The 54907-nt window shown below is 32.6% G+C and overlaps 3 protein-coding genes and 1 long non-coding RNA gene across 7 annotated transcripts in view; 3 read left to right on the forward strand and 1 right to left on the reverse strand.

Annotated features, from left to right (window-relative positions):
* Window positions 1-4514, forward strand: part of LOC107491314 (LEAF RUST 10 DISEASE-RESISTANCE LOCUS RECEPTOR-LIKE PROTEIN KINASE-like 1.2) — a 24038-nt gene extending 19524 nt beyond the window's left edge. For 2 of the 3 annotated variants that reach the window (XM_016112153.3, XM_016112152.3), the window contains exons 2-4: window positions 2081-2119; window positions 2815-3066; window positions 3340-4514. In XM_016112153.3, coding sequence (XP_015967639.1) covers window positions 2081-2119; window positions 2815-3066; window positions 3340-4322 — 1274 coding nt within the window. In that variant the 3' untranslated portion in view covers window positions 4323-4514. Of the gene's footprint in view, window positions 1-10; window positions 1884-2080; window positions 2120-2814; window positions 3067-3339 lie in introns of those variants that run through there. The other variant, XM_052262075.1, reaches the window with a different exon arrangement.
* An 8972-nt stretch (window positions 4515-13486) lies between these two features.
* LOC127747749 (uncharacterized) lies at window positions 13487-16380 on the forward strand. Its single transcript, XR_008009573.1, has 6 exons — window positions 13487-13971; window positions 15176-15241; window positions 15335-15399; window positions 15695-15811; window positions 16057-16170; window positions 16313-16380. It is a non-coding gene; the product is annotated as an uncharacterized LOC127747749 (long non-coding RNA).
* Window positions 16381-22287: 5907 nt separating this feature from the next.
* Window positions 22288-28962, forward strand: LOC107490933 (LEAF RUST 10 DISEASE-RESISTANCE LOCUS RECEPTOR-LIKE PROTEIN KINASE-like 1.1). Its single transcript, XM_016111730.3, has 4 exons — window positions 22288-23259; window positions 23367-23423; window positions 24171-24443; window positions 28106-28962. Exons 1-4 carry the CDS (start codon window positions 22614-22616, stop codon window positions 28960-28962), a joined length of 1833 nt encoding a protein of 610 aa, XP_015967216.1. The 5' UTR covers window positions 22288-22613.
* Window positions 28963-32046: 3084 nt separating this feature from the next.
* LOC107491313 (nicotinamide adenine dinucleotide transporter 1, chloroplastic) lies at window positions 32047-37056 on the reverse strand. Of its 2 annotated transcripts, none has more exons than XM_016112151.3 (9): window positions 36611-37056; window positions 36439-36522; window positions 36055-36161; window positions 34888-34936; window positions 34641-34750; window positions 33951-34045; window positions 33199-33287; window positions 32998-33092; window positions 32047-32722 (listed from the first exon to the last, which is right to left on the reverse strand). In XM_016112151.3, the coding sequence occupies exons 1-9, from the start codon at window positions 36690-36692 to the stop codon at window positions 32348-32350; spliced, it is 1086 nt and encodes a 361-aa protein (XP_015967637.1). In that variant the 5' UTR covers window positions 36693-37056; the 3' UTR covers window positions 32047-32347. The 2 variants fall into 2 exon arrangements, with proteins under 2 accessions (XP_015967637.1, XP_020999064.1); XM_021143405.2 differs by having other exon boundaries at window positions 36055-36157; window positions 36611-36643.
* Window positions 37057-54907: the final 17851 nt, after the last annotated feature.

Below are 54907 nucleotides of genomic sequence, written 5' to 3' on the forward strand. Positions count from 1 at the left end.
GGGGTGTTTTATTATTTAGAAGTGGAATGCAACAAAATAGAAGTAGTCAGGGCTTTCTTTGCTTCTCATACACGAGAATAGCTTTGGTCTTGTTATTTCTAATTGTAACACCATTTTAAACTGTTTTAGATATTTTCAGATCACACATGTTAAGAGAGATGAAAACTTGGTGGCCCACAAATTAGCTAATTTAGCTTTTACCCAACTAAACTTAATATGGCTGAAACAGATACCTGCTGAAGTTTGTAATTTGCTAAATCAGAAGAAATTGACCACATCTTACGTACGAAATCACCTGAGTGGGGACAGTGCACTTTATGTACTTGAAATTTACAATTTAGAAACAAAATAGATAGATGAGAATGAGAACTAGGAAGGTGCCCAGAAAGTTTGAACTTCGAAGTCGTTAATCATACTCATGTTCTTGACGGCATGATTGGGTAAATGTGAATATGCGATGCCAGCATTCCCTTGTGGACGCGTTTGTACGTAGTCCCACATAAAAATCCGCGTCACTTGGTTCACAGTGTGAACTCCTCACATCCTAAAATAAAGACCTTTGGCCTTTTTCCCCTTTCCTCTCTTTTCATTTGCTCTTTATGCCACCATTATTCCTGTACTTTTACCTCTTACCTGTTACTTATTCCCCAGAATCAACATTTCAGTCAGTGTGATGTTCCTGAACATGCTCACAAGATTTCATTAGGTCTATTCTGTTTTCTATAGAGTTTACCAAGGCTTCTTGATTGAGACCTTGAACTATATAGTCTTAAGAGAAATGTCAAATTCTTTTTCTTTCAAATTAAGATTCCAAAATTGAGCTCATTTCAAATTTCCTTGTATGGGGGGTTAGATTTTTTGTTTTCCCAAGGATCCTCCAGCCCAACAGACTAAGGAATGATCAGCCATCAACCTTTGAACTCCTGATATTTGTTTAAGCGATTAAGTGAGCAAACCACTCGATCAATCCAAATTGGTTTGTTATTAGTTATTACCTACCCAATTGACACCTCTTTCTTCGATTATGCTCAGTTCAACAAGTTACCTTGGTTAATTTTCAAATTAAAATGGCGAATTAAGTGATATATTTATGAAGAAGGAAGCTGTAACAGGAAAAGGACAAATCATGCTGCTTGATTCCATATGGTGCTGCTTCTCATAAATTTGGGTATTCAAGATGGCTCTAGTTCATGAATTTGTCTTCCTAGTCTTTTCTCAACTCACTCTTCGCTTAGTAGCCGAACCTTGTCCACCTTCACTTGATTGTGGACATCTTGGCAAAATCAGATTCCCTTTCACCAAAACAGGATATGAGCAATGTGGCATATTGACAATACACAATTGTGATTCTAATTCCAAACCTAAACAGATCCAACTACAGAACAATGGGAAATTCTTCCAAGTTATGAATGTAAATAAGGATCTGGATGGCACGACTACCTCGATGTACATAAGAGACAACGATCTCTACAATCTTCTGGAAAGCAAAAGTTGTGAAGCCTTCAGCCACAATTATAGTCTTCCTTTCAGCTTTCATTTTGCTCATTTTCATATCAAACACAACACAACTCTACTGAAGTGCAACAAGCATATGGTCCATGTAGAACTCCGGAAAGGAATTTCTAATTATTCAGGGTGCTCTGCCGATGATTATGATCTATATTATGGACCTTCCATCAATCATAGTCCTATGAGTTCTTCGACAGCATGCATACCAATCAACCTTCCAATCAAAGACTTCCCGGATTCGCGAGATCCATTTACGTTTTTAACTGCTAATTTATTAACTGTGGTACAATTGTCTGATGAATGCGTAAATTGTCACTACCTTAGAAGAGGGCAGTGTCAACTTAACAGTGAAGGGAAATTTAACTGTGCCAATGGTATTACATGAGTTCTAGTTGTAGTTGCTTTCGTTGTTTTAAACACAAGTTCTTTTTGTTCCCTTCCAAATTTTACTTGTGCTACAATTCTACAACTTGATTTTTTTTTCCTTTCTTGTTTTATAGAACTTTATTATCTTCATACATTTGAATATTGATGAATCTTTATTAATTGTGTCTTTGAATTTGTGCTGCAGAGAAAAAAAGATTGAGCAAGGCTGGGAAAGTTGGCATAGGTAATGTGTACTTTCTGCACAATAATTGTTATTTTCACTGTCTGCCATCAAAATCTGATTCTGATTTCATATTCCTTAAGGATGTAAAAAATGGAAGAACCCTTCTCCTCACGCGTATTCTCAATCCCTCTTCCAAAAATATGAAAAAACTTGAAAGATCTATAAATATTTATTTACTTTTTGTCAATGTCATGCAATCATGCACTATTGCACTTCATAGGAAAGTACTATAAAATTATACAACTATAACTATACTAGGTATACACTAAAATCAACTACAAAAATCAATGACTCGTATAAATTACACATTAAAAATAAATTAAATCATACATATATTTATACAAAAATAAATAGTGACTGATTTTAATGTACAAATAACATTTTTAAAAATCTAACGTATTAGGGTGAGATACACCCATGCTATGGGTAATTTAGGATCCTAATTAAAAACAAATATCTTTTCTAAATTAGAAGGTCTAATTTACTATCCTAATAAAAGACGTATAAGAGAGTGTCCAGAGAGTACTATATTTACTCCAATTATATCCTTTATCATAGCTTCTCTGAGTGATATGATATTTCTGTATTTAACTAAACTATTCGTTAATATAACATCTGTAAATATCTCAGACCAAATAAATTTCAGTAGAATCTGATAACCTCTATTGATAGTTTCTTTTGATTCCCTTCCACAGCATTAGGTGTCATACTCCCAAGCATCTTAATCATTGGATTGCTCCTTCTGTTCTTCAAACGAAGACGTAGTTTCTCACGTAAATTCCAGACAAGAAACACTTATGCTGATCACTCCTCAAATCCAGACGTAGAAGGCGGAAGCGTGTACTTTGGAATTCCCCTTTTCTCCTACAAGGAGCTTGAAGAAGCAACAAGCCGCTTCGACCTTAATAAACAAGTTGGAGATGGAGGATTCGGGACCGTCTACTATGGTAGGCAACTCGAACCTGAACTTATTAGTTGAAAAATGTTCAACAAAAATGTTATGTGCACGTCAAAAATCAGCAACCAAATCAACCATCATGTATTTGTACATAAATACATATATTGTTTTATTTATCTTTAATATATATTTTGTACTTCAACATGTATTCTATACAGATAACTGATTTGGCTGCTGATTTTGAATGTACACATAGCATGGTTGAATATTCAATTCAATTGGTCTTCCCTTGTATAGTTTATGCTTAGCTCATAACATTCAGGGAAACTCCATGACGGACGAGAAGTTGCCGTGAAACGCTTATACGAGCACAACTACAGACGAGTTGAGCAGTTCATGAACGAAGTGCAGATCCTCACACGTTTGCGCCACAAGAATCTTGTGTCCCTCTATGGCTGCACATCACGCACGAGCCGCGAACTACTGCTTGTATATGAATATATTCCCAACGGAACTGTTGCTTCTCATCTTCATGGTGAATCAGCAAAGCCTGGCTTACTACCTTGGTCCACAAGAATGAAAATTGCTGTAGAAACTGCTAGTGCTTTAGCTTATCTCCATGCTACTGACATCATTCACCGCGACGTAAAAACCAACAACATTCTTCTTGATTACAGTTATTGCGTTAAAGTTGCAGACTTTGGCCTTTCAAGACTATTCCCCAATGATGTTACACATGTCTCCACGGCGCCACAAGGAACTCCGGGTTATGTTGATCCGGAGTATTACCAATGTTATCAGCTTACGAGCAAGAGTGATGTGTATAGTTTTGGAGTCGTGCTGATCGAGTTAATATCGTCTAAGCCGGCTGTTGATATGAACAGAGACAAGGATGAGATTAATTTGTCGAATCTCGCCATAAAGAAGATTCAAGAAGGTTCACTTGTTGAGCTTGTTGACCCTTGTCTGGGTTTTGATTCGGACAATGAGGTTAAGAGGATGGTTGTTTCGGTTGCGGAATTAGCTTTTCAGTGTTTGCAACGCGACAAGGAATTGAGACCTTCAATGGAGAAAGTGTTGGAGATGCTGTTGAGAATTGAGAGTGGGAAGCATGAACCAGAGCATTTAGAAGTAGTAGATGCTGGTCATGGTGTCAGTAATGTAAATTCTCAACAACCACAACCTTCAATTTCACCAGAATGGGATCAAATTGTGTTGTTGAAGAATGTGAAGCCACCTTCTTCGCCAATAACTGTTACTGATAGCTGGGAAAGTGAATCCACTACGCCTAATGTTAGTGCTTAATACATTAAGCTATTAGCAATTGTTGGTAATCCATTCTTGCTTTCAGCACTTTTTTGTTGTTGGAAGTGACTGTATCCTAACCCGAGCATGAATGAATATTATATATATTCTCATCCACTTGTATAGGATAGATGATTGTATTATGCGGCATACCACTATCAATGTCATACAAAGAGTATAGAGAACATAAATCTGTCCGTCTATGTAGAAATCTAAGTCATTCTACATTGAATTAAGAAATTAATGATATTTGAGTTTAAAAATCAATAAAATTTATTATTTTGATTAATATTTAGTCAACAAAAATATTTTTATATATTAAATTTAATAGTATAAAAATAAAATATTTACAATAAACTAAACCATATTTAAGTATCAATATCTCAAATGGCATTGATTCAAGTACCTTTTTGCAACTGAAGAATTTCTATTCGACTCAATAAAAAATATCAAAATAAGGTGTTCTAAAATATTTAGTTTTAGTAAAACCATATTTATATATTTTATATCAACTCAGGTAAAGGTAGATGAAAAAAAAAAACATATTTTTATTTTTGCTTTGAAATAATTGAATATTTTTATTCACCTTTTTTTTTAATCTTTGATTTGGGTATACTTCCTTCAAACGGTAAATTTTTTATTGCCTTTGCATATTTCACATACTTTACATAGACTCAATTTTTTTATATACAAACTGTGTGTTATGTGTGGTTATGAAGGTGCGTGGTGCTCGACATAAATGTAGGGCAGTTTTTTGTGAATCATGAGAGTGAAGAAATTGGACAATTCAATTTTTTTGTTAAGAAAATTAGAAATACAAATTAAATAGTCCGATTTGTATGAGAGAAAAAATTTAAAATTTGGCCAATATAATTGAACCGTTCGATTTTAATATGCTTAATTTTTTATTTTAAGAAAATCAAATCAGACCGTCTGATTTTATTATAATATATATTATTTTAACACGTTAATAGAAAGCGGTTGGTCATTTGTTATATATATGTATGTGTGTGTTTGTGTTATGAGTTTGCAGATCTCGTCTCTTCCTTTGTCTCGTTCTTCTTCTTCCCTAAACTCCTCTACCTATATCTATCTCTATCATTTGTTATGAGTGTAAAAAAGTTGCTAGTAGAATTTATATTCATGTGAGTGAGAAAAATGAATAATAGAGTCCTATTAAAAGTATATTATTTTGATTAGATTTTGTTACAAACATCTGAATGAGTGAAATTTATTTGTGAAAATTCGTTAGATGTTATTTCATTCATAATCTCATTCGAAGAACTAAAAAGTGTGATTTGTGAGAAGATAGATTTTGAAATATCAAGAAAAATATCATGTATTTTATACAGATATCCTATACCGGTATTTGGTGGATTCATTCAATTTCAAACCAAATATATAACTGATGAAACGAGCATGAAAGACATGTTTTCAATGTATATTGGAAGCCGTGCTCAGATGTCGTTCATTGAGTTGTATATTGAATTCGAACAATTTGAAGCCGATCGAAATATTGAATGAAAAGGTTACAATAGTGATAGTGAAGAAGAGTTTGAAAGCAATTATGAAGTTGTTGGTCTAGATGGAGACAAAGATCAAGGTGACGGCACTATGGAGGCAAATGTGACAGACGTGGCAAATACACTAGCAAACAAACATCTGTTTGAGGAGCCATCTTTCATGCGTGCTTTGAATTTGGAGACCATGCATGTTCCGGAGTTTCCTGAATATATGAATGTAGGTACGTAATTGCCTATATTTATACAAAAGATTAGAATTTGTTATAATTTATATTGATTGATGGACCAAATAATAGATACCTGACATGTGAAAATATACTTAATTAACATTTGTTTATGTATTTAAATGGTTAAATTTAAGATAATAATCAATTAGTTAGTTATTGATTTAGTTAAATATTAGTTAGTATTTATTAATTAGTATTTATTTATGTGATCATGTTTTCATTTGGTTAAAATTGAGATAACTGCTCATAGTCATTTTTGTCACTGGAAGATCGTTTGTAAGAAGACTAAGAATAACAGCTACATCTTCCAGTGTCACAGCACACTCACCAATCGGAAGGTGAAATGTGTATGTGTCTGGGTGCTACCTCTCGACTAGAGCATTTACCAGTATTTTTTGACATTGAACTATTCCAATTGGGAAAACGTGATAAAAATCAATTAACCATAAATGCTCCACCACAGTTTGATTATACCGATCTAGAAATAGTAGATGGTTACATATCAAATTTCATGAACTCTACAAAACCATAACAAACTATTAGTCAAATAATTAATAATTACTAACTTACTACTAACAGTTAATAATTTTCTAATCATAGTAACTAATTTATTAAACTAACACTAAATTTACTATTAATGAGCTAATTTAGTAACTAGTGTATATATATATATATAACTTACCAATTATTTAACTGTTATTATTAAAAAACTTGTAAATTTATCTACACAAAACATATTAATTAAATATCTAGCAATAATTATTAATTATTAAAAATACCAAAACAAATTAATTTTGCTAAATCCAATTTAGTAAACTCCAGAATAATAATAATTTAACTTCTAAATTTTATTAACAATACTAAAAATTATTTCAAATAGTTTTTAATTTTCAAAAATTATTATATTATTATTCATATTAAATACTTTACTCAACTGTCGCCTCAATTTTTATTAAATTATTTTTTACATATTTATTTATTTATTTATTTATAAATAAATTGGATATTAATTATTTTTATTTCACTAATAATAAATATTCACTTACTATTAATAATAACTAACCCTAAACCGTATGACAAATCTAATCAACTACAATAATAGTATTTTCTACATAATTATTTATTTATTTATTCATAAATAAATCAATCAGGTAATAATTATTCTTATTTCACGCACTAATAATAAATACTAACTTATTATTAATAATAACTAACTAATCCTAAACCGTATGACAACTCTAATTTAACTACAATAATATTATTATAATATATTTATCTTCATTTGATATCTAACAATAAATAAATAATTATTACCCGATCAAAAAATATAATCTTTTATAAATTCTACTTTACAAAAATTATACAATAATACTAATAATAATATCGTAGCTCTAATAATAATTAATTATAATTTCCTAAATTATTTCAAATATTTTTAAACATATATTTTTTACTAATCTACTATATTAGTTTAATTCAAACAGTATCATTGATTAATATATTCACTAACGAAATTTAAATATATATTTTAAGTTATTACACTAACTATCATTAACCATCTTTATTTTTAACATTATTTTTAATATTTCAGATATATAAAAAAATTTAAAAACAAACTTACATAATCAAAATAACAGAAATAATGATAATATAAAATTTAGGATGATCAATATCTTTATATTTCTGCTTCTTTAACGTTGTAATTGATTTTTTTTTCAAAACTTGAAAAAGGTGATGAAGAGAAGGAAAATAGTGGCTAGATGGAAGAAGGATGAAGAAAGGGACATACAAGGAGAGTGAGGTTCAGGTGGGGTTATGTTGGTTTAAAGGGGATCACCGTTCAGGTTATTTGCATGCACGATGTGTGATAGAAAGGGCATAAATCAAACGGTCTGATTTGTGTAGCTTAAATTAGACTGTTCGATTACTTACCTTCAAGTTGGACTGTCCGATTTTTTCGTTCTTGACACTATATCTGCATTAAGCACCCATACCCATACATTTCATACCTACGTTGTACCTCATTCTAACTTCCATATCTAAATTAAAAACCGACTTTGCATATGCCTTCTCAACCCCACCAAACTCAACACCTGCCAATTTTTCCACAATAATGCTTGCTACACCACCAACAGATGCATTACACTAATTCTCGAATTCTAATGGTCATAGCCTTGACCAGAGTCGCATTCTCTTCACTGCCCCACCATCTCCATCTATCCCAGAAGCCTCACTTACATAGAGATCTATTTCAAGCAACTCAGAATCAGTTGTATCTTATTTCTCATCCTCTAAATCAATTATCTAACAGTTAGTATATTATATTGTCCCGAATATTTTGAACTATCTTGCTATCACTCCCCATTTCAAAATACCCCACCACCTTTAAATAAAGTAACTCCATAATTCTCATCATACAAATAAGATTATTTTTGCACACACATTTCGTCCACACACAATAATCATTTCCACGAAACACCAAAAGAAGCATGATGAGGGAGGAAACATACTCTGACGCAAACTCTTGATTGGTGATTGAATCTCCAACTTTCAGTCAACCAATCAAGCCTCACTGTGTCTCTGAAATTCAAGTAAAGTGCCTTGATCAAACCCTAATTTTTTCTTCCACAGATGACCTATCCAAAAGTTCTAGCAATTTTTTATTTTCTTCAAATTAATATTTCTTCTGATTTTCTTTATTTCTTCTTTTTCTTCCACCAACGTTTAGCGAAACCCACAAAATTTACTTTACCCGATGTAATTAACAAATTTAACGCACCATCAAAAGGTCATAGTCAGAGTTACGGATGACAATTTTGTCCGACGTAGACCAACCAGTTCTATCCCGACCCAAACGAGGCAGATTTTTAAACGGTTGACTAGGTTTAGAGTTGGATTTTGTTTAAACTCACTTCTTTTGTTTTAAGTATACGGTAGGTATAAGTATTGTCATGGCCAGTGACGGACCCAGAAAAATTTAGTAGTGAGGGCAAAAATATAATAAAATTTTGGTATAGATTTTTTTTACTTTCTACAATACCCAATAAATTAAGGACTAATTCATCATGAATTTGAGTTCCATTTAACAGTCTGCGATTAGTTGGTAATGAATTACTACACATACGAAATGAAATTCAAACCCCAATATTTACTTAAGCGAACGACTAAGCTATCACTTAACTAATCCAAATTGGTTTAGATATATTTAAAATTTTAAATAAAAATTATCTATACATATTAATAGAAACTAAAAATATATATACAATCACTGATTATAATATTTAAAATAATCAAAATATAATTTCATACACACAGTAAAATATTCAAAATAACAAAAAAAATAATTTATAATGACTTTTTATTTTTATTTTTAATATGACTAAATATTATTTTTTTATATATTTTTTAAACAATTATTTTACTTTTTATTATCTCATATTTAATTATCAAATCTACTTATTATAATCTTTATGTATAGTATAAATAAATTTTTTAACCAAAATAATTACAGTATATTAACATATAAATAATGTATCTTTTTATCTTAAATAATTTTTAAAAAATTACTAATAATTTAAATTGTATTTAATTAAAAAATTAAATTTTAATTTAATTACCAATTAATTAATTAATATTATATTTTATTTTAGAACAAATATAATATAATAAATTATATATATATATATATATATAAGTGTAAGTATTAGTTATTAGTTTTTTTAAAAAACCTTTGTGGGGGCAAATGCCCCCTCTTTCCAATGCATGGGTCTGTCCCTGGTCATGGCCCTTCGCCCATTACTTGCCTAATCTGGCCTCAAAAATATAATTTAATTTAGAAAAAGTACATGGAACTAACTAGTAATCAGCCAATAATGGAACAACATAATTAATTATAATTAGTTTTATTAATTTATAATTTAATTTGTTTTTTAAATTATTATTGATCACGTTTAAAACATGAGAGAAGATACGCTAGTATTAGGAGAGAATCACAAAACAGATGTTTTGATCATTCATTAGTTAGTTCCATATAATTAATTATGTTTTATTAATGCGTAACACATGAAACATAGAAATCATATCCAAAATCATCCAATTTACAAGAAAAAAAACATCCGTGTGCCTATCAGTAACAACATTCGATTAAAGTCACCGGTGCCTCTAGTTTATCAGTTGACTAATTCTTGACTTATATAGAGTTAGTTCCCTAGCATTATTGTTTAATTTATTAGTGATATATATAATTCATATTTTACATATATATTTTATTTTATATGTGTGTGCGCGTGTGTGCTTGCGTATATGTGTGCATGAATATAAAATCCTAATTTTCTTATCAGATATGCCTCAATGCCTTAGTTCTTTCGTTAACCATTGTCTTCCTTTTTTCTATGCCTCATTGTTTTTGCGAATGTTAATTTCTTCCTCCCCTTTATAATTCCATGCCTTAATTTGCTGAGTGTTAATACCATCCTCTTCAACTCTACTTCTCTCCAACTCTATGCCGCTCATTCTCTTCTTATTCTGAAACTTTCAAAGAGAGAGAGAGAGATTCTTTCGGTACATTAGGCATGGGGAGTTTTATTCTAAAAAGATAATTAAAGTAGAGTCTACATGACTATAATAATATTATATTATTAATAGAAAAACTATTATTTTTATCCATCAATGTTTAAAACTATCTATAGAAAAAACGAAACTAATGTTATAACCATAAAAAATGAGTGTAATATGATAAAAATATCCAAACACTACAAAACCACTCTAAATTTTCAAATTACTTTTATCATTCTCATCACTACCAATTCTACTACCATTCACACTCACCTCACTTGGAACTTCAAGTCCCACTACCTCTTCTTATTTCTTTTCTCAAATAATTGGAATTGCAACTTGAGCAAGTTTAGAAGATACTACCATAAGCAAACAAAAAATCACGACAACGATAAAAGTTAATTAATAGATCAAAAGTAGTAGACTTCATTTGAATACATACCAAATTAAGTTAAACGAAAAAAAGATAAATTTTTTAATTAAATTTTTGCTTTTTAAGAAATTTAAGTTAAATCAGAAAAGAAAATATAAGGAACACAGAAAAAGAATGGCACAAAGGGGATCAAAATTTTTTAATCAAAATTTTTGCTTGTGTCTAAATCTACCACTCTCTTCTTCCTTCTTTCTTTCCTCATTTTCTGGATCTCAGTTCCTTCTTTTTCTTTCAGATACACTTTTTTTTGTTAGATTTAAATGTTACCGTAGTTATTTTTTATGAAGTTGTAATGTAAGTTGAAATTGATGTACAATGTGAAAGATTTGTTAGGCAAGGTAAAATTTAGGTAAAGAAAATGTTCAAAATTTTGGTCTTGCTAGATGAAGAGGAGAGGAAGTTGGGATGTGGGGAGAGAAAAATGAGAAAATGGTGGTGGTGGTAATAATCAAGAGTGCAATTTAGGAATTTAGAATATTTTTTTAGTGTTTGAAAATTCTTGTCATTAGGAATTTATCTTTCATGATTACAACATTAATTTCATTTTTTATGGATAGTTTTGTCAATATTCCAAACATCCGTAAGTAAAAATAATAGTTTATATATAATATCTTTACTATTAGAATGTCATGCTTCCGGCTGTGCCATTCTGATAGCGAGGATATTACACTACTTCTGTATATATAATAATAAGTAGGAGTCTTTATCTGAAATTCTTATTGACTTTCCTTTGAAAAATCGGTCATATTTTTTTTGTTACACGTACATACATGCATATATTATCATCACAACACTTTTATATTTACAAGAATAATTTATATAAGTAATGTATAGACATATATTATATAATTACAAATTCTATCCTTCACTACAAAGATTTATAACAATAATAAAGGTGGGAGAAAATATCTAACATAAATAAACAAATTCAAATCTACAAGCAAACTAATGTACGTCCAAAAGTTTAATAATCCTCTCATTGGTTTTCTCGTCCATTTTTTGAAAAATATAGGGTTGTAGGAGGGTGAGAACCTAATCCAAAGACGAGGATAAGGGAATGCCACAAAATTTATAAAAACATATACACCTAGTCAATTCACATATCAAAAAAGTTATCTTTATTTTCAAAATTGTTTTACTATATATAAATGCATATCTTAATATTTCTTAGTTATATATGTTTTAGGAAACCCAAAATAAAATTTTAAAGCTTTTTTGTAGAAACCAAAGACAAGTCTAAAGGATTTTCTACCCAACAAACTTTCCTCACTCATTCCTATCCATTCAACACATAGACCAAAGTCTCAGGACAATACTGAGTTCAATCCGCCTCAACCTCTATCACCTCCGTGTACTAGCAAACACAATCAAATCAAATAATTTAATTACACAAAAGCAAACACATATAAAACATGTATCACATAGCACATAATCAAATAAATCACATAAACACAACACAACAAAATACAACCTAAACAAATCAATTAAATGCATATGATGTATGTCTATCTTACTGACTGTGAGCTCACATGTCGGTTGATAAAGTGTGCCCAAAGAGAGTCAAATCGCTTCTTAACAAGGAAATTTGAATCAAAGAACTTCGACAGAAACACAAGAAAACATGGTGTCTTAGGTTGAAACAAGTTCAAGTTGAATAAAATATATACAAAGTTCATAAAATTTTAAAAAGATGCTATGGAACATAGTTAAATAGGACATCCATTAACAATGAATGAAATTGAAAAAATCATTTCACTTTCTCAAACAAAAGATATGAGACAAACATTTTTTAAAAAAAGTCTTAAAAACATAAATGTTGCATTACCTTAAAACAATTTCTAAGTTAAAGATAGAAAATGTGAGGTTTGAAAAATGAAAATTAATTGGGCTAAGAAAAAAAATACTTTCTCAAAAATCTTGAAAGATACTTGGATGCATTATCATATAAGAATATTAATAAAAATTGCAACAAAGTTGGTAGAAAATCAAGTTGTGTTTGAAAAAGAAAATCTAAGATAAAAATTTTTATAAGTCAATAGAAGAATAAGTAGTGCGTTACAAGCAAATAGGTTCAAACTACCACTACAAGAAAAATACCCATTCAGCCACACTTTTTTTAAGCTACATTTAAAAAGCGTAGCCTATTCATAGAATAGGCTACGCTTTTTTCAGTGAGCGTAGCCTATTCTATGAATAGGCTACGCTTTTTTCAGTGATGCCTTTTTATAAGAGAAAAGGAAACACAATTTTGGCATCATTTAAAAAGTGTAGCCTTAGGTATTATAGAAATCACTTAAAAAGCGTAGCCGTATGTTAATATTTATGGGTCCACTTTTTGTATCTAAGGGAACGCTTTTAAAGAGTAGCCTTTTTATTAAGTTTTGGATACACTTCAAAAGTGATGCCTAATGTATATAAAGCAAAAGATTTGACACTTAATAAATTTTTTTCCTCAGTTTTCGAAAGCAAAACTCAAACACTTAATGAAATTTTTGTCCCTCCAAATCCAAAACCCAGACTTAGCCTTCATCTCGATCCCTCCAAATCCAAAGCTCACCATCGAAGAAACACTCTCGCTACAGAAACCCTCTCACCCACCACTCACCGTCGCTTCTCTTCGCCCTCCTCCTCGTCGCTGTGCCGCCCTTACCATCGTCTTCTCGTCGCTGCGCCGCCCTTACCTTCGCCAACCCTGTCGCGCACAACTCTCACCTTCGCCATTCTTACCGTCGCTGTTGACCGTCGCCACCCAGTAACCACTCACCGTTCACCATCGTCGCTCATCACCTTTGCCATTGTCACCACTGCACAGACCATCGCTCTTCTTCGCCGTTCTGCACAAATCATCGCTGCGCCGCCCTCACCATCGTCATCTCCGTGCTTCTCATCATCGTCATCTCCGTGTTGATTATGTATGTATTGATTTCTATTTGGTTCTGAAATTTCAGAGGTTTAGGGTTCCGATTTTAGGGGTTTTAATTTAGGGGTTTTAATCTGTGAAATATGGGTTTTAATTTGGGGGTTTTATGAATTGATGAAGCTGCGTGGTTTAACAGATTAATGAGTATTGTTAGATTATTTGTTAATGAAGCTGCGTTGTTTAACCTTCTGATAAAGAATAGAATAGTGTCCTTACAGTGATTTTTCTTAGTGATTTTTCAAAGGATCATATCAATTCTAGTGACCTGTATTATATGCAATGCTACTAACAATTTTCCACAAGCCAAGAAAATCTGGGTTTGCGTATGCTTGTCATTGTTATTAATTTATTTATTATGTCTAATTTGATTTATTTATTTCAAGTTCATAAATCTGGGTGAGTTTATGATATATTTAATTCAGCTAGTTCTTTCGCCACTGAATGATTCTGTGAAAAATCACAATTCAAGATGAATAATATAAACTTAGCTATTCTTCAATTGGGACAAGGTTTGAAGGCTTATGCTTATATCTTGAGTGCTATCCATTTCTATAAACACAGCCTGCAGATTCCCATAGATTTCTGATTTGCTGGCTTTCTGCTTTATGCTTTCTTTGGCACTTTTAACCATATTTCTTCTTATCAACTATAATTAAAAATTATAATATCAAATCTCAGATTCATTCATAAGACTTGCCGCTACCGATTCCAAATTCCAATGCTCATTTACCTACCTGTTTATTGAGAACAGCCAGGCTCTTGGTGTGCAAGAGTGAAGAAAATTCCTCAGTGAACTAATAAAGCCACTAAATCAAACTTTGGGGCCTTTTTAATTAGTAATAATAGGAGTATTCCTTTTAGTCATTTTTTTAGTACTTTGTGTTTGCTTTCTCAGATTTTACCTATGATTCAGTTTTGTCTTTTAAATTTCAATTCATGAAAATTAATTTCTGTGAGTAAATTTGGTTTCTTTCGCATTAGAATGTGAAACCAGTTTCTGCAAATTGGTTTATAAATATACATATTGAAAAATAGTGGTTTTGCAGAATCTTGTGTCTTTCAAGTGGGATTGATTGAAAATTTTTGGTACCCTTTCAAGCAGAATCTTACATCTCTAATTTATGTTGTTATTACTTGAGTTTTCTTTTTTAATTATTATAGTTAACTTGTTATTACTGTGATTCGATCACTTGTAGGCCAAACTCACTAAGCTTCCCAAGAACCTTATGGCAAAGGTTTCTACTATGAAGAATACAGAGCAGGTGCACACTTTTATCTGATGCAGGGTAGTGGATGACTGCAAAAACAAGTTTCTAGTGTGTGTAATGCTGGTTGTTTTGCTTTTCAAATTGCAGATTTTAGAGCAACTTCCTCGGGTGATATCATCTTTGGATGCATATATGGATAATGGATTGCAAAAGTTAGAACTTCCTCTTATCTGATTGGCTATACTTACATGTTTAGAAATTGGAACCTCCTTTTTAATCTATGTTTGATTTTTCTCAACTAGAATCAAATTCTTGTCTCTAGAATCAATTTGGATCGAAGTGAAAATTTTTACTGTGTTAGAATTACATTGAGAGGAAGTAGCAGACATAAAAACCAGTTATGTTAGAATTAATTATACCTAAAATCAATTATACAAAATTGTATTTTGACAATGTTGCTTGTGTGGTTTTATGAGCTTCACTGATGTGATAAATTGCTAATTATAGGTGATAACCCGCTAGCAAGTGCAAGTAAACCTCGTTCAAAGTCAGGAGGGAGCTGACTGAAGCTTAAGAGGGAGCTGCGTTTCACTCACCCAACTGTTCTTCGAGTTTCTTTGCTAGGTGAGGACAGCGACTTCATCTTCTTTCTTTTCTCCTCTAATTCAAAATTCTGATAATTCTCTTGCTCCATTTTTAATATTTTCCTTTAATTTTTCAATATGAAGTGAATGACCCTTTTTGCCTTGTGAACATGGAGGTTACTAAGGAAGAGCTTAATGCAAAAATGAGAGAAAAAAGTTTCCAACTTTTGGTCTGAAAAAAACCATGCAAAGTTTCCAACATGTTTGTGTTTTGTTTTGTGGCAGATGGGGCTGGTGATGATTTGTTTAAAGAGCTATGGAGGCTGTGCAGGGCCATTAATGAATGTTCCTTGTGTTCAAGACAGAGTTTTCTATTTCCCTCAGGGTCACATTGAATTGGTATGATATACACTTCTTTACCTTGTTTCTGATTTTGTTTGTGAATTTCATTTTTTTCTATTTTTGTGCTATGTATGCTTTCAAATTTAAGCCTTAAGGGGTTTAGTAAGTGTTATATAATTTTGATTTTTTTCTTTTGTAGTTGCCAGAACCTACAGAACAATATTTGAGGCAGATGAAGAACCAGAAATCTCCCAAATACGATCTTCCCGTCAAAGATCTTATGTCGTGTTATCGATGTTTTCAAGCAGATGATGATGTTGATGATGATGTCCTTTATCAAGGTAATTGACCAATTTTTCACATGGCTTCAATGCAATCTAAGACTCTAGAATTGGGATTTTTAGCTTTCATTTAAAAAGATTATTTTTTATTTATTTTTTAAATGGCTAGACTAATTAACTATACATATATATTTTCAATAATACACCCTCAATTCTGTTTAGCTTTTGTGAGCAATGTTCTTTTCTTTTCTTTCTTTGTTTATTTAATTTACCCTTAGTTATGTTGTTTTCCAGCTTCCATGGTTTTTCCTACCATTATTGGTACCCCCAAAAAAATTTTTTGTTTTATTTTGTTGTGTTGTGTTTGATTGAGTGACATGATTAAATAACAGTGGAAAGAGAACAGTTTTATTTACTTTATGGTTTTTTCTTTTGTATTTGGGATATTGGTGCAAAATTGATATATCTGTCTCAATTCATTTTTAATTTTATAATTTAGGTTGATGATTCTCACTTTACTCTTTGAGACAACGCCGTTTTTCTCTTTTGCACTTGAAATTAAGCTGATTGGCATGATTTTGTGAATTTAGCATTCAGCTTTAATGAGAATAATAGAAAAGCAACAAGTTTGTTTTTTTGTATTTTTAATCTTTAATCTGATACTTGCAATTGGAACATGTGCTTCATTTGTTGCTCTTGCCAGGCAGACTTTTCAGAATTCATTCGGTTCTATGATTTTGTTTTCTTCATGTGTCGCGAGAATGGTCAAAAGAATATTTGTAAGTAGCCCGGTCATTTTCTTCAACATAATCTTGTATTGATTGCGTATGGTGGTGAATCAGTATGCAAAATCCTTACATGGTTCTCTTTTTGAATTATGATAATCTACAGCTATAAGCAAAGCAGTAACTGCTTGAAAATGAGTTATTGCTGGGAATGAACAAGGGAATGAACACTGATACAATTGTTAAGGCCAAGAGTTTTCTTGATGGTGATGAAGATCAGCATGAAAAAGATGTGTTTGAGAAGAATCTGAAGGCGCTTCAGAAGATTTTTTAATCATTATGCCAAGATTAAAAGATTGACGATTTTCTGTTTGTTAAGCTCTTGTCGGATATAGAGTGCAAACTTTGCATTTTAATTGATGTGATACAAGTTTCATGTGACTTAAATTATCTTAAGTTATATTTTGATTGTTAATTGCTTCTTAAGATTATGTCTTTGAATTATGTAAGGATAATTTTTATTGTTTAAAGAAATTATTTAGTATAATTATGTGTTTAATTTTATTTTATAATATTTAACTCATTTAATTAAAAATGTAGAATTATATATGTAATAATATTATTAAATATTATGTTGTATAAAAAATTATTAGAATATTATATACATACAGAAAATAAAAAAAATAAAAAAAACAATGAGGGACCTAAGGCTACACTTATATACAGTAGCTATAGTATACAAAAAAAAAGAGGGATCTAAGGCTACGCTTATAAAAAGTAGCTATGGTATACAATGTGGCTACGCTTTACAAGTGATGCAGTAGCGTTGAAAAGCGTAGCCTATTCTGGAAAAATGAAAGCTGAAAAGCGTAGCCTTTGGTCTTGGACAGCATCACTTGAAAAGCGTAGCCTATTCCCAAACGCCAAAAGCGTAGCCCTTGGTGCAGAAAAGCGTAGCCTTTGAGAATAGGCAACGGCCGAATAGGAATCACTCCAAAAAGCGTAGCCGTAGCCCAAAAAGCGTAGCCGTAGCCTAAGGCATCATTTTTTTTCACTTTTGGCTACACTTTTCAAGTGTACTTGAATGGGTGTTTTTCTTGTAGTGTACAATGAAGAAGTTTTAAAGTTTATATAAGAGAGTGTATGCTGAATTGAAAATAATATCATCAAATTATCAAAAATGGTTATAGACACAGTCAAACAAGAGAAGAACTGTGTTGAAATTTCTTTCAAAAGAGTCAGAAACAAGAATTTCAGAAAGAAACTATATGGAATGCTATATCGCACCAAACAAGTTCAGAGTTTTTCAAGGAATTGTATTGTCTACGTAGAGGAATGCAATCAGATCAAAATATGCATTAGATAGAAGACATGAAGCAAAAGAATCAATCGCATTTCAAGAAAAGATAATGAAACAAGGAATTTCAAGATAGAGAATAGAAGAATACATAGTTCGTAAGATCACGCGGCATGATTAAAGCACATTCGTCAACTCCAACCTATCATAGAAGAATACCTAACATTTTCCAAACTTAGCGATTACCATTATTTATCAATTTTACTTTGTCTATGATAATCTATTAGTGTTCCCAAATACACAAGCGAATAACATTAGGTTGGCCAAACCAAATACCATGAAATTTGCACGGTAGACTAATAGAGTTAATCGACAGTTATGTGTATAAAGCTCTAACTCTTGTCATCTGGACAAGACTTACAACATGATAGACATTGAAAGTATGTAATGAAGTATAGTTAGTCCATTCTTCAAGCTCTACAGGAAAGACTGCTCTGATACTAAATTATAACATATTCTCATGCTAAGCATCAAGAAAGACAAGATCAAGGGATATCACACTTATTATATGCAATCTATCTAAATACAATTTACCTACTCTATCCTATGTAAACTTACTTAGTTAAAAATAAATCAAAGTCCAAGAGTATGGATAAGTAAGAAGGGCAAAAATAATAATGATAGTCAAATCAACTCCACAATTGATTCAAGTCTTAAAAAAATTAATGAACTTGCAAGATAAAGCTTCAAGAGCAAAGAAAACATAGAATTGAGCAATTGAATCCTTACCGAATGTGTATACGCTCTAATCACTCAAGTATATAGGGTTGATTCACTCAATTCTTTTCTAATCTTGCTTTCTAAGACTTGTTTTTCATCTAACAATTAATAATTATTCAATGCATGCATACAAATATCATAAGGACTTTTCAAAGGTTGTAATGGGGTTAGGGTTAAGGTAGGGGTGTACATGGCCTGACTCAAAGACCCGGCCTGGACCTGAACATTTTAGGGACTAATTTGATGTGATTTCATCAGGTCTATGACCGGGTACAAGTCTCAAAAATAGATTCGATTATTATTTAAGATCGAGTCCGAGTCAAGGTGAACCCGGCCTCACCAGTCCCATGTGCACCCTAAGGGAACTAAAAAAGGTATATATATTTTAAATTAATTCCAATATTATGTTATATTAATTATAAGTTTATTATTTTATTTTTAATCACACTTGTTGAATTAGAAAATAGATCAAAGAAGCATCAAATTAGAATTTATAGATAAATTCAAGTTCAAATATGGATATAAACTTCTCGATAACAAGTTTCTTCTTTATAAATAAGTGTATCATAAATAAGTTTTTTTAGAAATATTTTTTTAATAAATTATTATTAAAGTTTTAAAGGCCCGGTTTTCACCAAATTTAGACCCGATATAATTATTGCCTGAAAATATTTAGATTTCATCGGGTTTAGGATCAGGTTAGGGTCTAAAAAATAGACCCGATATATATTTAGGGCGAGATCTGGGTTAGAAGAAACCCGGTTTCACCTGATCTATGTACACCCCTAGGTTAAGGTAAGATTATATTTGACTAAGTGGATTTGAAATTGAATTTTTGATTAGCTTAAACTTCTCACCTAACTTATGACAACCTATTTAACTCTAATGCAAAACCTAACTATTCATTATTCACTTTTTCACATACTAATACATTCTTTTAGTTCATATCACGTGTGCATTTTTATTTCTCTAACTTCTGTTTTTGGGATAACATTTTTTTCCTTTTTATTGTTTTCTCATTTCCTTATTCTTTTTCTTTTCTTTTTCCTATTTTTTTTTTCAATAGCATAATATATACAAAAGATTAATACACATGGTTCAACATTCAATATATGAGTATGTACCAAATTTTTAAAATTTCAACAAAAATATAAAATATTCTTTTTTTTCTTTCTACAATATTTTTCAAATTTTTTCACACTTAAATGATGCACACTCTCACTAGCCTAAGCCAATCAAAGACCCAAATTAAGAATATTTATTTATGATACGATCTAGTACACTTATTGGTACTTTGTAATTTGTAAAATCTGCATCAAGAAGATGACATTTTCTTTCTTTACAAAATGTGTAAAAGATATTCTCTTCGTCTCTAACCCTAAAATGTATACTCTTTTGTCTTCTCCACTGTAAGGGTTAAACGACACGATCGATGCTACGACGCTTAAGTGAATTTTCTTCTGCAGGTAAGAAAGTGAGGTAGCAAAAGTTTGATATTGACGCGTGTTGGTAGTGTTCTGAATGAAAAAAGTAAATTTTGATGTGAAACAACTATACCAATATTATGTCAGACTTCATGTGAGTTAATTACGTTTATTTAATCTTCAATTCTAATATATAATTTAGTATAAATTGTCTTTTTGAGATAATTAAAAATTAAAAAAAATGAGATATTTGTTTACGAAGTTGTCAGATAGAGTTTTTGTAAATATTTTTATATATTTTTTTAAATTAAACAATTACAAATATAAAAATAATAAAAAATATAATTGTCACTTTTATTGTTTTTACCTTATTTTATTTATTTCAGACTAAAAAGTATTTGGGAATATACTTTTTTTTAAAGTTTTAATTTTAAGTGTATACAATTGTTATTTTGACCTTATTTTTTATACATGCTTAAATTCTAAATCCTATTAACCATAAATATAATAAAAGTACAATATATATCTTACGTTTTTTTTTCATAAAATCCAGTTAAATCATTATAAAATTAAAAAAAATAAATTTTAACAAATTATAATCAACATAATTTTGTTATTATTAAATAAATATATAAAATTATACTATTTTTTCATAATAAAGCTTTTTTAATTTTATTTTCATGTTAAAGTAACTATTTTTTATTTTAATAACTAAGTAATTAGTTTATATTTAATATTATTATTAAACGGAGACTAAGTCCAAGGAAGAAAAAGAATTACAATACTATCTCAATCTATTTATTTTGCAAAAATAATCCAGGTGCATAAAATATTATTCAGCTCGAAATAAAAAAGTTTAAAAATTTAATTATAATCATTAATTTAAAATAATACTTATCTGATTAATTTTCTTTTATCTATTACATTCTGCAGCTTCTACTTCTAGTTAGGATTGTCATTCTTTGGAGAATCACTTAACACGTGTTCACCAGCCTGCTTCTCCACGTTTCTTTGGTAACTAAAAAAAATTATTTCTTTCATCATTGTAATATTGATCTTTGAATTATACAATTTTCTCTTTTATGGTTTATTATTAAATATTTTACTTTTTTCAGTTTTAACTTTCTTTTTATCAATGAAAAAAGATATTTGAGTGAGATATTAAGAAAAAAGTCATTGAAAAAAAGACAAAGAGAATTAGTTTAAAAAAAAAGTTAAATTAATGCCAATTTTTTTTATAATCTGTTTCTTTTTATTTTTTGTACCTAAGATATTTTTACTAAATTGAATAAATATTTATTGGTTGAAAATCTAGAAAGTAAACTTAGCAAATCAAACTTGAGTAGAAGTTTGATTTGTTCTAAGGATATCTTTCCTCTCTACTCTATTTTTGTTCTGATCGTTATGAGATAAGAATATTTTATCTCTTATGTAATCACTTTCGCAAACTCAGCAAAAACAGTTTGAATGTTAATTTTTAAAAAATATTAAAATAATTATAAATTCAATCTCCTTCTCTACACCCGAAAAACTTTCAGATTCTGCTGTGAGACATTGTAGAAAAGGCCAATCACACTAATAAGATTTAGTCCGTTCTCCTTACGAACAGTCATAACTTTCGCTATTGTGCACAAATTTCCACTAAAGTCCCAATCTGCCGTAGCGTATTCTTGGAGCAAAGGAGCTCCATTAGTCTTTGAACCATAATGTATGTTCACTTTCAAAGTCAAGCAGTTAAAGTCGTCCATGTCCTTCAACCCCAGAAGCACAGTAGAATTGGGCCCAGAATCATCTGATCACTACTCAATACGCATATTCCATCGTCTTTCCAGCCAGTTTCTTTAGTCTTCGCTAGTCAATTGTCCAAGTCAACTGCCGTAGTTTACACACACAAACTCACTATATCAAGAACATAACAGATGGTAGGTTAGATACACCAAACAACTGATTACAACAGAGAAAATCCGTATTCTTAAGCCCCGACATATTTGGGATGGGTGTTGGCCACAGTTTTCTTGGTTTCTTTTTACTCCTCTGCTGTTTTGGGCTTCTTCACTCTGCTCCAAATAAGAAAACAGATGAAGGGAAGAGCCGGTACTCGGCGCCGCCTTTCGAGTGTGGAAAGTTCGGGAAGCTTTGGTACCCTTTCACCAACACTAGTTGCTCAGAATGTGGCCTGCACGTAAGTAATTGTGATAACCCAGGTGCAGATGTTCAAGTTTTTCTTAGAAACCAAACATACAAACTTGAAAGTATAGCTTGGAAGGATAATTTTTCTGCTATAATTTTCATCCAAGAAACCGGTGCCGCTGTAAATTTATGGGAGCTTCGTGGGGACTTGTCTCTCCGGGTAGTAAACCGCGTTGCCTTCTTCAAATGCACTCATGAGTATCACCCTGAAGACCATGGCATATTCCACTATGAAAGGTGTCATTCTACAAATTATGATGTGTATTTCGGTTCGGATCATTCCTTTCCTTCAGATTCTATGTATGGTGATCGAATGTTCCCTAGTTTGTTAAACGCGTGTTCAGATGATACGAGTGAAACACAAGAACAACCCAATTCCACTCAACAGTGCACATCCTTCAAGTCTTTTGTTATAATCGAAGTAGCATCTGCAGATCCTCTTTACTCATGTAATGGACTCGTCACAGAAATTTATTATTTTATTGATTGCATTATTCTCCTTCAGAAAATAGTAGGATTCCACCACTAATAATTTTTAACCTCCTTTCCCCGATAGATTGGCCAGTGACTCGTACAACGGGAAAGACAGGGGCTTCGAAGGCAGCAATATTAGGTATTGTATTTCCTCCAATAAAATCCTCTGCATTTTCATCTGAAGTGCCATGGACTATATATTTCAGTTTATTGCATTTTCCTCCAATAAAATCCTCTGCATAGATTTAGAATTTAAGTTTTAAGATTTAAAACTAAAAATAAAAAAATTAATTTCAAACAAATTGATTGAGAATGGTTTAAAAATAATTACTCCTTAGTTGAATTCTTTAACTTTTATTTTTAAGATTTTTCTTTCTTCACAAGTATTTCTTTACTTAATAAATCTATGTAATATTAACTTGTTTTTTTATCATCCCCCTTGTGCTGAAATATTTGTCGCAATCTCTATCATTTATTCACAAGACCAAGCCACACGTATAAAAACCCAAAAGTGATCAAATCATTCAAGCAATCACTAAACTACTTTTTCAATCCCTTAATTTTAGGTATCGACTAATTTACCTTATGGGAGAAATTATGAATTGTAGCAACCATAGTAGCTAGAATCTCGATTTAACTCTTAAAATCTTCCGATATTACGATTTTAAATGAGTTTATCGATTTTACGAAATTTGTACTAAGTCTGACGATTTTACGATTTAAATCTTGTTAAGATTTTACGTTTTACGTTTTTTATTTACTTTTTCGATTTCACGTAAAATCTCAATTTTCTCTACCTTAGTAGCAATCGTAAAAGCTTTCATGAGAAATTTTAGAATATATGCATGTAATGTACTAATATATAGCAAAGCTTTCCCTTGTTCAGGTTTATCTACCGGATTGGCTGCTATGATCATAGTTGCCACGTGTCAGTTATGTGCAATTCTTTTACTGTACAAACGGAGACACAATTCTTCAGGAGGCTATGGAGGCAAATTAAGGAACCTGTATTCTCGCCCAAATTCAAACACAAACCCAGAAAGTGGAAATCTCTACTTCGGAATCCCTCTCTTCTCCTATGAAGAACTCCAAGTCGCAACTAACAATTTTGACCAAACTAAAGAACTTGGAGAAGGTGGCTTTGGAACTGTTTACTATGGTAAGGACTCACGTTTTACCCGCATAAATACCGAAATTTAGTAATTGAATACAAATGTGTGTTTTTTTTTACCGAAATACAGTATGGTCTGTCTTTTTTAAAAAGTAAAGCGATAGTAAACAAAACAAAGACATAAAAAAATAAAAACTAATTCCAAAGTTATATTTGGCATTGTCATCAATAATTAAAGGAATTTTTATCATTCTACTTTTTATAATTAAGAGAGGATTTGTTTATAATCTCCTCTAAACATGTTTTTTCATTCTAAAAATATCCTTCTTTTTTTCTATCTAAATATTCCAAACAATAGTAAAGAAGCATAACTATTTTTTTCGCTCTCCTCTTTTGTTGTGAGCTCTTATCTAACTCTTAATGTGTTTTTTTATTGTGTTTGGAATGGATTATAGTCTACCAAAATCAAATAACTATGCACACCACACTTGATAAATAAAATCACAACAAAAAAATAAGTGGTGAATATATTCAACCTTCTTACACAATACATAGACATTATCTTCATTGTTTACTATTTATATCCTACTCAGTCTTTCTTTTGTACTTATTCTTTCAATCAAAACAAACTAAATAAACAACTCCATTTTTAGTAGAACTAATCATCTTCAAATAATTCTAGTGAAACTATAGCTTGTTACTTCCTCAGGAATTGTATCTACCTGCAACACTTGCATAAATGAGTTAGTAGTAAAAATACTTTGTCTATCAAACTTTCACACAACTCTATCCTCTCTGTCATATGCTAGTGTAATTGGCCTCAGCTTATCATGTAGCTGATTCACTAGATCTAACTCCCATTGAAATAACTCTCATCTACATTGAAAGTTCCAAATTCACTTTAATCCATTTCAAAATGCACAATTCCCTATGACGAATCTTTTCAGGTTTGAAATTGAGAAGAATCTCAGAAACTGATCTTTCAATGAACTACTTTGTAGTTAGACGTCCCCCCAAAGACGAGTTCTTCTACCATCACCTACTTCTGTAGAATTTCAGTCATCTTATCTCTCACATGTTGCTCCTTAATATATAGTTGACAGATATCCTTCCATAGATCCCTTCTAGCATGTATTGCCTGATTGGATAACATCATATTGGGATCCATGTTGTTGTAGGAGCATATCACTTTATTCCATAATAGACCCTCTTTCTTTAAAAAACGCCACCACCACTTAAATAATAGTGTTGTATTGCGGACTATCACATTCCCCACCTCAGACCACCTAACTTTTTTGGAGCCTGCATTACTTTCCATTTTACCATTGCCATGCTATTCCTGCTATCTTTCTTACCCCACAAAAATATCTTCTATAGTGAAATCAACTTATCTGCAACAACCTTCGGTATATTATACATACTCAAGTAGTATACCGGAAAGCTATTTAACACTAATTTGATGAGAACTAACCTACCTATTTTATTGAGTGCTTTAGTTTTTCGTAAACTGAGGTTTTTCTCGACTTTGTCTACTATGGTCTCCCACATCTTAACCAATCTCGGATCAACTGCTAAGAAGATTTCAAGATATTTAATTGATAGAGTAGCCTCCTTACAACCCAACAAGCTATGAATACTCTGAACCCACTACTATCTGCAATTAACTGATCTCAAACTAGATTTATCAAAGTTAATGCTTAACCCCGACATCAGATCAAAGTATCGTAGTAACCTCTTATAGTTTCTTATGGTCTCCTCCTCAAGTGGACAAAATAATATATTGTTATCTCCAAACTGAAGATGATACAATTCTATATCATCCTCCCTAACTAACAACGGAGATATATGTCTGTTTCTAATTATTCCTCCCACCATTCTATGCAACACATCAATGACCAGTACAAACAAAAATGGAGATAATAGGTCTCCTTGTCTCAAACACCTTTTCATTTTGAAAGCTTTAGACGGCGAATTATTTATCAAAACAGATATAGAAGCAATGCCAACACTCTCTACAACCTACTCCCTTCATCTCCGACCGAAACTCATCTTTTGTAATGTCTGCAAAAAAAAGTTAAAATGTAATGCTGAGGAAAAAGACGTCTCATCAACAAAGGAAGAAGAAGATGTCGGTAATGAATAATGCCACTCTCACTGTCACCGTCGTAGAACTCAAGGATGAACGTGACATTGAGCTCAAAGTCGATTCTCACATTGACACTGCCATGTTCGCTGAGCTCGATCAAGTCCGCACCGAAGTTCACTAGCTCGCCTCTATCTATGAAGAACTCAAGTTGTGCCATTGAAAATCTGTATCTCTCTCTCCCGTTCTCTCTCTCTCCAGTTTCTCTTTCTCCCTCCTTTAAAGAAATCAATCGTGGTGTGAGAATTGGTTTAAAACTAGAACTAAATAGAAAATACAGAGAAATGCAAAGAAAAAAGAAAAGATTGATTTGAAAAATTAAGTTTTGTATACTTTTAAATAATTAAAAATGCCAAATAATATTTTACTGTGCCATGCCTTTTGTTTTATTAGTCACCTCAATATTTTCTGTTAATAAAAATTGAAACAGTTAACGTGTGGAAATTTTTGTCAAATTTTAAAATTATTTAAGAATTTTTTTGTTAATAATATTTTTTAGAATTTTTTTGTTAATACCTAAATCTTTGGAATATCAAATTAGTAGTTATTTTTTTACAAATTTATCTCAGCATGTTTTTTTTTTAAGAAGACTAATGGTAATTATACCTATTTTTTGAACTATTGATAAGCTTTAAAGATGAAAAGTCAACTTGATTATCGACCGAAACTCATGGACTAAATTATTTATTATCTCCTATGTAAAAATAATTTTAAAGTTAATAATTTTAATTTATATTAATTAATATTTTTAACTAACAGTCTAATATTTTTACCTCAACAATACAGTATGTAACACAATCATAGAGTTTAGACCAATTTTTGTCTTGTATGTTTAAGTAATATCTAAGACGATCTTCCAAATTTAACTCATTAACTCAATTTCATCTCTTAATTTTTAATAACTCAATTCATTGCCTCAAATTTTACGTCATAACTTAATTTAGTTCCTCAATCATTATTAATAGTAGGGTTAATTGTTATGTGTCCTAAGATGAGATACTAGAGTTATTATGAATTTTTTTAGATAAAAAATTTAAAATTTTAATATATTTTATTTATATTTATTAAATTCAAAAGTTTAAATTTTTTTATAATAATCTTAACATATGTGCTCTAAGAGTACATGTTAATTAAATCCTTAATATTAATATTATGTAAAACAAATGACTAGGTCCAAATTCATTATATCATCAAATTTGGATGACAAAATTGAGTACAGGAAAAAATTTGAAAACCTTTTGTGCAAATTGAAATTAAAGGACTTTCTTGAATTACAAAATTAATTATAGGGAATCATTTTTTGATAACTAATGTATACTAAAATCAGCTATTAGTATAAAATATATGTTAGAATATAAAAATTAAAATATACATTAAAGATGAGTTAAATAATATATTTATTTATACATAAATACTAAATAGTCAAATTTTATGATTGATTTTAGTGTACAAATACAATTTTTTTCTATTAATTAAAATCTAAAAACCAACTTAATCACCTTTGAATTTGAGTAAACAAAATGAACTTTACTCTTAATTAACGTACAATTTGATCTATGATAACCAGGAAAGCTTAGAGATGGACGAGAAGTTGCAGTGAAACGCCTATTCGAGCGTAACTACAAGCCAGTTGAATCATTCATCAACGAGATTCAGATCCTCACACGCTTGCGCCATAGGAATCTCGTATCCCTCTATGGCTGCACTTCACGTCATTCTCGTGAGCTACTCCTTGTGTATGAATACATCCCTAATGGAACTCTCAGTTATCATCTCCGCGGTGACAGAACAAAGTCAAGCACATTGACCTGGCCGGTGAGAATGAAAATCGCCATTGAAACTGCTTGTGCATTGGCTTATCTCCATGCTTGCGGTATCATTCACCGTGACGTGAAAACCAGCAACATTCTCCTTGACAACAACTTCGGTGTTAAGGTTGCTGATTTTGGGCTTTCTAGATTGTTCCCCAGTGACGTCACACATGTCTCCACGGCGCCACGTGGAACCCCTGGTTATGTTGACCCGGACTACCGTCTGTGCTACCAGCTTACAAACAAGAGTGATGTGTACAGTTTCGGAGTGGTTCTTGTTGAGTTAATATCGTCGCTGCCGGCTGTTGATATGAACAGAGAAAGGGATGATGTTAAGTTGGCGAATGTAGCTGTAAGGAAGTTTCAAAAGGGAGCGTTTTGTGAATTGGTGGATCCTTCTCTTGGAATTCAGTCAGACGATGATTCAAGAAGGATGATAATTTCGGTGGCCAAATTGGCTTTTTACAGAGGTTCAGCGCCCTGGCGTTTCGCTGGATTATGCGGCAGCTCCAAATTCTTTGACCAACAACACCCAGCGCCGTCCCCAAACATTCTGATGGAATGGATAACTAGATTACTTGTTAATCATTACTCCATGTTTGCCAACCGCTGAAGAAAGAATGCTATCATTCTTATTCTATACGGCTAAATCACTAAATATGCACATTATTTTGTTGTAGATAAAAATATCTCTAAACTTTGTTATCCACAAAAATATTTTTAAATTGTTTAAAAATATTACAAAAATACATGTAGACGGATACATTCTACCTTAATGAAAAATAATGTGACAAACAGAAATTTTTATGTGATAAATGAAATTTTAACATTGACAAATAAATAACGTCACACTTTTCATTAATAGAACAGATCTTTGTATACGATTGGATATTTTTGATACATTTTAAAATTATTTGAGAATATTTCTTTTGATAACAAAATTTAAAGATACTTTTGTCAATATCAAAATAATTTAAATGTATTTTTTGTGGTTTACCATTCGATATACTTATAGAAAAAGTCTAGGGAGCTAGCAGTTTTGTTGAATTTTGCCCAGCATGTAACCAGCAGAGAAATGTGAGTTATTAGATGAAATCTCACATTAATCTCACACAATTAAATTATCATTGATGGCTATTTGCTGGCTAACAATTACAAAAGTTGCTGACCTCTAGCATTGCTCATATTTATATATGGAAAAGAATAATAGCATTATATAAGTTGCATGTAATCCATCACTTGTGAATTGTGAGGGAGTAAATATATGATTTTGCATATGGTTATGTTACAAGCACAGCTTTATCTTGCTATTGACTAAGAGAGGATTTGTGTAAATAGTATTTTCTGTCCCACAATGTTTGTTTTTTTTTACTTCCTGCCATCAAATCTAGTAATTTATATTCTTTCAACCAAAGAGGAGAATAATCCACTTAAAAGTTGTTCGGTCGGTGGGTCAGTTGGAGAGAGGTGGTTGAGAGTGAAGATCGGAATTGAACGCGAGAGTTGAAGTGTAGTATCCACAATCATCGTCCGGTCAGCAGGTGGAGTCATTTGCAAGGATACTTTAATGTTAAAGTAAGCATCTGTACAATGAGATGGCTAATTAAGATTTAGGATAATAGCGATGTACCTGGAGGAGAGGTAAATTCCTCCCTTTTATTTCTTATCTTCGGATGGACCCTTTTATTTTATCCCATTTATCTGAAAACTTTTACCAGCTATCCAAATCTCTGTCGAGGAAATTATCACCCAAAAGACACTGTCGTTTAAGTAGATTGTTAATCTGTCGGATGGTGGGTGGACCCAAATTTTTATTGAGTTGGGTCAGAACAGAAATACTTTTCATCTTACTACGAAGATCTACCATATATTCTAAGATAACTTTGGCCGACACTAATTTTAAATGTTTCTTTACCAACTTAAACCCTAAACCCGGTAATTGCTTTAATTATTTAATACGTTCAACATAAACCAGACTAATAATAGTCGAAGAGTTGCAAGAAAATAAAAAACAGTTGAGTTGACACAACACAAATTCAAGCGTTGTAAAAAAAAAAAGAAAGAAAGAAATACGTAGATAAAAAAAAAGAAAGAAATATGTAGATAGCACCAAAATATAACATAAAAACTATTTTTGGCACCACTCTTCTTTCTTTCTTTTAAATATGGTCTTGTTATTTCTATTTAACAAACTAAATTCCCAAAATGCTCTCTGAACTCTGAAGTTGGATCCATACACCAATTTGACTTCTAAGATTTTAATTGAACTATTTTGACCTTTTAGATTGAGTTTTGAATATTATAATGGTCCTTATGCCCTTTTTTCAGTAGTGAGTCAGTCATCCGACCGCAGATGCAGCACAGCCACTGTCACAATGAAAAGTGTAACGGCTAGTTGACATGGCAGGCTAATTTTCGTGCCCCAATGTAGTCTCTACCCCTATTTATAACCCTAAATCTATTGAATCACAAATTAACCCCATTCTTCTTCTTTACCCATTTTCTTCGGGTGCTGGAATCATGATAGGCGGTGGAAGTCAGACAACAGGTAGCTCATACTGGTCATCATTCGACGAAAACTAGACAAGAAACAGGTAACTCATACCGGTCATCATTCAACGGAAACTAGACAAGAACTCCAGCACGAAGCAGGTCAGTGTGGGTGCCAAACTGGTGCGGCTGTACATGTCGTCCTCTTCTTCGGTGGTCAAGTACAAAATCCAACCACAATGACCCATTTTCTGGATGTCTGAATTATAATGTGAGAATAGTAATTGCTGGTTAGTGGAGAAGAGATAGTATGAGTTATTTATTTGGACAGATTTTGAGCATAGAAAAAATGGTTGAAAAAGTTGATTACGGTAATAACAATGTTGACTTGAAAATGAACTTGGCTTGAAAGTTTGAGAATCGAAAGCAAATATGAAGACTCAAAAAGTGATACCCAAGTGCTGGTTTTTGTAGTTTTTTTATATCAATTCTAGTTTTGTGTTAGTAATAATCCGCAAAGTTTGAAAAGAATATGATTTTAGATGGTCAATATTATCGAAATGTACTTTCATCAACTATAATAGTGGATGTGCCGGATCAACTACGGGTGGCAATATGTACCCTATTTACGGGTACCTAACCTGACTCTATCCGGTCGGATAGGGTTGTCAACCCGATCCGCAGCGGATATATTAGGGTGCAGGTAGGGTTCTTATGCGAGTCGAGTAGAGTGCGGGTTGAGTTCAACCCTACCCGACCAACTCGCACCCTATATATGTATATGTTATAAACTTATATAAAAATATGTTTTAAATGGATATTGAACCAAAGATCTATCACTAAATGCAAAAGATCTTTAGTCATTAAAAGATCATTAATTGATAATTTAATACTTTTTTTAACATAAAAGTCAATTCTATTTTAAATTATCACCAAGTTATATAATAATGTTGCATCTTTTCTGTAACCCGCAGGTAGAGTCAAGTACCCGCAGATTAAGAACGAATAGACTTAAGGTTGGGATATTCTCAACTTGCGGATAGGTTTAGAGTTAGCTCCAAATCCTGCCCTACCTTACCCATTACTACCCCTAGGATCAACACTTTGACTGTTTGACTCCTTGTTGAAAAAGGACATAGACTATTATAGTATCCAAAACTCAATCTTAGAAGGTTAAATTAGTGCAATTAAAACTTCAAAAGTCAAATTGAAATACAGACTCAATCTCAAGTATCATTTTGAAACTTTAGTCCTACTTAACAGCATGGCCTTGTTCACAGGTTCAAGTCCAAATTAAAATCCCGCCACTCCCCTCTTTCTCAAGAACATGCCTTATTCTTTCTCATTTTTTGCAACTTTTATTAACATAATTAACAATTCTGTTAAAGCCAAGGTCTAGCATGCAGCAAAGAATTTCAGAGCCACAAAGTTATAAATTAAATGTGAGAAATATAAGAAAAAAAAAACTAATAAACATAAAAAATGCCTAATCAGTGTCGTGTTAGCTGCTATTTGTTTCCCAAAGGAATTGATGAGCCTGTCTTGTTAGACTGAGATGGTGATGGCCCCATATCAGAGGAGTCATTCTTAATGATGTTACTTCCTTCTTCCTGGGGCTTGTTAAGTGCCTTGGGTTTCGGACAGCTTTGCGGATAACCCTTGTTCTCCGGTATAACCCGCAACAAGAACCGATGTATCATCTCGTAACTGGTGAAGGTAATAACAGCAGATGGAGTTGTTCGTAACAGATTGGTTGCGCAACCGCGATAAAAACCCGGAATGCCTTCTTTATGGAAAACCTTCTTAGTACAATCTATAACCCCTTCGTAATGGACCCCCATGTTTTTGGCCTGGCCTTGCTCTTGCAGCCTTGATCGTATCACCTGGAAATGCGGATTACCAAGGGAGCAACATTCACATAAGAAACAACACAGATTACTTGTATGTTATTTGTAATGCTAGGAAATTATCTTTTTCAGTCAACATCAGCCAATTTTTTCAAATAATTTATTTATCTTAAATTCTAGACCTAAATCATAAATGTTGAACCCTAAACTCTAAAGTTGGCTAATGCTGACTAACTGAAAGTTGGTTTTGCTATACTTTCTCATTCTGCACATATCTTCAATCCACAGCAATTTAGCCAGGTCATGCATACCTCATGCGGATAAGTCATTACGGAGGCAAGTACTTTTGAAATTGATGATGCAATGGCAACACTTCCAGGACTAAGCTTGTCAACAGTTGTATTATCTGTAATTAGAAATTTTCATTTTGATTAGTTACGCATTGAAAAGAAAAAAGAACCATGTTTTGAGGATCAATGTATAAATAAATAATTGATAGTTAGCATAATAACCTTTTTTTGCCATGTATGACTTGATACTTTCATATGCTGGGAATTGAATTGCAACATGACTTACACCAGCCAATGAAGGCATAATGCCACTGTTAACAAGAATAAAGCATCATTCTAATCAAGTGTACAAGAAGCAGACTTTGGGTTATTAAAAGCTTTAAACACCCTTTTTCCCTTTAAATCATTAGTTTGATATAGTTAAACCATTGAATAAAATCCAAAGAAAATTATTCTAATTGACCAATTGTTGAATTTTATCTTAAAATCATCAAGATCTTGCATATCAAATTTTGAAATTTTCAAAATTCAAAAAAAAATAATAAAAAATGCAATCAAATAATTGATACTTCATTCACCAAAATAAAGAGATTTTGATACTCCTGTTTTCCTTCAAAATTACACTACCAGAACAATTCTTTACATCCAGATTTCATGCAGGACTGTACCTCTATGATTTATCCCTCATTAACCAATTAATAATCATCACATTAAAATGATATGGCATAATTATTGTAATTCCCCTAACAAAATTGAGACCTCCATATTTTCATCAAATATAATGATGACCTAGAGAATATCTCATATCCTCTATATTATTATTTTTTTCCTCATTTACTGCACAACTAAAAGGCTAAAAGTGAAGCAACAACCAATGCTAAAAAAATTTACATATAAATGCTTAGACTTTTAACATATATCAACCTCAATTACATAAAATAGACCAACATATAAATTAGAGTTAAGAAACTAACCTATATAGTCCTCGCAAGCCTTCTTCACGGGTAATCCTTGTCAAAGCAGACAGAACACTTTTGTAAGGAACAACATTCGGCCTCATTCCTTGTGTCTAACCAATATTGGAAAATATGAATCGATGTCAAAAATAAACTTAAGTTAAACAGAGAGAGGTACAAGTACAAGCATTAGATAAAGATTTATTTCTAATTGTTGAAGCATAAAGATTATGAGATTAATGAGCTGTAATTAAAGCTCATAGCTCACTTACATGCATCACATCCACTTGCACCTAAAGGAGCTGCAAATCACAACTTACCTCACCCACTTGCACAACTAACTCAGCATACACTCAATCTGAGTTGTAATGAGCTGTTTTGTTGTCCATAATTTGGACCTATAGATAAGGGTATGTGTTGTAGTTTAAATATAGCAGAAATAACATTTTTCTTCTTTCATCTCTAACCCTAAAGTCATCAGACATAAAAATAGAACAAGATACATCTACAACCTTCTCAAGTAAAGTTTAATCAATCAGCTGGGACAGCAAACGAATCAAGGAATAACTTAGCTAAAAATCAGTTTGAAACAAAATAATGTGAAAGATTGATAATAAACGGAAGGAAGAAAAATAAAAGAGCCAACCATTTAGACTTTTACTTTATATATATTTTGCTAGATTACAATCACAAGAAACACTAACTTACTTGGAGTCTTGTCTTAACAACCCACAATGGGTTTGTAGAAATCGCTGTTGCTGCCCCAGCACCAGCAGCAGCTATAATGTTTCTAATAGTTGTGAGTTCATTGCTACCATCTGCAATAGTATTACCAGGAAAAGAAAAATCTAATCAATCCAGCAAAAAATTCAAGTAAACATCTAAATAAACCAAATTATAAAAGACAGGACTCTAGTAATAAAATCCTAATGACTTAAAAAAGAATAGAATTTACCCTGTGAACGAAGCAGTCCCTTTAGTTGCTCATAAACTGTGAAGTAAACCTGTCATTTGAATAGAATTTATGTTATTTGAAAATATGAGCTTTGAAAAGATACTTTTAGAAACGTGTGATCAAAGAAATAAAAGCATGATGATTTAATTTAGTAGTAGAAAATAACCCAATAGTTTGATTAATATAGCCAACCAACCACCTATTCATAGAAGGCTTTTGCCAATTTGTTGTATCTTCTTATATAAGAAATGTGACTAATCATTAATTAATAGTTTTGAAAGAAATTTTATCGACAATGTATATGAAAGTGGAAAATAGATGTTCATTGGTATTCCAGAAGTTGATGCAACAATATGTGCTACGTTATAGAGCTAGGGGGATTGCACGAAACATTCCACCGGCAAGAAGGCAAAAATCCGTAGAAATCTTGTGTTTTTTTTTTTATTTCTTTTAAATTCATTTATGAGTAAGCTATGAGTATCAAAATCAGAGAGATACTTGAGCGGAGAAAACAAGACAACAGAACATGGAATACGAGCAAGAGCTTGCCAGCACCTAAAGATCACTGACTACACCATCACCAAACTAAGCTAATCAAACACATAGAAAAAGTTTAATAACCCACCCACCAACAAAAAAAGAAAAGAACATGGAAAAAAGATAAACCCACCAAATTAGTTGTTAGTTGTGGGTTTATTCTTCCAATCTCAAAAGAGTTAATTCAGTAGACAAGTATCATGAAAGAGTACCTTAAGTGCTAAAAATAATGGAGCTAATTTTGAACAACAATAACTTGAAATGGATAAGGAGTTAAGTTATACAAGTAGCCACGAGTGTATGACCATTACAATTTCTCTAACTGAAATTTCTCTAACTGATTTTCTGTTAAATTAACTGCAAAAACTTTATTGTATCTTCTCCTAAACAGTCATGGAGAAAGAACATAACAACGGATCCCATTACAAAATGAAGTACAGAAAGGGAAAACCAAAAAAAGAATTGCAGCAATAATAACTGGTATATTAACAAGTTAGTGAAGAGTGAATACCTTAACGAGAATTATGAGAACTAAGCATTGATATAAAAACGGTCATTAGTTATACATTTATCACAACAACCATTGATCAGAGAATGAAAATGTAGGCATGTAGGGTAAAGGAAACTCACTGCCCAGTTTGGTAGTAAAGCCAGTATTGTTGGCGAAAGCCCACGGTACATTCCCCTAACACCTTCATTTCTTACTATATTCTTCAGGCTCATGATGATTACACTACCTAGGAGAACAGAAAAAGTCATGCTCGAGAACCAATCACTGAATGAACTAAGACAACAACCATAAAGATTTCAGCTCCAAGCTGATGAACCAAACTTGCATCAAATTGATGAATTGACATGAGTCAGCTGTCCATATTCTACCACCCGTTCTGGGTCTTAACAGAACTTCATTAATTATCAATCATGCAAAGACTACTATATGTATATTTATATTTCTGTCTAAGTGATAGTATGCAAACACAACCTAAGCAACTTCTCACAGTACAAAAATGCTACCTTGATGTGAAGGAGGAAGACCATGGACTTGTAACCTTGTTTTGATCACATCCAACGGACACACAAACGTAGCTGCTATGGCCCCTGCATCATTCAAACAAGTTAATAGAAAAATTAGAAGTGACCAAAAGAAATATTGAATTAAATGAAATAATAAGAAAGAGAAGGTTACCAGCAGAAGCACCAGCAGCAGCGTTGGATATTAAAGCCCTGGCGTTGTGACTAGCACCAGAAGTTTGTTCATTGCTACTCATATTAGAATCTGGAAATAATGACCTTATAATGCAATTCAAGAAAGTTGGTTAACGAATCGAAGGAATAAAGAGGGGAATTCTCATTGGCAGATCTTTAAGAATTTGATTCTTTATATAAGATTCGGTGAGTTGAAAACGGGGTTTGATAGTAAGGATTTTGGGGTTAACGTGAGTGAAGGGTTTGTTTGATTACGCGGTGGATTGGTGTTCTAACTTCTAAGAAGAGGAAAATCGTGTGAGCGTGCAACGTACTCTCATTGAAGGTTGAAAGACCATGGAAAATTGTTAGGCTCTTTCTTTCTACCCCTTTTCTTCAGGGGTCTATGGGGATTGGGGGAGCACCGGATGCCAAAAGGTTGGGAATTTTGATTTGCTTGCGTTCTGGTTACTGGTTAGTATGTAAAACCGATCCAAATTAAATTGTTTATTTAATTTAATTCAAATTAAAAATTAAATCATATTAATTTAAATTTAATTAGATTTTACTTTTATAAATCACATAGATCAGATTAAATTTTAAATTTATTTTGCAAAACTAATCTAGTCTAATTCAAATGGTATAATGTATGATAATATTATTATTTAATGAATATTTTATATTTAAAATGAGATTTATTTATTTATTTTAATTAATTTATAAATTTTATTTTTATTTTTATGTTATTAATAATTTTTTAAGATATTGTTAAAATTTATTATGTTATTATTTATTATTTAAAATTTAATGTTAAAATTTATTATGTATATTTAATTTTTTAAATATACAAAATTGTAAATCCAATTAAATTTAAATAAGTCACCAAAAAAATTTTAAATTGCTTGAAACTAGTTTGGAATCAAAATTTTTTTTAAAAATTATTAAATTTAAATTACATTGTAAATAAAATTAATGTTCCGATCAAATAAAATTTTTGCTCAAAATTAATCTAAATTGCACCGCAAAAAACCTAACTCTCGCTATAGTTTTCAAAAGCGACACAGAACCAATGGTTCCCTAATAATTTACCATCAAACAAAATCAATAACATTTGAAGTAAATTTACATCGGAAATCTTCAATAACTTTTATCAATTCGATCCTAAATTATAATAACCTATTATGAAATCGACCCGTTGAGTTTAATTTGATAGACTTACAAATTTTACACGACCTTCTAATTAGGTTCATACATTTACCTTTCTTAAATNTCGTACTATATTAAATTTTATAATTAAATTCCTATTAACAATAAACGTTAAAAAAATTTATATAGTATGAATTTATTAATTTACCTAAATTCTCTACTCGTAGGAAGACAAAAAAGTTATAATATTATCTTCTTAGACAAGATTCACTTTTCTTACTCCTACTTTTTTTACCAACAAACTCCTTTTTTTATAGCAAAATTTTGTCATAATTAACACAAATTTAGAATCAAAATGTTTTGTCAAAAGAATAAACAAAAATACACCTAAAAGTTCACACAATGATTTATTTACTTCCATGTGTATTTGGGTATAATTGTGACCACTGTGTAAATTGAAGTGTATTTGTAGTATGATCAGATGCAAAACTTTTGTCATAACATAATTAGTTAATTAGAAGCAGAACACATCAAAACTCATAAAGAGAATTTTTTTTAGTGCAATCAAAAAGTTTTTTAGTATAATCAGTAAACAAAAGTAGAATGAAGCTAAACCAGAAACAAAAGTAAAATGCACCCTAAACATGAAAACCAATCCAAAACCCAGAGACAGCAAGCAATGGACAACGAAAAACAATGGCCGAATCTGAGATGCTGAACAATAAAGGCCGAATCTGAGACAATGAGCAGCGAAGGACGACAATGGACGGGAGTGGAGCAGCTCGTCTGCTCTCTAACGATGATCGCAACAATGGCGTCACCCTCCACCGCAGTGACGGACCCAAAAGATTTATGTTAGAGGGCAAAAATAATATATATTACTATCAAAAGATATATTAATTCAAATTTAAAAAAAATAAAAGTGCACATTAATTATTCGAATAAAAAAATCAAAAATTACATATAATAAAATAAGATGAAAGATATTTTTTAAAATATTTTTTATTACTATTTTTAAAAATAAAAAAATATATATTCTAAATTAGTAAATTGATCAATTGATTTTAGAAATTTATATGCAACATAATTACATATAATAAAATAGAACTAAAGATAAATAAATAAATAATAAGGATCACTAAATTGAGAATAAAATAATAAGGATCACTAAGTAAATGACATGTATAAGCTTACCATGCATCTGTCCTAAAACAACTCTTATAGCAAAGTCACTAGCATCACACATTAATTCAAATGGTAGATCCCAGTCAGGAGGAGCTATAATGGGAGCAGAGGTAAGGTTTGCTTTTAGAGTTTCAAAAGCATGCAAACAATCAGAATCAAAGACAAAAGGAACATCAGCAACCAAGAGGTTGCTTAGAGGTTTAGCAATTTTAGAAAAATTCTTTATAAATCTTCTATAAAATCCTGCATGACCCAAGAAACTCCTGACTGCCTTAACACTAGTTGGTGGTGGTAATTTTTCAATTACCTCCACCTTTGCTCTATCAACCTCAATTTCCTTACTTGAAATTCGGTGTCCAAGAACAATATCTTCTTTAACCATAAAATGACATTTTTTCCAATTTAAAACAAGGTTTGATTATTGACACCGCCGTTTCAAGACAAGAGATAAATGCTTAAGGCAGGATTCAAAAGAATTACCAAAAACAGAAAAGTCATCCATAAATACCTCAAGAAACTTTTCAACCATATCTGAAAAAATTGAAAGTATACACCTCTGAAAAGTTGCTAGAGTATTGCAAAGTCCAAAAGACATTCTTCTGTAGGCAAATACTCCAAAGGGGCATGTGAATGCTGATTTCTCTTGATCTTGAGGGTCCACTGCAATTTGATTATATCTAGAATATCCATATAAAAAATAATAAAATGCATGAACAGCTAACCTCTCAAGTATCTGATCAATGAAAGCTAGGGGGAAATGATCCTTCCTTGTAGCAGTGTTGAGCCTCCTGTAGTCTATACACATTCTCCATCCTGTGACGGTTCTTGTGGGAATAAGCTCATTCTTTTTATTTTTTATCACTGTCATCCCTCCTTTCTTGGGAACTACCTGCACAGGACTTACCCAAAGACTGTCAGAAATAGGATAAATAATTTCTGCTTCCCATAGTTTTATTACCTCTTTTTGGACCACCTCTTTCATGGTTAGATTGAGTCTCCTTTGTGGTTGTACAACTGGTTTAGCATCATCTTCAAGGAGGATCTTGTGCATACACTTGGTTGGACTAATCCCCTTCAAGTCACTAATGGTCCACCCAAGAGCTATTTTATGGCTCTTGAGCACTGAAATAAGCGCCTCTTCCTCTTCAGGCTTCAGGGAAGAGCTAATAATCACTGGATATGAGTCATTCTCACCCAATAACACATATTTCAGAGAAGGAGGTAAGAATTTGAACTCAAGCTTGGGGGCTTCCTCCTCTGCTTTAGGCGTGTGAACCATAGCCTTCTGGGGTGGTGAATTATCAACTTCAACTAATTCATACTCAAAGATAGGATCCAGAATGTTGTCAAGCATCTCAGCTTTCAGTACCTTTTGAACAAGTGGTTAAATAACATCTATTTTCATACACCCTTCAGAATTATTAGGGTGCTTGAGAGCTTCAAAAACATGAAGGATCACCTGTTCTTCATTGACCCTGTAGCTAAAAAAGGTCTACCAAGTATAATAGAAGATTTTACCTCCTCTTCCATGTCTAATATAATAAAATCAACAGGAAAGATGAATGGTCCTACTTTAACAAGTAAATCTTCAACAACACCCACATGTAATTTAATAGAAAGATCAGCAAGTTGAAGAGAAATACGAGTGGGTTTTACCTCCTCAATTTGAAGATTTTTCATTACTGAAAGTGGCATTAGATTGATGCTAGCTCCAAGGTCACATAAAGCTCTCTGAATGGTGACATCTCCAATAGTGCAAGGAATGACAAAGCTCTCTGGGTCTGGCATCTTCTCAGGAAGGTTGTGTTGGATAATGGCACTACATTCCTTGGTTAACACCACTGTTTCTTGTTCCTTCCAATTCCTCTTGTGGGTCAACAGTTCTTTCATAAATTTAGCATAGAGAGGCATTTGCTCAAGAGCCTCTGCAAAGGGAATGTTAATCTGTAGCTTATTGAAGACATCTAAAAATTTAGAGAACTACTTTTCTTTGGAAGCCTTCTGAAGTCTCTGAGAATATGGCATTTTTGGCTTGTATTCAGGAGCCTTTGGCAATGTAGGATACGTGTCTAGAGAGTCAGGAAATGGATTGTCTGCACGCTTTGGAGGGGCGTGCTCCACTTCTTCCTTTTTCTCCTCTGGAGCTTTCTTTTCAACTAGCTCTTCATTAGCCCTTGTCTCAGAGTCAGCTGTTTTACCACTTCTCAATTGAATCACCTTGCAGTCTTCTCTTGGGTTCACCACTGTATCACCTGGAAATGTACTTGCAAACCTTTCAGGTATTTGCTTGCTCAGCTGGCCCATTTGCACTTCCAAGTTTCTAATGGAGGCTCTGGTTTCCTACGTAAAACTCATCATCATTTCCCAATTAGAATCTTCTTTTGATTTAGAGTTGGCCTGCTAAGGCTGAGATTGGCGGTTATTGTAATTGTTTTGTTGGAAGCCGCTCTGAAAATTATTGTTGAAATTCTGAAGTATCTGAGGTTGGTCTCTCCACCCAAAATTTGGGTGATTTCTCCATCCTTAATTGTATGTCTGAGAATAGGGGTCTTTATTGGGATTTCTAGAACCGCTCCCCATGTAATTAACCTGTTCAGCAGAGGATTGAGCATAATCATAGTTGTCATTCTGCACTAAATGTCCTGCCATATCATAAGAGATCTCTTGAGGTAGATTTTGGGTGTTGATAGCTGAGACTTGCATGCCACCCATGTGTTGAGTAAGTAGATTTATTTGCTGAGACATAAGCTTGTTCTGAGCAAGAATAGCATTAAGAGCTTCCACTTCCATGACACCCTTCTTCTGAGAAGCCTCAGAATTCACAGGATTCCTGTTAGATGAGTATAAATATTGGTTGCTAGCAACCAATTCAATAAGCTCAATAGTCTCCTCCGGTGTCTTCTTCTTGTGCAATGAACCTCCTGCAGAATTATCTAGGCACATCTTGGACATTTCACCCAAGCCTTCATAAAAGATGTCTAGTTGAGTCCATTTGGAGAACATGTCCAGAGGGCATTGCCTAGTCAGTAGCTTGTATCTCTCCCAAGCTTCATATAGAGTCTCATCATCCTTCTGCCTGAAGGTCTGAACCTCCATCCTAAGCTTATTCAGCTTCTTTGGTGGAAAAAATTTTGTGAGAAACTCGGTAACCACCTTGTTCCAAGTATCCAAACTCTCCTTGGGTTGGTAATCTAGCCATAGCTTTGCTCCATCCCTCAGAGCAAACGGGAAGAGCATGAGTTTGTACACATATGGATTTACTCCATTTGTACTTTACAGTATCACAAATTTGCAGAAAACTAGAAATAAACTTATTTGGGTCTTCGTGGGGAAGACCATGATACTGGCAATTTTGTTGCACCAGGGTGACCAGTTGAGGCTTTAACTCAAAGTTGTTCGCAGCAATAGGAGGCACCACGATGTTTTTTCTATAAAGATCTGCAGTAGGAGAAGAGTAAGAGCCAAGCACTCTCCTTTGTTGCTCATTCCCATTCAGGTTTGCTCCCATTGGTATTATCAGTATTATTCGGATCCATAGTGGATTCTGCAGCCTTGTAAAGCCTTGCTTGTTGTAAACGCCACCTGAAAGTCCTTTCAGGTTCAGGATTAAGGTCTAAGAGATGTTCTTTGTCTCTCTTCTTGCGCATAAACAAGTAGAAAACAAGAAAAGATGGGAATCTCTACGTCAGAGTGTAGAAAATTCCCAGTGAGGTAATCTGTGTAAAATAATAAAATAAAAATACTAAATAAAATAAATAATAAATAGGTCACACCAAATTTAATTTCAGAAATTAAGAAAAATATTGGTGCTATTTATTTATTTAAAAATTTATTTTTTTCGAAATTTTTTTATTTTTTTATTTATTTATTCTTTTTCTTAAAATAGATTTTAATAAAATTAAAAACAAAACGCCTAATCTAAGCAATCAAACAACTAATAGTTGTTAATCACTATCAATCCCCGGCAACGGCACCAAAAACTTGGCGAGGTATTTGTAACCCACTAACTTACCGGCAAGTGCACCAGGTCGTACCAAGTAATACCTTACGTGAGTAAGGGTCGATCCCACGAGGATTGATGGATTAAGCAACAATAGCGTTTGATAGGATTATTTAAACAAGCAAAAAATAGTGCTTGAAAGTTCAAAAGCATTAACAGTAAATTCAGAATATTAAGAACATGCAGATAAATAAGTTTGGAATAAGATATTGAGAAAACAGTTAAGGTTTCAGAGTTATCTATTTTTCCGGATTAACTTTTCTTACTAACTAATTTAATCATGCAAGATTTAATTCATGGCAAACTATATGTGACTAGACCCTAATTCCTTAGACCTTCCTAGTCTCCTCTAAAATTCATTAACTGTCAATTCCTTGGTCAATTAATTCCAATTAGAGGGTGATGATCAATTTCTAGTTTATATGCCAAAAGAATCCTAATTATCCAAAAATAAGGGGATTATATGTCACGTATCCCATTAAATACAAATAATTAGAAATTCAGTATAATATGTTTTCAAGCTATTGTTCAAGTAAAGAGTTTTTCCAAGTTTTACAAAAGCTCAATTAGAACATGGGTCATACTTCCGTTCCATCCATATTCATAAAATAAAGAGCGAAAACAATTATTGAAATATAAATTAAAACATGGATTAAATTAGAAAGATCAAACGAATTAATCCATTACGAGTAGACAGAGCTCCTAACCTTAACAGTGGAGGTTTAGTTGCTCATGGTTCAGAGAAGAAAAATAAGAGTTCTGGTAAAAATGTACTGTGTTCCAATCTGATGACATCAGATCCCTTTTTATAACTAATCCTAATAAATTTAAAATCTAATTATCTAAAATTAAAAATAATATATTTTCCTAAAATTAAGATTTGAATTTAAATTTGAATTAATTAACAAGTCTTCAGCTGATGGGTGGGGACCACTTGATTTGTCCATTCTGCAGCTTCTAATCTGTGTTTTCTGGGCTGGAAACTGGGTCAAAACAGCCCAGAAATTGCCCCCAGCGTTTTCTGTTAACTCTGCAGATCGCTCATGTGACGCGTCCGCGTCGTCCACTCGTTCGCGTCATTTGTGCAGATTCCAGTCCACGCGTTCGCGTCAGACACGCGATCGCGTCAAACACGCAATCGCGTCATTGCGATTTTCTCCATTCCACGCGGTCGTGTGAGCCATGCGTCCGCGTCGGTATTCGCTGGTCATCTCCTTGGTTTCTTCTCTTTCTCTGCAGAAACTTCATCAAATCCATCTGAATGCTACCTAAAATAAATAAAATTGCACAAAACTCAAAATAGCATCCATAGTGGCTAAAATATAATTAATTCTTAATTAAACTCAACAAATTAAATGCAAATTCACTAGGAAAAGATAGACAAGATGCTCACGCATCAGTAGCTCTCCACATAAATATCTTAATCTTTTGGGAAGTGTTCTATATTCCTATCCAAATATCTTTTAATAAGGAGCTTGTTGAGGGGCTTAATGTGCATGAGCATCTTCTCTTTATTTTCTTGTTACGTTAGATATGATTTTATTAAGTTTTATTGAGATTTTAGTGTTTGAAACCCATTTGAATACTACTTTGAGTTGCTCTATGGTTTTTGATTATTTCAAGTAAAGTTTGGATTAGTTTGACAGAGTTCGTGTATAAGAAAAAAGAAGAATTCTAAATCTGTTGAGCGGGCGTTAAATGCCACATCTGGCGTTTAGTGCCCAAGTGCTTTGTAATGCGTGCAGCCATTCTGTGAAACCAGCACTAAACGCAGACCTGGGCATTTAGCGACAGGTGCCTCGTAAGGTGTGCGAGCTCACTGCCTTGACGCGCGCTAAACACCGAGCCTAGCATTTAGCGCCAGGAAGACAGTAACAATTGGAGGACTCACTGCCTTGAGGGGCGCTAAACGCAGATTTTGGCGTTTAGCGCCAGTAGCGCAGATCCAATTTTAATGAAGGGACTTCATTAGTTAGATTTAGGTCATATTTATTATATTTTATTTTGTTTAGTTATTTTTATTTACAAACACAAATTTTTGGGCTTTATTAGTTATTATTTTATTTTATTTTATTTTCAAATTAAATTAGGTTAGATATAAAAAGAAAAAGATTTAGCCCTTCGGGCTTTTCTCTTCTCTTCTCCCTTATTCTAGTTTTCAATACTTTGGAACTCTAGTTTTCTCTCTGAGTCATGAGCAACTAAACATCCCTTGTTAAAGTTAGCAGCTTTGTTTATTCTATGGATTAATACTATTATCACTCTATTTTAACTCATATATTGATTTAAATTCAAGGATTACTTTCGTTCTTCATCTTATGAACTTAAGTGTATTGAAAAATAACTCTTGTTCTACATGAATTCTACATGAATTCTTGTTATTATTGGAAAAGTTATCTCACCTGAATACTAACTTGAAAGTAAATTCCTCCTAAATTACTAATTGTCTGGACTTAACGGGATACATGACATATAATCCTCTTATATTTGGGTAATTAGGAATTTTATGGCTAATAAACTAGAATTGAACCTAACCCTCTAATCTATATTAAGTGACAAAAAAATTGGCAGTTGATTAAGTTAGAGGAGACTAAATCACTAAGAAAATAGGGTTTAGTCAATTACAGTTTGTTATGAATTGAATCTTACATGATTAAAGTAGTTGGTAAGAAATATAAATCCAAAAAAATAAACATCTTTAAAACCTTAACTGTTCTCTCACATATTTCTCACACTAAGTTCACTGTTAGCCTTCTTAATCTCTGAATTACTGTTTAATATTTTTGAACCCCAAAACATCAATTTCTGCTTATCTGACTAAGCGAATCATTCAATTGTCGTTGCTTGGTCTATCAATCCTCGTGAGATCGACCCTCACTCACCTGAGATATTACTTGGTATAACGCGATGCACTTGTCGGTTAGTTTGTGGTTTTGAAAATTTGCACCAGGGTTGTTCCTTGCACCTTTTTCCTCTTCTTCTTTTTTTTGCGACGCCATACCCGGTCTTGACTGCGTAGTTTCTATCCTATTTATACGACCAAATCAATTTGTCCTACTCCACTATTCTGCTGATTGTATTCAGATGATCTTTTTAGCAATGACAGGGAGAAGGACGTTTTCAATGTTTTATTTGTCCCACTCTCTTTATAGTAGGATCAACTCTTCCACTTTTTGATCTTCATTTCTATCCTTATTTAATAATAGTTGATGCCATATATCTAATTATCCTCTCATACTCTGATGTTCCTTCCTTAACCTATAATATATTTTGCTTTGTTCTTCAAAAGTTTCCTCCCTAATAATATATTATTCTAAATCCAAAATCCTCATTGATTTTTTGAGCATCCTAAAAGTTGCAATCGAAAAAATATAGAGTTTTAAGAATCTGTATCTATACGGCATTCGAATGTTTGATGATCCTCTAAGCATGCTTTGCTAGATGGGCAGTGTTTCAGTGATAAAACTCCTTATCAATTAAGGTTTATGAAGCTTAGAAACAGCCCATGGGTGTTTTTTTTTTTTTTGAAACAAAGAAGCTCGACACAATAGTGGAGCGAAATAGTCTGTAACATAAAAGATAATAGCAGCACATATTTTAAACACCTAGAATTTATCCCAATGTCATCTCCGGCATTGCCATCAACAACTAAAGGGATCCTGACTCTCCCACTCCTTGTAGCTGAGGGCAGTCAAATTGATTAGTTCCTCTACACCTTTTGCTGTGCTCTGAAATAACCTCCTGTTTCTTTCCAACAAGATGTTCCAAACCACCGCAAAAAAACTGATGAACCACTTCTTACGCTCCTCCTTCCTAGAAGTTACACCTGTCCAGTTTAGAAAATGTTCCTTCACTGTACCCGGGAAGGACCATTGTCTGTCAAATTCAGATACCCAAGCGCACCACACCTGCCAAGTATAGTTGCATCCAAGAAACAAGTGGTGAATAAGTTCAACATCCTTATTGCACAAAAGACAGATATTATCATTCGGATTTATAATTCCGAGGTGACCTAATCTTTCCTTTGTATTCACCCTGCTTATCAAGACAAACCATGCAAACAGCTCAACTCTTGGAGGGACTAACCCTCTCCAAATAGTCTTGGTGAAGCTATAACTGGTTACATTATCTGGGAGCGTTTCTACCTGCAACACCTGCACAAAACTGTTAGTAGAAAAAATTCCTTGTTTGTCAAATTTCCATACCACTCTATCCTCTCTGTCAAAAGCTAGTTTCACCGGTCTTAGAGTGTCATGTAACTGGTTTACTAATTCCAACTCCCATTGGAAAAGCTCATGTCTCCATTGGAAATTCCAAACCCACTCTAGCCCATCCCAAAAGCCACATACCCCTATGACTGATCCTTTTTGGATTGAAACCGAGAAGAGCCTTGGAAACCTGTCCTTCAGCGCACCACCACTCAACCAAATATCTTCCCAGAAGTGAGTTCTTCTTCCATCACCGACCTCCATAGACAAGCCAGTTATCAACTTGTCCCTTATATGTTGCTCCTTTATTTGTAGCTGGCATATATCTTTCCATGGACCCCCTCTAGTAGGTAATCTCTGAGATGATAATAGCGCATTAGGAGAAAGATTGTTACAGGAGCACACCACCTTCTTCCACAATGGGCACTCCTCCTTGGAGAATCTCCACCACCACTTAAACAGTAGTGCTGTATTGCGAATCATCGCATCTCCAACACCTAACCCACCCATCTTTTTTGGGGCTTGGACCACCTCCCAACTAACCAAAGCCATGCCATTTCTGCCATCCTCCTTACTCCAAAAGAACTTTCTCTGTAATGAAATAAGCTTTTCCGCAACAGCTTTCGGCATCTTGTATAAGCTTAAGTAATATACCGGCAGACTGTTTAGTACTGCTTTGATGAGCACCAGCTTCCCTGCTCTGTTTAGCACCTTTGATTTCCACAAGCTGAGCTTCTCCTCCACTTTGTCTATAATTGGCTTCCAAGTCCTAACCAACCTCGGGTTTGCTCCTAGAGGGACGCCAAGATATCTAACTGGAAGAGCATCTTCCTTACATCCTAGCAAGCTGCACATACTTCGAACCCACTGTCGTTCACAGTTGATTGGTATCAAACTGGATTTGTCAAAATTGATACTTAAGCCCGACATCAACTCAAAGCATTGTAGAAGCCTCCTGTAATTCTTAATGGTCTCCTCTTCCGGCGGACAGAACAGCACCGTGTCATCAGCAAATTGAAGATGTGACAATTCAATATTGTCTCTTCCAACAATTAAGGGGGTTATCCGGCCGTTTCTGACTGCTTCTCCAATCATTCTGTGTAGGACGTCAACAACAAGCACAAACAAGAATGGAGATAGAGGGTCACCTTGTCTCAGACCTCTTTCCATCCTAAACGGCTTCGTTGGTGAACCATTTATCAACACCGACATAGAGGTTGTGCCGACACACTCCATCACCCATTCCCTCCACCTTTGACCAAACCCCATCTTCTGCAGGACAATGTCTACAAAACTCCACTTGACTCTATCATATGCCTTTTGAAAGTCCAGTTTAATTATTGCCGCTTCCTTTTTCCTCATTTTGAGCCAATGTACAGTTTCATATGCAATAAGTGCCCCGTCGTGTATTTTTCGGCCCTTGACAAACGCACTCTGAGTCTCTCCAGCTAGATCTGGCATAACTGATCTCATCCTCCTAACCAACACCTTAGAGATCACCTTATACACACAACCCACCATACTAATTGGTCGAAGGTCCTTGATTTCCTTTGCCCCAATGAATTTCGGTGCTAAAGCCACCCAAGTTATATTAGTATCGGCCGGTAGTCTAGAAGTCTGAAAGAACCCCATCACAGCTGCTGTGAACTCAGTCCCAATCTCGTCCCAGCACTTCTTAATAAAATTAAAGTTGTATCCATCACTCCCTGGTGCCTTGGACAATTCACAGTCCCACACTGCATCTCTAATCTCCTCAGCCGATGGCATTATCTCTAAAGCTGCAGCATCCTCTTCAGATATCATACCCACCAGGCCATCCCTAAAACCCACCATAGGAGACTCTTCCTGATGATATAACTTCTTGTAGTACTCTCTGATAGCAATTTTTATTCTTGATTGATTTCTTACCACCCTCCCATCAATTAGCAGTGCATCAACCCTATTGTTCCTTCTTCTAGTTGAAGCTATGTTATGGAAGTACCTGGTATTTTTGTCCATGTCCTTAGCAAGACGGGATCGCGACATCTGTTTCCAGTGTACTTCTTTTCTCACATACCACTTCTCACAACAAGTCACCAGTGCCTTTCTTCTTGCCTCCACTGTTCCATCATATATCCCATTGCTTACCATGTCGTCGACCTTCTTAATCTCTTCCTCAAATTTCATGATCTTATTATCCATGTTCCCAAAATTGTCTCTATGCCATCTTCCCAACGAAATTGTCAAGGCCTTTAATTTGTCTGTGAGCTGCAACTCCCCTAGTCCCCTCCATTCTTCTTTTACCATTCTGAAAAAACCTTCGTGTGTAAACCATGAGTCTAAGCTTCTGAATGGTCTAGGTCCATCTCTAAACCTTGAGTCTTCCACTATCATTGGGCAATGATCTGACAAGCCCCTTGGTCCTCCTCTTAGGCGAATCTCTGGGAACTCCTCTACCCATTCCAGGCTCACCAAAACTCTATCAATCCGACTGCAGGACTGGCCTCTGAACCACGTAAACTTACGGTCGTTGAGCGGTAAGTCCAACAGGTGCATATCTTGTACCCAATCCTTGAACTCCTCAGCAGACGCTGTTAAACTAGTAGAACCTTTTCTTTCCTCGATATTTATAACCTCATTAAAGTCTCCCATGAAGCAACAAGGGGCTTGGCACAAACCAGCAGTATAGCTCAACTCTTCCCATACAACACGTTTCTCCTCTCTAGTATGAGCACCATAAACCAAGAACAAGGCACAGTTGAAATTATTCTTTAATATGATTCCTTCTACACACAACCATCTCTCCCCTTTATAACAGTTATTCATTTTAAAAATATTTACATCCCACATTAACAGCAACCCACCCAATGCACCGTCAGCCTCTACATACTCCCACCCAGCATCATCATGCCCCCACAACCTAGCGACATCAAACTTCGTCATTACAGGTCTTTTGGTTTCAATCAGACCTAACATATTCAGCCTAAATTTTTTCTTAAAATCCTTTATCATCCTCACTTTACCATCTCCCCTCAACCCCCTAACATTCCATGAACTAAGGATCATCTTAAAAGATTATTACACACCTTATTTTTATGCTTGGGTCTGGAGCGCCTTGCCTTTGCCTTTTGTTTTCCCATTCTTTTTTTTCGAGCAATTTCTTCATTTTGAGCTTGGAGGATCGCCATGATATCATCCTCTTCGTTGTGTAACATAGCACCAGATTCCACTGCTACTTCCCATGTTTTCCTGTTTTCCAACATTTGCTCCTCCAGTGTTGAACTCTGATAGTCACCAATATCCGCATCATTTTCAGCTTCGTCCTCACCCCTTTGGCCATCTTCAACTCCCTCCTCGCCCTGTATCAATGACTTCTGCCCTTCGTTCGACCTGTATCAATGTTATTATTAAAAGTGATAACATAGAGTTATCTAATAGAGGTTATTCAATCTGCTAAGAATAATAGAACCCATAGTAATTTTTTGGATCCTTTATTATGTATTGTTTACAATTAGCTTTGAATCTTAGATTAATAGTTTACTCTCATGTGAAGAGGAGTGGTGATAATGACTCATGAATTGGTCCAAATAGTTCTTACCAATTTTAATGAAGTGTGAATGGATGATATTCTAGTCTATATTTATAATTTTGTTCTTTTAAATATTTCGAGTCCTATTTATAAATGAACGCTACATTGTTAATTTGTTATCCCTTCACACTTAAAAAAAAAATTAACCTTCGATTTAGTGTTTTGTTGAAGGAAAAACATGTTTTATACACTATATTTATGAATACATTTTATTTTTTATATTAAAAATAATTAATTAAAAAATAAGATAAGATAAATAATTTATTTTTATACTATAAAATAAAAATGTTCACAAAATATACATAAAAAATTATGTAAATATTATTTAAAAAAACTAACACACACACACAAAATGCAGTTGAGAGAAGAAAAAAGTAGAAGAAAATTTATACTAAAAATAGATAGAATTAAATTAAAGATGGAATTGGAATATGCTTTATATATAAAAGGCATATTATTAATCAATTACTGCAGAATACTTATAACACTTCTTGACTGTTATTACTTATTACCAAATGCGGTTTAGTTACAAATTTTTACTTACTCAATTGTCCATAATTTTTATGGAAATCCTATCTTCTAGCTGAAACGGTCAAATATAGAAGCCTAAATAAGTTTATTAACCCATATTTTTTGGTGCAGAGTGAACCAAACTTAGTAAACTAGACTATGTTCCTGCTTTATCAGGAATGTTACTTAAATCCATATAAAATGAAACTGATAGGAGAAATTATATTCTTTCTTTCCTTCCTTCCTTCCTTCCTCCGTCTTGGCTGATACGGTTCCATAAATATTGTGATTTACGACCAGGCATCCATGGCAAGTAGTTCTTCCTTTAGTCCTTATCATTTTTTCCTTTTGTCTTTCTATTTTGTCTTATAGTAAGTTGTTTTGTCAATGATGGAGGTTTCAGTTCCAAATCAGAGAATTATCAGTTTTCTGTTTTGTTGAATTTGTTTTGTTGGACAAGACAAATAAGACAAGTTTTAATGTAATTAATATAATTATAGTATAGATGTTAAAGTCATACATCATTATAAATAACGTTTGCTCATGTTTGTAACAAAAGAACATATATAATCCAAACAATAGAATATGTAAATTGGAAATCGGAGATAACGCACGTTACAATAATATCAAGTAGACCTATTTATTAGAGACTTCATGTTGAAGTGCCTTTAATTTTAGCGTTTTAGAGTGCTTCCCTGCGCTTAACCGCGTCAACTAGTCAGCACTTCAAAAATAATAGCAGGTGCCATCGTGACAAAATAGTGGTACATAAATATATTATTTGAAAAAAAAAATACAATTTTAGTAGTAAAATTTGGAAAAAAGTGACACATTGATTAAAAAAAAGCCCCGTTAAATCTGACTTGCTTGATTTAATTTGTATTCTTTTTATTCCGATCATATAATTTGGTTTCTAATACAATATATATCCAATGGAAAAACTATAGAACTTGTTAAGATATCATCATATTGTAAATGGCTAGTTTTAATGCACTGCAACGCATTCACTTAAAGAAATGAATGTGAGTTTTAATATCCTGTCTTTATAAGTTATTAAGTTAATAATTTATTAGGATTTAAAACCGCTTGAGAAAAGAGAGAAGTGATTAATTATTGGAACTCATATATATGCAGATTCATATGCGTGGATGCCTGTACGTACATGTATAGATTACCCAGCTAGCTTGTGGATGTAAAATAAGGAGATCCGGAAAAAGACATTGGTAGTTGCTGATGGTGTTATAAATATTTTTCGCTCAGAATAAACTACCAGGTTTGCATTTTGAGATTCAATTATTTATTAGAAAATATTAGGAGGCCATTTATTTTTTTTTAAATTAAAGGAAAAGTTAATTAGTATAGACTCATCAAATGTAAAACAAATATAAAAAAATAATCATTTAACATTTTTTTAATAGTATTTTTGGATAGTAGTTTTGGGTTTCCTTTATATTCCATATATCGTTTGTGGAGATTTAAGATAATTAGAAACAAATACATGGAAGTAGTGACACATGAATGCTGGTGGAAATATGGAAAAGAAATTCAAATTATTGTCACACTAACCATTCCTTTGAGAGTGTAAGTGTAAATTTGAACACAATCTCGAGAGAGAACTTCATTAAACTTTCTCTTATCTACACTTTACAAGCACTGTGGTAGATGGGTAGCTTACCAGTTACCACTTACCATAACAATTTCACCCCATTAGCACCCCATTAGCCATCCGCGTCAAGGGTTTTTTTTTTTTTTTCTTTTTTTTGGGTATTTCCTAATTTGAAAAGCCACCGACTAATTCGCTGTGAATCTAAGTTCTATTTAAAGATTTGTCGCTAGTAAATAAGTTGTTGCGTATACAAATAAAGTTAAATTTAAACATTTCAATATTTATTTAAATAGACGAGTGAAGTATTTATTCAACTAACTTAAATAATTTTTTTTTGTTCTTTAAGAGGATGATTTTTTGGTCAATAAAAAAGTGTTTTTAGATGTAATATTAGACATTTTTGGAAGGATTAAAGGTCAGCCGGCATCTGAAGAAAAAGTTTAGCCTAATACTTTGAGAAGATTGAATAAGTTGGCTAAACTTATTCAATTTTCTCAAGTGATTAATTAGCTCATCACTAATTTGTTTAAATAAGTGTTGAATTTTGAATTTCGTTTTGTATATGCAGTAATCTATTGGTCAATAATAAACTCTTAAATAAAGTTCAGTACCACGATTAATTAATTCTTAACCTGTCAAATTAAAAGATACCGTAAAAAACAAAAAAATTAGCTAAACTTTTTAAAAAAATTTTAACTCATATTTTTCTTTTATTTTAAGACAAAAAAAGACTAAATTAGTTGGAAAGGGCGTGTAAAAAAATAGATGGAAAATATAGGTTAAAATATATTAAATTAATCAACCAACTTAATATACAAAAAAATATCAACCAACTCGTATGTCATTAATAATTTTTCGAAATCAAACTAATTCATGAACTAAACAAATTTATACTTTTTTAGATAAATTAAGTCAAAATCTACAAAATATTTTAGTCCAAATCAGCAATGAACACTTATAGAACAAAAAAAAAATCAATACATTTGTTGAATATGCTTTTAAAATAATATTTATTTAGTGAGTGTGTCTACTAAATTTTAAAACATAATAACACACTTACACACATGTTTTATGTTTGATTTTTAAAAATACAAAATAAAAAAAGATACGTTAATACACAATAACTCATAAATACACAAAATTTATGTACCATCAAATTAGTGAGACATTAAAACACAAATATTGAAAAATGAATTTTTTTCACTTATATCTTTTATTAAATTTCATAATTCCAACTCCTATATTTCTATTCTAACACTTTTTTTTCTCTATCATTTTCTTTGTGTCTGCCATCCATCTCCCTTCCATTCCCCCTTTGTCTCTCTTCTACCTCTTCTCACTATCACCCATCTTTTTCCTATCTTCTCTATCCATTACATCTCATCTTTTTTATTTCTTGGATCTTTTCTACTTTTATCTTTACCTTTCTCTTTATCTGAACATGCTTTTCTCCTCACACTCACTGTTGTAACAACTTTTTTTTTTTTGAGACATGCATATCTAAATCTGTAACAAAAATAATAGATATGTGATGAGTGAGAATAATACATCTATAATGACAGCAAGAATTTTTTCAAAAACAAGAACAATTTTCATCCTCGAGTTGCTGCTATTAATATATATTTTTTTATTTTATTCTCATCTTCTGGTGGTATTGGATTTTTTGGATTTGATTGTTATTTTGGTGAAGAATGATAGTAAAAAAAAGAGGTTATGTTGTGGTGATGTAGTAGTGTAAACTAGAGATGGTGAAAAGAAAACAAAGATAAAAATGACTTTTAACTATTTGTCATGTCTTGTGAATTATTATCAAACAAGACACACAAACACTGATTTTTTGTGTCTATGTATCACCATATTTTAGTGTTTATGTTTATCTTTTATTGAGACACTAAACAAAGAGAGCCTAGAAATATATCTTTGTTAAAAACATAAAATTAAAGGTCATTAAGTCAAGAACTATAAGATTCTTTTGGAGTCACAAATAGTCGTTGAGTTATACTTACTGACACAAAATGAAAAAATAAATAAATAGTCGTTGAGTTATACTTATTGAATATACAACTTTTTATAAA

The sequence above is a fragment of the Arachis duranensis genome, chromosome 5 (genome assembly GCF_000817695.3).
Source record: "Arachis duranensis cultivar V14167 chromosome 5, aradu.V14167.gnm2.J7QH, whole genome shotgun sequence".
NCBI lineage: Eukaryota > Viridiplantae > Streptophyta > Magnoliopsida > Fabales > Fabaceae > Arachis > Arachis duranensis.

What these genes read in the sequence shown, in the direction of transcription:
- LOC107490933 (XM_016111730.3), top strand. Translation starts at nt 22,614, where the DNA reads ATGGGTGTTGGCCACAGTTTTCTTGGTTTCTTTTTACTCCTCTGCTGT. An exon ending in TGCAGATCCTCTTTACTCAT is followed by an intron (nt 23,260 to 23,366) that starts GTAATGGACTCG and finishes TTTCCCCGATAG; the next exon opens with ATTGGCCAGTGACTCGTACA. An exon ending in TTCGAAGGCAGCAATATTAG is followed by an intron (nt 23,424 to 24,170) that starts GTATTGTATTTC and finishes TCCCTTGTTCAG; the next exon opens with GTTTATCTACCGGATTGGCT.
- LOC107491313 (XM_016112151.3), bottom strand. Translation starts at nt 36,692, where the DNA reads ATGAGTAGCAATGAACAAACTTCTGGTGCTAGTCACAACGCCAGGGCT. An exon ending in CTTTACTACCAAACTGGGCA is followed by an intron (nt 34,937 to 36,054) that starts GTGAGTTTCCTT and finishes TTCAAATGACAG; the next exon opens with GTTTACTTCACAGTTTATGA. An exon ending in GTCATACATGGCAAAAAAAG is followed by an intron (nt 33,093 to 33,198) that starts GTTATTATGCTA and finishes TTCTAATTACAG; the next exon opens with ATAATACAACTGTTGACAAG.